The sequence below is a fragment of the Trifolium pratense genome, linkage group LG3 (genome assembly GCF_020283565.1).
Source record: "Trifolium pratense cultivar HEN17-A07 linkage group LG3, ARS_RC_1.1, whole genome shotgun sequence".
NCBI classification, from domain to species: domain Eukaryota; kingdom Viridiplantae; phylum Streptophyta; class Magnoliopsida; order Fabales; family Fabaceae; genus Trifolium; species Trifolium pratense.
In genome coordinates, this window is record NC_060061.1 from 30844483 (window position 1) to 30916571 (window position 72089).

General features: G+C 35.0%; 3 protein-coding genes and 1 pseudogene across 9 annotated transcripts; 1 reads left to right on the forward strand and 3 right to left on the reverse strand.

The window, feature by feature from the left end:
• The first annotated feature begins 24630 nt into the window (after positions 1–24630).
• Positions 24631–38856, forward strand: LOC123913507 (probable serine/threonine protein kinase IREH1). Of its 6 annotated transcripts, none has more exons than XM_045964275.1 (18): positions 24631–25641; positions 29798–29862; positions 29981–30166; positions 30260–31621; positions 31821–31993; positions 34318–34564; positions 35047–35139; positions 35232–35372; positions 35470–35562; positions 35696–35900; positions 36196–36281; positions 36384–36472; positions 36764–36815; positions 36903–36959; positions 37571–37744; positions 37842–37922; positions 38300–38480; positions 38580–38856. In XM_045964275.1, the coding sequence occupies exons 1-17, from the start codon at positions 24897–24899 to the stop codon at positions 38378–38380; spliced, it is 3930 nt and encodes a 1309-aa protein (XP_045820231.1). In that variant the 5' UTR covers positions 24631–24896; the 3' UTR covers positions 38381–38480; positions 38580–38856. The 6 variants fall into 6 exon arrangements, with proteins under 6 accessions (XP_045820231.1, XP_045820233.1, XP_045820234.1 ...); XM_045964277.1 differs by having other exon boundaries at positions 37845–37922; XM_045964273.1 differs by having other exon boundaries at positions 24657–25641; positions 29981–31621.
• Positions 38857–43862: 5006 nt separating this feature from the next.
• LOC123916547 (probable inactive receptor kinase RLK902) lies at positions 43863–47076 on the reverse strand. The gene is made up of 2 exons (XM_045968020.1): positions 45375–47076; positions 43863–44733 (listed from the first exon to the last, which is right to left on the reverse strand). The coding sequence occupies exons 1-2, from the start codon at positions 46762–46764 to the stop codon at positions 44108–44110; spliced, it is 2016 nt and encodes a 671-aa protein (XP_045823976.1). The 5' UTR covers positions 46765–47076; the 3' UTR covers positions 43863–44107.
• Positions 47077–63129: 16053 nt separating this feature from the next.
• Positions 63130–69997, reverse strand: LOC123916510 (replication factor C subunit 3-like). 2 transcript variants are annotated; one of them, XM_045967980.1, is made up of 12 exons: positions 69291–69997; positions 68391–68505; positions 68173–68283; positions 67830–67862; positions 67172–67340; positions 66503–66684; positions 64870–65006; positions 64663–64761; positions 64424–64493; positions 64261–64335; positions 63902–63947; positions 63130–63402 (listed from the first exon to the last, which is right to left on the reverse strand). In XM_045967980.1, the coding sequence occupies exons 2-12, from the start codon at positions 68472–68474 to the stop codon at positions 63344–63346; spliced, it is 1065 nt and encodes a 354-aa protein (XP_045823936.1). In that variant the 5' UTR covers positions 68475–68505; positions 69291–69997; the 3' UTR covers positions 63130–63343. The 2 variants fall into 2 exon arrangements, with proteins under 2 accessions (XP_045823936.1, XP_045823937.1); XM_045967981.1 differs by having other exon boundaries at positions 68391–68501; positions 69291–69506.
• A 1321-nt stretch (positions 69998–71318) lies between these two features.
• The window catches only part of LOC123918796, a 4607-nt pseudogene continuing 3836 nt past the window's right edge, over positions 71319–72089 (reverse strand).

The window sequence follows — 72089 nt, forward strand, 5'->3', positions numbered from 1 at the left end:
TATCCCTAAATATTCATGATGCATGCACTCAAACTCATGAATATATTCATCAACAATTTTGGCATATAGCCCGTCAACAATAACGTGGAACACTATCCAACGTCCGTCTTTATTAAGATAATCAATACCTTAATATCCGTCTTTATTAGAATAACATAATTCTAATATCCTTCTTTATTAAGTTGATTAACACCTTAATATACTTCTTTTGACATTTAAACAAACATCATCAACACAATCATATTCCACAAATATAATCAACAACTATCATCACAATACAATTAATCATGGTTATAAACACCTAATTGCATGTTAGAATACTCTAATCACATGTTACAAACCTTTAATTGCACTTAGAAACATCAACAAGTTCTAGTCTGTCATGGTGGCTTCAGCCAGAGAATGCCAGAAAAACTAGCAGGAACCAGAGGCTTACTGGCTTCAGCCAGAGAAAGCCAGAAAAAGCTAGCAGGAACCAGAGGCTTACTGGCTTCAGCCAGAGAAAGCCAGGCCTCGCTGCAAGGCTGGCCCAGCCAGCATGCCAGCCACAGGAGCTCTGATTTCGGGTTTGAGCATAAATCCACCCAAAAATCCCATTTTTGATGTTCCAAATCCCAAATAAGTTTGTTTTCAAGCATATAACATGTATATAAACATAAAAGGTCAGTTCATTTCACCGATCTACAACAAAACACATCAAAAAGTAGTGATTCTACACTTTTACTCAAAAACTCATAAATATCAATGTTCTTGCTCAAACATCAACAAATTCTCATTTTTATCCAATAAATTCGTTCATACATCATGATAAAAGCATGTTAAACATGTTATGAACCTTAGAATCGATTTCCATTAAGAAAATCCATTCACACTAAAACGAAAATGGGGTGGAGGAAGTTCGGGTGAGGAGAAATCGACATTCTCCCCTTCCTCGAGTCACCCACGAATATGAAATCTACTCTCTTACCTGGATTCGAAGAAAACACGACGAAGCTCTCGAATCCTTAGCTCTCCCCTTGCCCTAGCTCTTCAAGCTCTCTCTTCTCTTCTCTCAAGAACATAAGAACATGAGAAAAATGAATTTCTCTTCTCCCTCTCATGGCCATATGGCGCCACACACACACACAAGGCCCGTTGGGCCTCAAGCCCAATTGGCTTGGCCCAATAACACGATAACTCTCACTATTCGCTTAATAACTAAAGTACTCGATAAATAACTCTAGTTATTAACTTAATTAAAATGCCACGTTAAATAAAATATTTTAACATATAAAAATAATAATATGAAAATTGGGTCGTTACAGTGTTGAAGTACCTTTTGGTGAGGAGACTTAGCATAGATTACTCCTCTTAGTACTAGCTTTTGACTAGAGTTTGTAAATAGTAAATGCTCTGGTAATGTAACATCGAGTCGGGGTTTTCGCTTGGCTTTCATCGTATATCGGTGTTACCTTTTTGATATGCTAGTTCTTGTATAAGTGACATCCTTAGGGATGAATATGGCTTATGTATATATATATGCATGCATGGTTGAATGAATCCGCTGTTGCTTTTCATGTTAAAATTTCATGACGCTCTGTGTGTATGCTTGTGTTTTAATTACCGCGTGGCACTCTGCCTTTACACTTGTTGAAAAGTTTTTAAAATTACGTTTTTAAGGGTAGTATGGGTTAGGGTGTTACAATAGTGGTATCAGAGCAGGTCGGTTCGTGTGAACCAATTAGGACTTTTCTTTTCCCCGTATGAGCATGTGTAGGGAACACTGTTAGTACTTTCTAACGTCTAGTTGTGATTCGTTCAGGAATCATGGCTGCTGCGAGAACGAATGCTCAGATTGCGGAGGCTTTGGCCGCACTCACCAACATTGTGGTTAGAGATCATCAACCTGGAAGAGAGGTAGAGATGAGGTTGGAGAGGTTCATGAAGCAGAAACCGCCAACATTTACCGGAGGTTACAACCCGGATGGAGCTCACAAGTGGCTGGAGGAACTTGAGATAATTTTTGAAGCAATGGATTGTTCCGAGGAAGGGAAGACAACCCTTGGGACATATGTGTTGCGTGAGGAAGCGAACGTGTGGTGGAAGAACGCCAAGTTGAGGCTAGGACCCGGTGGTATGGCTATACCATGGGCAATGTTTAAAAGAGAATTTTTGGTTAAGTATTTTCCTGTGGATGTGAAGAACAAGAAAGTGGTGGAATTCATGGAGTTGAAACAGGGAAATATGACGGTAGCTGATTATGCCGTCAAGTTTGAGACTTTGTGTGCGTTTAGCCCGCATTACAACACTATGGAAGCGGAGAACGACAAGTGTGTGAAGTTTGAAAGTGGTCTACGTCCAGACATTAAGCATATGATTGGATTTTCGCAGATAAGGGATTTTGCGACCCTTGTGAACAAAAGTAGGATCTGTGATGAAGATGGTAGAGCTAAGGTGAACTACTACAAGGCTGTGAATGACCGAAAAGGGAAAGGACAAGAGCGCGGAAAGCCTTATGACAACCGCGGTAAAGGGAATACAAGTGGTGGTAAGAAGCCGTTGAATGGGAATTGTTACAACTGTGGAGAAAGGGGTCATATGTCTTATGACTGCCCGAAGAAGGGAGATAAGTGTAAGAATTGTGGCAAGCTGGGCCACAAGACCGAAGTATGTAGGACAAAGGTGGTGTGTTTCAACTGTGGTGAGGAAGGCCACAAGAGTCCGACTTGTAAGAAGCCCAAGAAGGTGATGGGCAAGGTGTTTGCTTTGAGTGGAGAGGATGCTAGCCTTGAGGACAATCTCATTAGAGGTACGTGTTTCATCTATGACACTCCTTTAATTGCGATTATAGATACGGGAGCGACGCATTCTTTTATTTCTTTGAATTGTGCGAAGCGTCTTAGTATTCCTTTAACGGATATGATGGGTAGGATGGAAATAGAAACTCCTGCTAATGGTTCAGTGATTACCCGACAAGTATGTCGTAACTGCCCCGTAACCATTTTTGATAGGCACTTTGGTATGGATTTAGTGTGTATTCCACTTAGTGGTATGGATGTGATTTTTGGTATGAATTGGTTAATCTTCAACCGAATTCATATCAACTGTCGTGAGAAGGCCGTTGTTTTTCCGAAGCCGGAGGAGAACTTGCATTTGATGAGCGGGAAGGAAGTATCGGAAGCGTTGAAAGAACATGCCGAGATGTTCATGATGTTTGCATCATTGAAACTCGAAGGAGGAGTTAAGATAGAAGAGTTACCGATCGTTTGTGAATTCCCAGATGTGTTTCCGGATGATATATCTGACGTGCCTCCAAAGCGAGAGGTAGAGTTTTCTATCGACCTAGTACCTGGAACTAGTCCGATATCGATGGCGCCGTATCGAATGTCAGCGTCAGAGTTGAATGAATTGAAGAAGCAACTTGAAGAGCTGCTTGAGAAGAGGTTTGTTCGACCGAGTGTTTCGCCATGGGGAGCGCCGGTATTACTTGTAAAGAAGAAGGATGGAAGCATGAGATTATGTATAGACTATCGTCAGTTGAACAAAGTGACGATCAAGAATAAATATCCACTTCCGAGGATAGATGATTTGATGGATCAACTAGTTGGAGCTTGCGTGTTTAGTAAGATCGATTTGAGATCTGGATACCATCAGATTAGAGTGAAGACGGAAGACATACCTAAGACTGCATTTAGGACGAGGTATGGGCACTATGAGTATTCAGTTATGCCGTTTGGTGTGACCAATGCACCTGGAGTTTTCATGGAGTATATGAACCGAATTTTCCATTCATTTTTGGATAGATTCGTGGTGGTGTTCATTGACGACATTTTGATTTACTCAAAATCCGAGGAAGAGCACGAAGAGCACTTGAGGATTGTTTTACAAGTCTTGAAGGAGAAGAAGTTGTATGCCAAGTTGTCGAAGTGTGAATTTTGGATGAAAGAGGTGAGTTTCCTAGGGCATATAATTTCAAGTGGAGGAATCGCGGTAGATCCTGCGAAGGTTGACGCTGTGTCACAGTGGGGAACGCCGGAATCTGTTTCAGAGATTAGAAGTTTCCTTGGTTTAGCCGGTTACTATAGAAGATTCATCGAAGGTTTTTCGAAGTTGGCTTTACCGTTAACCAAGTTGACGAGGAAAGATCAAGCGTTTGTTTGGGACGGTAATTGTGAGGAGAGCTTCCAAGAGCTCAAGAGAAGATTGACTACTGCACCCGTGTTGATTTTACCCGATGCCAAAGAGTCGTTCGTCGTGTATTGCGATGCTTCGAAGTTAGGACTTGGCGGAGTGCTTATGCAAAGGGGTAATGTGGTAGCATATGCTTCAAGGCAACTGAAGGTTCACGAAAGGAACTATCCAACGCATGATTTGGAGTTAGCCGCAGTGGTGTTTGCTTTGAAAGTGTGGAGACACTACTTGTATGGATCGAGGTTTGAAGTGTTTAGTGATCACAAGAGTCTGAAGTACTTATTCGACCAGAAGGAGTTGAATATGAGGCAACGAAGATGGCTCGAATTCTTAAAGGACTACGATTTTGAATTGAGTTATCACCCCGGAAAAGCCAATGTGGTGGCCGATGCATTAAGTAGGAAAACTTTGCATATGTCATCATTGATGGTGAAAGAGTTAGAGTTAATTGAAGAATTCCGAGACTTGAGTCTTGTGTGCGAGGTTACTTCTTCAAGTGTGAAGCTAGGAATGTTAAGATTGACGAATCCTTTTCTTGAAGATATTAAAGAACGCCAGAAATCGGATAAGAGATTGATGGAGAAGATGGTACTCATCAATGAAGGCAAGGAGACCAATATCAAGATTGACGAAAGTGGAGTCATGAGATTTCACGGAAGAGTTTGTGTACCGGATGTACCCGAATTGAAGAGAATGATCATGGAAGAAGGTCACAGAAGTGGTTTGAGTATTCATCCTGGAGTAACCAAGATGTATCAGGATTTGAGGAAGTTGTTTTGGTGGCCGGGAATGAAGAGACAAATTTCTGAATTTGTTTATTCATGTTTAACTTGTCAGAAATCGAAGATTGAACATCAGAAGCCGTTTGGTTTGTTGCAACCAATGTTTATACCCGAATGGAAATGGGATAGCATTGCAATGGATTTTGTGGGAGGTTTACCGAAGACCAAGAGAAGTAACGAAGTGATTTGGGTAGTGGTAGATCGTCTGACGAAGTGTGCTCACTTCATTGCTATCAGGAAAGGTACTTTGGTGCCTAAGTTGGCCGAGATTTATGTGGAGCAGATTGTGAAGCTACATGGTATTCCAACAAGTATTATTTCGGATAGAGATCCGAGATTTACTTCTAGATTTTGGGAAAGCTTGCAAGAAGCTTTAGGAACGAAGTTGAGGTTGAGTTCAGCGTATCATCCTCAGACAGATGGTCAGTCGGAGAGGACGATACAATCCTTAGAGGATTTGTTGAGGGCTTGTGTTTTGGAGCAAAACGTGAATTGGGATTCTTGTTTGCCGTTGGTAGAGTTTACATACAACAACAGTTACCATTCTAGTATCGGAATGGCACCGTTTGAGGCTTTGTATGGGAGAAGGTGTAGGACACCTCTGTGTTGGTATGAAACTGGAGAAGGTGCAATTCTTGGACCAGAGATTGTACAAGAAACAACAGAGAAGATTCGGATGATTCGTGAGAAGATGAAAGTGTCTCAGAGTCGACAGAAGAGTTATCATGATAAGAGGAGGAAGGACATTGAATTCCAAGAAGGGGATCATGTATTCCTACGAGTTACATCGACTACTGGAGTAGGACGTGCGTTGAAGTCAAGGAAGTTGACATCGAGGTTTATTGGACCGTTTGAGATTTTGAAGCGAGTTGGGAAAGTTGCGTATAGGATTGCATTACCGCCATCATTGGCGAATTTGCACGATGTTTTTCATGTATCACAGTTGCGCAAGTATGTGTCTGATCCGACACACGTGATTGAATCGGACGATGTTCAAGTGAGGGATGACTTGACCATCGAGACTGTGCCTTTGAGAATCGAAGGGAGAGAAGTGAAGAGGTTGAGAAACAAAGAGTTTGCATCCGTGAAAGTCGTGTGGGGAGGACCGGCTGGTGAGAATGCGACGTGGGAGTTGGAAAGCAAGATGAGAGATTCTTATCCCGATCTGTTTCTAGGTAATTTCGAGGGCGAAATTCTTTTAAGGGGGGTAGGATTGTAACGACCCGTTTTTCGTATTCGTATATTTTATTAAATGATATTTTATTTATTAATTGGCTTTTATTATTTTAGTGAGCGACGAATAATTATTTAGCCGATCGTAAGTTATTAGGCGCGAGAACCTTGTTTTGGGCTTAAAGGGGCGTGAGAGGCATGGGCCTAAGCCATTTGGGCTTGGTTCATGACATGAGAAGTAGTATAAGTAGCAAGTCAAACATATGAATAGTATCATAAATTCATTTCTTTGAGTTTGAGTGAGTAGAAGCAAGATAGAGCAAGAGCTAGGGTTTTGGCTAAGAGAAAGCTTGAGCAAGAGAAGGCTTGGATCATCATCTTTGCTTAAGGTAAGAGATTAGAATTCATGATTCTTGAGTGGTAAGGAGAGGGGAGATTGTCTATGTCTCCGTTCCCGAACTCTCCCACTCAATTTCTTTTAGATTTTGATTAAGCTTTTGTATGTGAGTATGATGTTCTTCATCATCACTTTGTATGTGTTAATCACTAGCTTGATTCCATGATGAATATGTATGTGTTTGGATCATTTTTGGAAAGTTTATGAAAGTTGCTTAAAACTCAAGTAATTGGCTTGATTTTGATTGTTAGAGGTATTTGGATGTTTGGAAGGGATGATTAATGTTCCTTGATACCATATATGTTTGGAATGGCTGTTTATATGAATTTATAACATGTTTGGATGAATTTTTGAGTTGATTTAAGGTTAAACCGCCTTAGAAACTCAAGAACAGATATTTTCTTTCTGGTGTAGTTCGCTAAGCGACCAGGAGTTCGCTGTAGCGAACAGGTTCGCTGAAGCTCGCCAATGCTCGCCATGAGCAGGTGACTTCCTGGAACGTGGTTCGCCATGTCTCGCTAAGGCTTCGCTTAGCGAAGGCCTCTGTGATAGCAATTCTTGTAGATGTTTGTAAGTGTGGTTAGGCACTTGTAACATGGTTTAAGGGTATCCTTACATGATTATTGATACATGTTGATACTGTTAATGCTTATTGTTAATCGTTATATGAATGATAAACGTGTATGCAATAAGTTGTAGCTTAATATGAGCAATGTTATGTTTTGGCATTAATTTGCAATGTTAAGTGAATGTGTTAGGATTGTGTTCCCGCATTCATAAAAGAGTAGCTTCGAGCTAGAGAATATCATATGGTTGATATGTGTATGCATACATGCATTCATGATTGTATGTGAACATTGGAAACTTGGGTTCCAATAACGAAAATGGATTATGTGTCCATAATGAAGCCGATGATCGGATTAGATGAATCCATGAGTCCAGAGCTGCTATCCAACAGGATATAAAACTGTTTTGGCTTATCCAAGGGAGATAAGATGGTTCGGTAAGTTCCGACATATCCAGCATGATATAAAACTGTTCTTGGTCCACCGTTGGTGAGACATCTTGGTACCACATGCATTTAGTTATGTCTAGGGATGGCATGATAGTGAATTAATTGGCATTAGATACCTTAGGGTAAATGCGCATATATTTGATAAATGGTACGTGACATTATTTGGTTGAATTGTGTTGAACTTTATTAATTGATAATCGTTTAGTGCGATGTTTTGGCGTGAGTTAGAATATGTATGATGTAGTTCGAAAGTGTAAGGTCTTTCTTATGCTCGTATGATATGCGATTATGTTTTCTAACTCTCTGCTTTGTGTTATTTGCTGGACCTTTGGGGGTTCAGATATTCAGGCTGAGGATTGTGCCGACGTTTAGACTGCTGTTCTAGCGTGGTGTTGAAGTACCTTTTGGTGAGGAGACTTAGCATAGATTACTCCTCTTAGTACTAGCTTTTGACTAGAGTTTGTAAATAGTAAATGCTCTGGTAATGTAACATCGAGTCGGGGTTTTCGCTTGGCTTTCATCGTATATCGGTGTTACCTTTTTGATATGCTAGTTCTTGTATAAGTGACATCCTTAGGGATGAATATGGCTTATGTATATATATATGCATGCATGGTTGAATGAATCCGCTGTTGCTTTTCATGTTAAAATTTCATGACGCTCTGTGTGTATGCTTGTGTTTTAATTACCGCGTGGCACTCTGCCTTTACACTTGTTGAAAAGTTTTTAAAATTACGTTTTTAAGGGTAGTATGGGTTAGGGTGTTACATGATAGGAGCTTCCAAAGTCCATGACTCAACACTCCACCAATTCCCAACTTCCACTAGCACCTCTGCATCATAATAAGTTGTTGTTTCAGACGTAACCCGAGTATTCTTATCACCACCTCTCCAGACTGATGTTGAGTATTATTACCACCGCCTCTCCAGGCTGACCTTGTGTAACCTAGATTGCATCACCACATCCTTGACTTGATTTTCCACAAGCCAAACTTCAAATTTCTCTAGCCTAAACTTCACAGCGGAACTCCCTCCTCATGAATCAAACCAAGAGCTCTGATACCAGTTGTTGGGAAAAACCGGCATAGAGAAAATAAATGAACGCAATCAACAACACAAGAATATAACGTGGAAACTCCAAAACCGGAGAAAAAACCACGGTCGTTGTCAAAACCGACAACCAGAGAATAAACACTATGTGAAAATTATTACAACACATAGACTTCACTCTCAACCACCCCATGCCCCACTACACCCACACTCTCCAAAGTAAATATTTGAACTACATCTCAAATACTCTTAAACAAGAGCATAAGAGAAAAGCAAAAAGACACAAATATAAACTTAAAGTGTTTACAAGTGTTACTGCTTGGTGCAATTATAAACAAAGAACTTAGGTCCATTATATAGCTTTGATTTCCTCCTTGCTTCACAATTCTAAGCGATGTGGGACTTTCAATAGCTATTTTTTAACCTCCTTCTTTTTCTTCATTAGCAATGTGGGACTTACATTGCAATCAATCCCAACATTTTCAATATAACTCACTCAAGCCTTTAATAAACATTCAAGCTGCATCATTTGACCATGACCATTCTCCTTTTCATATACCACTCATACGTTATTCTTTTTCATATTCATATGCACATTGGACATGAATGCTTCACAATATAAATATGTGAAGAGCAATTTTGTTGTTCTTTGTGTGTTTACAATCTCTTCTTGATTCTTAAATTAGATTTGTATGTTGTTTAAATTGCTCTTACAAAACAAATGTTGAAAATTGAAAGTTTGGTTGGTACCTAAACTAATTCGGAGAAAAGGACATATCTCAACGTAATGAACTTAAGTTTACGATATTATATTCTATATAAATTATGTAAATTTCTATTTTGTTATTATTTTGTGCATAACTTTTTGTCTTATCTTTATATACTCCATGCTAATAACCTTTTGTTTGTATAGGGAACGATGTTGGTCAATTGACGGACTATTTGTTGATGATTTTAGTATGCAAATTCATTGTGATGCTTTTTTGGTTGACTTCTTGAAGCGATATTAGTTCTGACTATTTGATAATATATAACTAATTTCATTTTTTAATTTATTTTATATTTTATTGCTTTTTTATTGTAATTAAGTCTATTTGTTTGGGTTAAATTTAGTATGTTTTTACATGTTTTCTAGCAATGGGTTTGGCGATTTTGCATTGTCGAAAACTCTGTCAAAAGTTAATTTGGTTGAAGACTCTGAAGATTGTACTGGAGTGTCTTCTTAAATTTAATTTAGATCGTAATTTCCACTTCAAAGATTCATCGTGGGGACTCTAATACAATTGGTGTACATGCTCATGTTTTATTTATTGCACAAAACCAAACTTTTAGTGTGGTACTACTATGCGATTTAGATCCCATTAATACTTCGTGATAAAATGCATAGAATGTTACAATTTATTAGCAAAAATGCATTTGAATAAAAAAAAATTAAGGATATGCAAACGGTGCTTCGGATCAAGAAATAAAAACAAAAGTTTTTGAGCAAAATAATTTTTTTAAAATATTAAATGCATTTTAAGTTTATATTACAATTTTTTTTCTTAACTTGGTATATAAAGTTTCATTTTAAAAAAATGTCTTCTACTTTAAGAGTAATTTCCTATTATTTAATTTATTTATGTTCTTTATATTTAAAAACTATTAAGCAATATTTATGCTTAATAGTTTGTTTGTTTGAAGAACTCGATGAATATATGTTTTTGGTTTTTATTTCTAAGTTTCAACTATAGGTTCATTATCCTTAAGTTATTTCAACTTTATTTTTTCTAATAAATTTTGTATAGAGACATATTATTATTATTTTGATAATATTAATTGTTTTAATTATTAATTTACTATCTATACTTTTTAAGTTATATTATAAATTATGAATTGCTAATCATAATTATATATATATAGTTCTCCTACTACTCTTCTAAACTCTAATTCACGTCAGTCACTTACATTCAACTAAACCACACACTTCCTTACATTCAACCATTCCAATTCCTCTTGTTTTCTTATTTCACCCATCAATTCTTAACTCCTCCGAAGTGCTCCAAGTTCAGTAATTAGGAACATGCAAATACACCAAGAAGGACTTAGAGTCTAACATAACCAAGAAAGAAAAGAAGATGAGTTTGATTCCTCTTACCTTAGATTCCTAGTAACCCAAAGGCTTGAACTTGAGTAGGATCTTTCACATGCAAATATGAATTTGAAGAAACTGAGTTTGAGGTTTAGGCTTGTTGATTGGATTTCGACCAAATCAAAAGGAATAGGGAATAGAAGACTAAGATGAGTTTCTCTTTCTTGACTTGTTATACTAGTGGTTGTCTAGTTTCAACAAAGGTGTACGAGTCCATTATTTCTAGTGTCGGTGTTGTTGTTTTTGACTTGGGAGAAGATAGAAAGTTTGCTGACAATTGATCGCATTCACTAAACTCATAATAATTATTTTCCTAAAAACAAATGTCTTTTCAACATACATAACAATCTCCTCAAGTTCGTGAGTATTGGGATTTTGTATATTGAAGTAGGAACTCATTACTAAATTTAAGTGATATTTCAATTGCAGAAGAACAATGTATAGTGAAATAAATAAAGACAATATAAGGTGAGGGAATTCCTATTGACATTAGATTAGAAATCATAAATTCTTAGTTTCCTAATGGACAAATTTAATTTGAAAGCTCTTGCAGATCATACTTGTACTTAGGAACATAGTATATCTCAATAAGTTAAAGCTTGGCTCGCTCACCCATCGTCATCGTAATATTTAGGATCTGTCTAACAAAATAAAAAATGAATACACAATAAATAGGAAGGGAATATACTATATGGATAATATTATGATAGGAACTAGGATAGTACCCGTGCCTCCGCACGGGTCGTGCCTCCGCAGACATTGCATAGATAAATATACTCCATCCGTTTCAAATTACTTGACGTTTTAGAATTTTATTTTTTTTTTCAAATTACTTATCGTTTTCATAATTTAAGGTTATATTTTGTCGTGATTAAAAAAAAAGTTATATTTTGTCTATTATATTCTCCTTCTTATTTTAAATCTTTTTATTGTATCTTTTTTTTTTTACTAAACTTCTTCGTATAAGTTTTTTTAAAAAAATTGGTACATAACATATTAAATTTATTGAAAAGAGAAAGTGTGTACAAAAAAAATATTAATGATTAAAATAATGGTATAATAGGAAAATAAGATGCAAAACTACACTTTGCACAATGTTCTATGCAATACACCACCGTTATTAGAATTTTAGAGGCCTATACTCAACCACAAAAGCTAGCTTAAGAGTTGAGGTTTGCACTACACTTATAAAGGCTATCTTTACCATATCTCTAGCCAATGTGGGACTTCTAACACACCCCCTCACGTCCAGAACTGAACAAGCTGGAACGTGGGATCAACAACAACGGGTGGCCCAAATATGGGAGGTCTCCACAACAAACAACAAATGGATCTAGGATAGGCTCTGATACCATATTAGAATTTTAGAGGCCTATACTCAACCACAAAAGCTAGCTTAAGAGTTGAGGTTTGCACTACACTTATAAAGGCTATCTTTACCATATCTCTAGCCAATGTGGGACTTCTAACAACCGTAGCAAACTCACTTGAAGAGACTATTTTCTGAAAATACAACAAACACAACAAATATTAGTAAGAAATACAACAATAATTTTTATACAATAAACAGGAACATGAAATAAGTAGTAGTAACAAAAAAAATTAAATGAGAGGAGTAAGTAGTAGTAAAATATTTTTAGATGAGATGAGATGATTAAGTAGTAGTAACATCATTTTTTTTTTATCAAGACATCATCATATCTTTTGTTATTACAACTTTTCTATGTTCATTTGTTGCTTGCAATTAATTATCAATTTGAATATGTGGCTCAAAAGTCAAATCTCACATGAAGTGATGGGAAGAGGTCTAATAATTACTATCAAAATATTTATTATAATATAAAATCAATGCACCTATTTTTAATTTTATGAAATTTATAAAACTCAAACCTGTACTTTATTTTTACTAAAAAAAGTAAAACATGTAATTTATTTGACTATTGAGGGTTGAAGTTTAATAAGAAAATATGAATGATTTCCTATAACTTTATGTAGCATTTATCATGATGAATCTAAAGAAAAGGGAAAAACTTGGTATAAACTTTCATTTACTTACCCGTCTATTTTTTCTTGACTCTAACATGTTTTTCTTTTTTCTATGTTTTATTTTATTTTTAAATCAAAATAAACATGATAAAGATTGTTGAAGATGAAATGAAGAAACAAAACATTAGTTTTATTTATGAAAAGATCATATCTACATCTTAAAATAGAGGAAAAAAAATTAAACTTGGAGTGTTATTAAATTTACATGTTACATATATGTTCATATCTTTTTAATATGCAACTATACAAAATAAACTATTTTCATCATATTGTTAGCATAGTGTTGATAAAAACCACAACAAAGTCAGATCTACATCATATTGTTAGCATATTGTTCACTTATCTCTCTTAAGTGTATGTTTTTTCAGGGAGAAGATTGTCTCATGTGACATTTTCTCACAGTGAAATCTTGACCATTGCTTTATTTTAATAATTTCAATTTTAATTTAAATAAGGAAAATGAAAGGTGGATGTATCCACTGGACACCCTCCAGTTTTTTTCTCACTGGAGACAATCCATCTCCATTTTTTCATGTATAGAAGTTTGTTATGCATGAAATGAAAAATAAGAACCCACAAGAAATAGAAATAGAAAATGTACAATAACAACAAATGAATGATGTTTGGTATACCTTTATACGAATCTATAAAACGTAAGCAACCAATCTAGTTTTATTAGAGAATAAAAATGAAATGAGGAAAAATGAATGAGAAATTGATAAAATGGAAGAGAAAGATGAAGTTTCAAAGATTGTATATAGAAATTGGAAGAAAAAGATGAAGTTTGACAAATTGTATATAAAAATACGAGGTAAAGTAAAAAGATTGTACCCGCGTATGTAGAAGAGAAGAACGATTTTGACAATTTCTACAAAAGAAAAAATTGATTCATTAGAGAAAATAAAATTGAAGGAAAGATGAGAGAAATGTAGAACAAAGTTAGAGAGAAAGAGGATGAAATAAAAAAATGTGTTGAATTTGAAATGAAGTAGTAAGAGTGAGAAAAAGTATTTAATGTGAGTAAAATAAAAAAATAAAAAAAAAGATTTTGTTATAAATATTTTACCTTGACATATCACTAGAGGTGGGAACAGGCCAGGCCGGCCTACCGGGCCTTAAGGCCCAGCCTACACAGGCTCAGGCCAGGCCAGCCTATTTTTTTAAATAGAGCAGGCCAAGGCTTTTTTATAAGCCTATTTAGCTAAAAAGGCCAGGCCGCAGGCCATTAAAAAAGCCTTTGAGGTCTATTAGGCCGGCCTATTTAACTTAATATGAATGATATTTTTACTAAAATTATAATTTATATATTAAAATTTGTACTTTGGTTAAATTATAAATCTATTAACTTTTTAAGTAGTTTAAATTTATTAATCTACATTCATTTTTAACATATATAAATGTATTATTATAAACTAGAATTAAAATATGATGACATATATAGTCAAAATTTCTAAAATATCATGTTAAATATCAAAAGGAACATTGGTTTATTCGTTCATAAGTATATTTAAAAAAAATATAATTATTTATTTAAATATGTTCATATGAAATAGGCTTTTAAACAGGCCAACGGGCCACATCAGGCTTTCAAAAGACCAGGCTCAGGCCTAAAAATTAGGCCTATGATAGGCCACAGGCCAGGCTCAGGCCTTAGATTTTTTGACAGGCCAGGCCCAGGCTTGGCAAAGCCTAGCTCGGCCTAGCCTATTCCCACCTCTACATATCACTCTGCATACATGAATATTGTTCTGCAAATAAAGAAATTTCTAAAGATAAAGAAACCAAATCAAATGTTATTTGACAATAAGCACCAAGATTTTACCCATGTATGAGAAGAAGATTGTATATAAAATTGTGTATGTTGAGAAGCAAATTGATTCTCAACATAAGTTATCAAGTTATCAACTTGGTTTTTTAATTTTTTGTTTCTCTAATGAGATGAGAGCAATTACATACTAGTAAAGTAGATGCATTTCGGTTACAATGTGCTTGAATTTATTAATTTTTTTGTTGCTCTCTTTTGAGTTATCAATTTTTCGGTGAGTCCAATTTTATTTTATTTTGATGGAAGTTAGTCCAATTTTTTAGTTAGTACAAATTCAATCATTTCAGTGACAAATGCATCTTTTTAAAGTTAGTATAAATTTATTCATTAATTTTCGTGTTTTTCTCTCTTTAGTCTTACTTTCTCTCAAACAAAACACACATGTAAAGAAAATGACATTTTGACACTGTTACTATCCAAAATCAAATCTTACATCTTTCAACTAAAAGCTAAAACTTTGTTTATAAAGTTTGAAATCTCAACTAAAGATTATAATGTTTCAAGTATTCTCCATAAAATGCAAACTTTTTACATAAAGATTGGAAATTTCTACTTCTAACCTCATCTTGATCATTATCAATCATGTTTAAACTACTCCAAAATCATAAAAACAAGTTTGATATTTAACAACCACTTTAAATCAAAGCATCATTATTAGAACAATAATAAAACTGTCACTATTTTTTTTCTTAAAAGGCAAGGTGACAAATTCAATTCTCCTTTAATAACAATATCAAGACAAAAAATAAAAATAAACATAATAAGACCACAACAAAAGTTAAAATAATTTATCCTTCATTGACGTCCCAGGATTCGGTTACTCTAGATGCAGCAGAAGACCTTATTTGGCACTTTCAAGTCCCCTTGAAGGTGTCCATTTTTGCGTGTGACTATTGCGTGACAGGTTGTCCACAAAAGCAAACCTGATCACTCAAAGCATCTTATCTTCGGAGGCTCACTATTGTGTTTCTGGTTGTGGCGCGGTCGTGTCAGCTCAACACTTGTTCCTCTTCTATAGCACTTTAGTATCCCTTTGGTCTCTTGTCAGTTTTTGGATTGGCTCTACACTGGTGGATTCCCTTATTCTATCTGATCACTTTGTTCAGTTTTCTTGGTCTCTGTGTGCGCCGTTCTTTTATGCAACTCATATGGCTTGTTTGTGTGGACTGAAATAAACCATAGATTGTTTAGAGGCTCAACAAACTCACTACATCACATGTTGGACAAGATCAAAACTTATTTCTATCGGTGGTTGAAGGCGACGAATAGTACTTTAACTTTAACCAATCATAGTTGGTGGTCTATTCCTTTGCTTTGTAAGCCTTGTATAATTTGCTTTATGATTTTCTTTTTATGACTCTTTTGTAATGTTACTTAGTCTCCCTCCTTGCGCAAAGGGGATCTCTTGGATATATATATATATATGGGATTAAATTACACCGGTGTAACATTTAAGTAATGTTACACCGCTCAATAACCCTTTAACGAATACAAATTTTACAAAATTCATTGTTTGATTGAAAAATTATATCATATAGATCATCTATGTTAGAATTTATAAAAATTTAAAATCGTTTGATATGTTATTGAGATCGATCAAGATGAACGGTATTCAATAAAAACGCATAAACCATTAATCTTGATTGGTTTCAATAACATACCTAACGATTTTAGATTTTTGTAAAAATTAATATGGATGATCTATACAATATAAACTTTCAATTCAACGGTGAATTTTGTAAAATTTGTATTCGTTAAAGCTTTATTGAGCGGTGTAACATTACTCAAATGTTACACCGGTATAATTTGATCCCTCCATATATATATATATATATATATATATATATATATATATATATATACTACCGTTAAAAAAAAAAACTCTTTTCTTCAAAAATAAAAATACAGTAACTTTTTTTTAATAAAGAAAATACAGTAACTCTTTATAATTTCGACAAATTCATTGCATAAAATACAATTTTTGTATGGTTGAGACCTATAACTATAAAATCTTGTAGTAAAAGATAAAACACTATAGCTACAAAATGCAATTGAATTGCAATTTTGACTTATTATTAAAAACAATTAGTCAAAGACTTTAATCCAAGTCATACAAACTCTTGAATTCTAAGTCAAAGAATCGAAAAAATGGATTCTCATTATGTCATTTTTTTTTTTTTTTGACATTAAGAAATTTCATTTAACTAGAAGCAGGAGATTCAATACAAACAACTTTTGCCACTGGGCCTGGGACGCAGCCCACCCATGATTTGGCACCTACATTCCTAGCCAAAGTAGCTAGTTCATGAGCAGCAAAATTTTTGCTCCTTCTAATAAAAACAACAATTACATTTGGCAATCTAGAAAGAAAATCTCTACAATCTTGAATTATATTTTCCACTAGAACATCACAAACACTGCCATGTAGACATTTGACAGATATCTCAGAATCAGATTCAATGGTGATATGCTTTATGAGGGGTTGTTACCAATGGACAGGAACATTCTTGATGCTGCTAGTGGTGGAGCGCTAGTCGATAAAACTCCAGCCGCTGCCAAAGCCCTCATTGAAAACATGTCTCTTAATTCTCAACAGTTTACCACTAGAGACAATTCTGTTCAAAGCGTGAATCAAATGCAGGTTTCTTCCAACAAAGCTCTAGAGACCAGACTTGACGATCTCACCACCTTAGTCAAACAGTTGGCATTAGTAAAACCTCAAACAACAACTTTGTGCGGTATTTGTACCTCTCCTGAGCACCCGACCGACACCTGTCCCATTCTGAGAGACGAGTCCATTACTGAGCTGCCACAAGCTTATGCAGCCAACCTTTACAACCAAAACAGGTACAACAACACTCCTGACCTATCCACCAACAAATATCATCCCAGTTGGAGGAACCATCCCAACCTTCGATATGGAAACCCACAAACCAGCCAACAACAGAATCCACCTCAAGCTGTTGCCTCTACACCTTCCGGACCATCCTTAGAGGATCTTGTTAAACAAATGTCCGTGAACAACCTCCAGTTCCAACAAAGGACCGATGCTAGCATTCAGACCTTGACAACACAGATGGGACAAATGGCCAATGCAATAGGCCAATTACAAGCTCAAGGTTCCGGTAACCTCCCTGCACAATCAGTTCCGAACCCAAATGGGAATGTGAGTGCAATTACTTTGCGATCCGGAAGAGTGACCGAACCAGCTCCAGCTCCAGAGAAAAGAAAAAAAACCAGTGCACCATCATCTGTTCCTGAACCTTCTGCGACCGCTGAGACTGCTGAGACTGAAAAAGCATATGTGCCACCAATCCCTTTTCCTCAAAGGGTGCAGAAAAATAAAAAGAATAAGGCGGAAGAAGACAAGGAGATTCTTGATGTATTCAGCAAAGTAGCAGTCAATATTCCTCTCCTCGATGTGATCAAGCAGATTCCGAAATATGCAAAATTCTTGAAGGATTTGTGCACAAACAAGAGGAAAGTAAAGGGAAATGAGAGAGTTAATCTGGGCCGAAATGTTTCAGCCCTTATTGAGTCTAATGCTGCACTCGAACCTGAGCCTGAAAAAGCTAATGTCTCAGCCCTCAATCAGGCCATGCCACAGAAATGCAAGGATCCAGGAACTTTTTCTATTCCGTGTACCATTGGGGATAGAAAATTCGAAAATTGCATGTTAGATTTAGGAGCTTCTATTAATGTCATGCCTACTTCTATTTTTAACAATCTTGATCTTGGTCCTTTGCAGCATACAGGTCTTACTATTCAGCTAGCAAACAGGAGCAATGCTCGCCCTGTTGGAGTGGTGGAGGATGTGCTAGTTCAAGTTAATGACTTGATTTTCCCTGCAGATTTTTACATCCTTGACATGGCTGGAGAAACAGAGTCAAGCAGATCGCCGATCATCTTGGGCAGACCATTCATGAAGACGGCAAAGACAAAAATCGACGTTGATGATGGGACCATGTCCATGGAATTTGGTGACATTGTGGCGAAATTTAATATTTTCGATGCTATGAAATACCCTCTGGAAGAGCACTCTGTTTTTCAATTAGAACTACTTTCTGAAATTGTTGATGAATTTCATTCTAATTTGTGTTCAGCTGATGATTACTCATGTGATGTTTGTACTGATACTGACCTTTGTGTTGCTTGTGCCGAGTTTAATTTGCAGGGCGAAGGTGAAGTTGTCAATGAGGTTGTTTACGCAGTTGAAACTCTTGACATCCCGGCTGTTCCAACAAAACCATCCATAGAACAACCACCATCCTTGGAGCTTAAACCACTTCCTAAAAATTTGAAATATGCTTACTTAGAGGAAAATGAAAAACTACCCGTGATTATTTCTTCTAACCTTGATTGTGAACAGGAGGAAAAGCTTTTGGAGGTTTTGAGGCAGCATAAGAAGGCAATCGGATGGACCTTAGCTGACATACCAGGCATTAGCCCCACAATGTGCATGCATCGTATTCACCTTGAGGAGGGAGCTAAGGTGGTGAGACAACCCCAAAGGAGACTCAACCCTTTGATTCTTGATGTTGTGAAAAAGGAGGTAACTAAATTGTTACAAGCAGGTATTATTTATCCGATCTCTGACAGTAATTGGGTAAGTCCGGTACAGGTTGTGCCTAAGAAATCTGGACTCACTGTGGTGAAAAATGAAAAAAATGAACTTGTACCCACTAGAGTCCAGAACAGCTGGAGAGTTTGTATCGATTACAGGAGGTTGAACCAGGCAACTAGGAAAGATCACTTTCCCTTGCCATTCATTGATCAGATGCTTGAACGGTTGGCAGGTAAATCACATTACTGCTTTCTTGATGGTTTTTCAGGTTATTTTCAGATTCATATTGCACCTGAAGATCAAGAAAAGACCACTTTTACGTGCCCCTTCGGCACATTTGCTTACAGGAGGATGCCTTTTGGTCTTTGCAATGCACCTGGCACATTCCAACGATGCATGATTAGTATTTTTTCTGATTTTATTGAAAACTGTATGGAAGTGTTTATGGATGATTTCACTGTTTATGGTGCTTCTTTTGATGCATGTTTGACTAGTTTGAACTTGGTTTTGTCAAGATGCATTGAAACTAACCTTGTCTTGAATTTCGAAAAATGTCACTTTATGGTTCAGCAGGGAATTGTATTGGGTCACATAATTTCAGAAAAAGGAATTTCAGTTGACCCTGCAAAAATTGATGTGATCTCTACACTACCTTACCCATCTTGCGTTCGCGAGATTCGTTCTTTTCTTGGTCATGCAGGTTTTTACAGGCGTTTCATAAAGGATTTCAGCAAGATTGCCCTCCCGTTGTCAAACCTGCTTAAAAATGATGTGACTTTCGAGTTTAATGATGCATGCAAAAAGGCGTTTGATTTCTTGAAGAGAGCACTGACTTCTGCTCCCATCATTCAGCCCCCTGACTGGAACATTCCTTTTGAAATCATGTGTGATGCATCTAACTATGCAGTGGGAGCAGTTCTTGCACAAAGGGTGGAAAAAGCCGCCCATGTTATTTATTATGCTTCTAGGACTTTAGATTCCGCACAAGCTAATTACACCACCACTGAAAAGGAACTTTTAGCTATTGTTTTTGCACTTGATAAATTCAGATCATATTTGCTAGGTTCCAAGGTTATTGTTTTTACTGACCATGCAGCTTTAAAGTACTTGTTAAAGAAGCCTGAAGCAAAACCGAGGCTGATTCGGTGGATGTTGTTGCTTCAAGAATTCAATGTGGAAATTAAGGATAAAAGTGGAGCCGAGAATTTAGTGGCTGACCACTTGAGCAGGATTGAACGTGATGGAGATATCTTCCCCATTCAGGATGAATTTCCCGATGAACAGCTGTTACTTTTACATGGGGTGACTCCTTGGTTTGCTGATATTGTTAATTATCTTGTTGCTGGTGTTTTTCCTGCAGGTGCATCTAGGACACAAATTCACAAACTCAAGAGTGATGCAAAATATTATGTTTGGGATGATCCATATCTTTGGAAATTTGGTAGTGATCAGGTGATTAGGAGGTGTGTTCCCGACTATGAGATTGAATCTATTTTGCATCTTTCTCATGCTTCTCCGGTAGGGGGACACTTTGGCCCTCAACGAACTGCTAGAAAAGTCCTAGACGCAGGTTTCTATTGGCCCACAATTTTCAAGGATGCTTATGAGACTTACCGCACTTGTAAGGAGTGCCAAATAGCAGGCACAGCTATCACTCGAAAGAGTGAAATGCCTCAGCAACCTATGCTTTTTTGTGAGGTATTTGATGTATGGGGCATTGACTTTATGGGCCCTTTTCCTGTATCATTTGGTTTTCTCTACATTTTACTTGCTGTTGATTATGTTTCAAAGTGGGTGGAGGCCATCCCCACTAGGACTAATGATTCTCGAGTTGTTGCAGATTTTGTCAGGTCCAATATTTTTTGCAGGTTTGGAATACCCCGAGCTATCATCAGTGACCAAGGCACGCATTTCTGTAACCGCACCATGGAAGCTTTGCTCCGGAAGTATGGAGTTGTGCACAGAGTCTCTACTGCATATCATCCCCAAACTAATGGGCAAGCTGAAATCTCGAACCGGGAGATTAAGCAAATTCTAGAGAAAATGGTGCAGCCAAATAGGAAGGACTGGAGCCGCCGTCTAGAAGACGCACTTTGGGCTCAGAGAACAGCTTTCAAGACTCCAATTGGGATGTCCCCCTATCGACTTGTGTTTGGTAAGGCATGTCACCTTCCTGTAGAAATCGAACACCGTGCTTATTGGGCGGTGAAGAGCTGTAATATGGAAATGCAAAAAGCAGGTATGGAACGAAAACTTCAATTACAGCAGCTTGAAGAGCTTAGGCTGGAAGCCTACGAAAGCTCTAAAATTTATAAGGAGAAAACAAAATACTTTCATGATAAAATGATTTCTAGGAAGGAATTTTCTGTGGGCCAACGGGTTTTATTGTTTAACTCCCGCCTAAAAGTAATGGCTGGGAAACTTCGATCCCGGTGGATTGGCCCTTTTGTTGTTACTAATGTTTTCCCTCATGGTGCAGTAGAAATAAAAAGTGCAGGTACTAACAAGGTGTTTAAAGTAAACGGACAGCGACTGAAGCTGTTCCATGAAAGCTCGGTGCCTGAAGAAGAGGGACATGTTGAAGAGCTCTCCTTGGAGAAGCCGTTCTACCCAGCAGCTACACCATAGCCCTCGGGTGTGTTCCTTCCTTTTTCTCACTTTATGCTTACTTTACATTGCGGACAATGTCTGATTTAAGTGTGGGGGGGAACATTTTACATTTAGTTGTTTTTAATTTTAGTTTTTCTTTCATAAAACAATTAAAAAAAAAAAAAAAAAATAAATAAATAAATAAGTCTTAGCGTGCATGCAATTGTTATGAGTAGTTACATGTTCTAGGGTTAGAGCAGATAGCTGGTGGATTGGTGAAATTTTTGGAAATTCTTGTTTTTCATGCTAGATATGATGATCCTTGCACCTTAATACACAACTGCTGAAAACTTGCAAACTTAGTAGTGGCTTGATAAGTCTTTAAAATACACAGTCATTTGCCTAAGTTATCTGAGTACTGAATTTGATGCAGAAGTTTGACTAAGACTAAGCTTGGGGGAAAAACTAGATTACTTGATTGTAGGATCATGGCTAGATTAAATGGTGGGACACTACACTAGAAAATAAAAAAAATCAATAATAATAAGTTCCTGTGCCCGAAACTGGAGGAACAATAATGAATATGTGGAGTTCCTGTGCCTAAAATTGGAGGAACAAATGTTGTGTAGGGTGCTCTACTCGGAGTAACAGGTTGGACTCGCAACAAACGAGATCCCGTCAGGTGAAAAGGTAGAGTAGCACCTAAAGCATAATTAAAATGAACTTAAGTAGTGTCCCTGCGTATAAAAAATCAAAAAGCCTGTGAGAACATGAAAGAATAGTTTCCCTCAAGCTGAAATCCGGACCCAGACTCTGAATTGTAAGAAAGGAAGAGCTAGCTTAGTATCCTGACTGTGTATTTTCGAGAAGGATCATGTCATGACTCTGGTTGACAGTAATAGGCAGTACACACACACACGCAGGGTTATCGTTGACAGCTGATATACAAGAGTTATGCCAACCTTTGAAATACAGTCTACGGTTGGAAGCTTGAATCCTGGAATGTGTTGATTGCTTGTGATGATTGTAGCATGTTTTGTTCTTGAGTTTTGCCCAGGAGAGCAAAAGAATAAGTGTGGGGGAATTTGATCAGTGCATTTTTAATGCACTTTTATTCATCATATGCTATGGCAATTTTATAACTTCTCCTAGTATTTTAATGTTTTTATAATGCTTTCTATTTAGAGTCTAGTTTTGCTATTATTTAACTTTTGCTATTTATTTTCGTAATAAACAGTAATTTGACACTTTTCCTTGCACAGATCATAACTGGAGCTTCGGATATCGGATTGAGGCGCGGAAATATGCGTTGGAAAGATAAGTAAAAATGCCACAACTTTTATGTTGAAGCCGAAGGCCAATTCTGAGCTCAAAGGAGTCATATTTACTCGTCAAGTTTCAGACTTACAAAGATTTAATTATTTTCCAACATGACTTATGTTTTTCGGCCCAATTGTTTTACGGCCCGTTTTACTTGATGTATAAAAACTGAAAAATCAGCCTAGGGCTGATCATTCTCAATATTCACGAAATAAACAAACCCTAGCAGCCAGCCTCTTTGAATGGAGAACTAAGAACTATAGATCAATCCGTTGGTTAAGACACTTTGGTTCATTATCTTGAGGTTTGAATTCTAATGCAATTTCAATTCGTGTTTCTATTTCTTTCTCTGTAAATTTCGCTGCCTTTCTCTTGCTTTATGACTTGCAATTCGTTTATCATTTGATGCTTAATTGTATGTAATTCGGTTGCAAGTTTCTACGAGGTTATTCGAATTAAGTTATCGCTTGTTTAATTTAATTCGGTTAGGAATTTACAGAGTCTATACGCTTGTTGTAGGATTGATTGAATTCGCGGTTTGCATAGTATTGATTGTGATTCTGTAACGCTTGTTTGCTCTGTCATAATTAATCATACGCACTGTTATAAGCTTTTTAAACAGTCCGAATTCATATAAAACCAATTGGCGCTTGATTAGTTAGTTTTATGATCAGTCAAGGATAGAAACTGAAAAGAAATATTTCTTCCGTGAACCTATGATAGATAACGAACGAAGTTTGACGTAACCAATGGATTGATTGCTTTGTTATTATTAAATTTCACACTTTTGCTCTCTGTTTTCACAAACCGAAACCCCCTAATTTACAATTTTTGCTTGAATCTGATACTGCTAATTATTGATAAAGAGTCCTCGTGATACGATACTCGAGTGTCGCTTCCCTACACTACCTTTTTCTTAAACTCGTTTTTGACCCGTGCGCGAGTAAAAAAAAAACTCTTTTTCTTCAAAAATAAAAATACAGTAACTTTTTTTTTAATAAAGAAAATACAGTAACTCTTTATAATTTCGACAAATTCATTGCATAAAATACAATTTTTGTATGGTTGAGACCTATAACTATAAAATCTTGTAGTAAAAGATAAAACACTATAGCTACAAAATGCAATTGAATTGCAATTTTGACTTATTATTAAAAACAATTAGTCAAAGACAAATTTGTATTCGTTAAAGCTTTATTGAGCGGTGTAACATTACTCAAATGTTACACCGGTATAATTTGATCCCTCCATATATATATATATACACTACCGTTAAAAAAAAACTCTTTTTCTTCAAAAATAAAAATACAGTAACTTTTTTTTAATAAAGAAAATACAGTAACTCTTTATAATTTCGACAAATTCATTGCATAAAATACAATTTTTGTATGGTTGAGACCTATAACTATAAAATCTTGTAGTAAAAGATAAAACACTATAGCTACAAAATGCAATTGAATTGCAATTTTGACTTATTATTAAAAACAATTAGTCAAAGACTTTAATCCAAGTCATACAAACTCTTGAATTCTAAGTCAAAGAATCGAAAAAATGGATTCTCATTATGTCATTTTTCTTAACTGCAAGTGTAAATACGTAATTCATTTTTCTTCCCAAGGTCCACAATCAACTAACCCAAAACCAACGCTCTTTTCACTTTCTCTCTCTAAAATCTAAAATCCAAATCCCAAACAAATCGCTTCTCTCTTCAACACACTCTTTCTCTCCATTTTTCAATTCAAACAAACTTAAAAATCACGATTCAATTCAATGCCGCGTTTGCTAGTAGCATTAAGCTGCTAGTGTTAAAGCTTATAATATCATAACAACCAAACATGGTCTTCAAAGGAAGATTCTTCTCTTCCAAAAAATCTGAAACTTCTAGTCCAGATGCTTCTTCTAACAGTCCTCGATCAATCTCCTCAAATTCTCCTTCTAGATCTGATAAGAAAAAAGCTAAATCAACCGTTATTCAAACCCTAAACTCCGCCGGAACAACCACCAGCGGCGGCGGATTTCTCGGAGCATCGGCTTCTAGTCGGAAGACGCAAGTTAAAGAAGGGAGTAAGAAGAAAGATGTTGTTAAAGGAAAGGAGAGTGAGATTTCAAATCTGTCGGAATCTCGCTCTCGTTCCGGTTCTAGTTCGAAGAAATTGACTCCGGCAACGGCGGTGGAGGTGAAGGAGTTACCGTCACCGTCGCCATATTCTTCTTCATCGTCGACTGCTGCGGCTTCTGTTTCACCGATTTTGGCGTCGTCGTTAGGGTTGAATAGGATAAAGACGAGATCGGGACCGTTACCGCAGGAGAGTTTCTTTGGTTTTAGAGGTGATAAGGGAGGAGCTACGGCGGCGGTGCTTGGTGCTAGTAATCTTTCTAGGCCTGGTGTTGGGAAGAAGAAAGAGGCTGGCAATCAGAATAGAGTCGGGTTTCGGGAAGGTTTTGTAATTGGTGGTAGCGTTGATAATGGGAGTAATTCGGATAGTTTGTCGTCGGGGAGTGGTGTACATTCGATTGATCAGAGTCCGGTTGTGTTGCCGCGGTCGCGATTACAGAATGGTGAATCGTCTTCTGAAACAGGTATCATCATTGCAAATTGGTGTCTCTATTTGTTCTTCCCATTTTTTGTAATGGCATAGGCATGTGTTTGTTTAGTTATGAAAGAGAATTATGGATATACATTTAGGATTTAATTGGTATGCAATGTAGAGATTTTTGACAGTGTTATTGTTGTCGGATTTAAAATATCTGACTTTAATTAAAACTATCTTTAAAAAGTGACATATACATGATTGGTTTTGATTGCTTGATAGTGTAAAACCTTTTACGCTGATATCAAAATTAAACTTAATACATTAAAAATAAAATAATTTATATATTTAATAATAAAATAAACTGGATTTCAATTTTTTCAGCTGACTTTTTATTCAGTCTTGATCTTAGTTTGGTAAGTTTTGATTGAAGTGTTGGTCGAGAGGCATTATGAACATTAACTTGTTTTGAAATTATATACTTTTGAAGAATGACTTAGTAACTTGTTCTTGTAGGATTTATAACGAATAGCATAATGGGTTTTATTCTGATCTTTAGTAGTGAGTGAACTGGGTAGGAATATCTTTATTGGATTAAGAAATGGGATCTATTGGATTGAATTATAAGTTCACACGTAGAAAGAGTCCTGGCTCAGTGATGGAGCCCGGAAATGTAGACGTATGAAATAATGGTTTTATTTACTGAAAGTTGTGCAAAACCTCTTGCAATTGACTGATAAATGAAAGATAAAATGTGTAGAAGGAAGTGATTCCGAAGGCATAACAAACTATCCAATAAGGCATAACAAACATGCCTACTGAGCATTCTAACCCACTCTTTATTTACCATATATCCTCAATATTTCTCTTTATTACATAAGGCCCTCTTTTCTTTATCACTCATACTCGGGTCTCTATCACTCAGTACTTTAGACAGGAATGAGTAAGAGTGTGCATGACAAAAATGGTTGTTGGAGTGTGCATGCATCAAACTCTTTTGTTTTAACTTTCACCTATTTTTGCTTGGAATTGTAATTTAAAATTAAATTGTCTATTATCAGAGATGAAAGTATTATGAAGTTATTATTTGTTAATTCCAAGAAATTTTGTTAACAGTTGGAATTGTAATTCTTATATACACCGAGTTGTTTGGAGTTGGGAGGTCCAGTTCTAATTCCAACTATCAAATTCAAGTTTGATTCTGTCATACAAACAGGACCATTATTGATAATGCAGTGAGCATAAGAGGATGCTTTTTTGGTTTAAATATACTTTTGGTCCCTGCAAGCTTTTTTTATTTTTTATTTTTTATTCTCTCCCTGTGAAGTCATAAACTATCATTGTGAAGTCATAAACTATCATTTTTGGTCCTTAATGTCAACCTTTGTAATAAGTTTTTGTATGTGGCTAACAGAGCTCCATTTGGCACTGACAACGTGACATATTTCGTTGACGTGACACCCTGTCTATTTGACTCAGCTAAAAATTCATCCCCACACTTAAATCTAAAAACCCTTAAACTGATCACCTCCTTCAATCCAAAAACCCACAAACTCATCCAGAAATTCATACCCACTAACCCACCTTCAATCTAGAAATCCATCCCATCCTTGATCTGAAAATCCATTCCGACCCTCCCCTCAACAGAAAAAGGCAAGCATGTCAATTGCCATGTGAGTTTAAGCGGCTTTGGCCTTCTATGACCAACCCAATTCGTGGAAGTAGGATGGCCGATGGTAACCATTCCGAGTCTTCCTTATCGTCTCACCACAAAACCCGATTTGAGTCTAACACCTCAACTGCCCGAGGCAGCCACCACTACCAATTTTCCATTTGATCACGAATTGTTGCTCAACCCTAATAACCCTAACTCTAACCCTAATATGATCCCAGAAACAAACAGCCAAATTTTCACTCGACCTTGATCCCTTTTTAATTCCCAAAGACCTGTCCACCACCTTTCCCGACATGTCTTCCACAAGCTCAAACAGCGAACCATAATCCTCGCTTATGGAAGCATCTGTGATCCTACTTCACTCTACCTCTAATTACTAGGATTCTGGGACCTCAACTCTCCCCCTCAACTTCTTTTGACATGCAGTTCCCACCCAGCTTTGACGTCTGCCACCCTGATTACCAGAATCTCATGGAAGCCTCCTCGACAAAGAGGAAGTACAAAGACGAGGATTGTAGTGATGGACTTGCTAGGAAAGGGAACAACTTTTGGTTAATGCTAACAGGTTTGCTAAAAGGGTTTCTGGCGATATGTTTCCTACAAGGTCCAGTGGCTGCCAAAAGTGAGATATTATTGACCTGGTTGAGTTGAGGCCTTCCAAGCATTCAAGGGTCGATGGGGTTGGTATTGCTTATAATGATGGCCCAAAATTTCACTTTGGGTTGATTTCTTGATTGAGTGGGGATGAATTTCTGGGTTGGGGGTGGGTTAGATCAATAAAGCATCCCACGTCATCAAAATATGTCACATCACAAGGTGCCAAATGAAACTCTGATAGACACATCAGCTTTTTTGTAAATGAGATTGACTTTAGGGAAAAAATATGGTGGTTTCTAAATTTACATTGAGGGATTCCCAAAAAAAGTTTACCAGGACCAAAAACCAGAAAATCCTATATTTGCAGGGGAGTCTGAACCTATATTTCCTTTTGAATAGTCATATTTAGAAGGGAACCATATTGCTATTAATTCATTGAATCATTTCTGGAACAAAATGGTCCTTTTTGTAAAGTTGTTGGCATAATACACATTAACTGAAAACACTACATTTAGGAATAAACTGAAAACATGGAAACAATTGAAGTTTTTTTTTCCAGTAGATGGGGTTTGGTTGCAATAACTGGAAACCATATTTAGAAGGGAACCATATTGCTATTAATTCATTGAATAATCTCTGGAACTAAATGGCCCATTTTGTAAAGTTGTTGGCATAATACACACTAACTGAACACACTACATTTAGAATGAACTGAAAACATGGAAACAATAGAAGTTTTTTTTTTCAGTAGATGGGGTTTGGTTGCAATAACTGGAAACCATGGAACTCAAAATTTTGGAACTACTATCTGAATGTTTGGGACCGTAGTTTTGACCTGAAAACTTGGCTGGGTTTGACTTAATCAAATTAACAGGCCACTGATGTGCTCACCGGTCAGGTTGGAAAGAAAAATCTGGTTAGCCATAACAAAAAACAAAAAGAAATCATATATAGCTGCATGTTTTTCGGATTTAATAAACATCAGTTGGGTTTAAATTTTTAAATAATTTGAAATGGCTGGTTGCCTGGCTTTTAATTTGTTCCCTCATGTTTGACTGAAAAGCAGTTAGAAGCAGGCATCAGATCCCATAGAAAGAGATACTCCAAGTACAAACACAACAAGGAGGCTAGAATTTTGCTTTCAAAATGATTTCATCGTAGCTGTTTCATCACCTATATTAAATAGAACAAGTCAAATAGATGCTGTTCAGAATTTAACACCTTTGTGAAATAACTAACCTCCTGTCAAGATAAATAAAGTTATAACAATAGTAGTTGAAGGAAATCCTACAGGGACATAGCCTTCACAAATAAACAACTCTAATAAAGGGAAACTTGGTACAATGAATCTCCTGTCTTGGAGGGCGTTCAGGGAAGAAATACACAACTAAATGTTACTTAAATTTGTTTTTTTTGGAAGTTATACAAATATTGTTTTGTTACTGAAATATTACTGAGCTTGATGAAATATGATACTTAATCCCAATATCAACATTAAACCATCTTTGAGCACATAACTTAGGAATTACTGCTGCCTGCATAATACTGGTAACATCTTTCACATAAAAAGTTGCTGGCAGGGGAGCCAAATACACCAGTTTCTAGTTTTCTGCATCGCTATCTTACAAGTTCATCCATTGTTTGTTTTTGTGGTTGACAGAATGTTTGTATTGGTGAAGTAAAGTAGTTGTAACTGTAAAAGTCCCCTCAGTTGCCTTGTTTTCAAGTGTTAATGCTTGGGGTATGTTAGAGTGGTAGGTTTTGTGTTGATGCCAATATATGTCCAGTTTTATGTACTACCAATCAGAAAATTTGTATCATTGCGTGAACTGTTTTCATGTTTATTTATATTGAAGTGTCTGCCAAAACTATGCTGTTTTAATACCAAAATGTGACTTAATATGACTTTTGCTCATCACATCACTTTAAACAGGAGAGCAGACATCATCCCAGAGCCAGAATGGAGGCTTAAGAAGTGAAGATGTTTGCACCCCAGAGGTACTGCTGGGAATGGAGTGTCTAATATCTTCTGTTATTGCTTTACTTAAATTTGTCAGAATTAGTTGTACTGTTTATTCACTTATTTTGGCAAAAAAACTGATTGTTCACTTTCCAGACCGCATATGATTTTGAAAATCCAAAAGAATCTGAATCTCCCCGTTTTCAAGCTATATTACGTGTCACAAGTGCCCCCGGAAAGAGGTTTCCTGGTGATATCAAGAGTTTTTCCCACGAGTTAAATTCTAAAGGTGTCCGGCCGTTTCCATTTTGGAAGCCTCGGAGGTTAAATAATAACCTTGAGGTACTTTACTTTCATTTTACATTTTATTGTGGATTTAATGGTTTGTGTTGTAGGAAACATTACTTCAAAATTGCTACACTTATTTTTTTGCAGGAGATCTTGGTTGTTATTAGGGCTAAATTTGATAAAGAAAAGGAAGAGGTGAACTCTGAACTGGCTATTTTTGCTGCAGACCTGGTTGGAGTTCTTGAAAAAAATGCCGATAATCATCCGGAATGGCAAGAGACAATTGAGGACTTGCTAATTTTGGCCAGGCGCTGTGCTATGACTACATCTGGGGAGTTTTGGCTTCAGTGTGAAAGCATTGTTCAGGATTTGGATGATAGACGTCAAGAGCTACCTCCAGGGACTCTAAAGCAGCTTCACACTCGAATGCTCTTCATTCTCACACGGTGTACTAGGTTGTTGCAATTCCACAAGGAGAGTGCATTGGCTGAGGATGAACATGTTTTCAATCTCCGTCAATCCAGAGTCTTGCATACTACTGGAAAAAGTATTCCTCCTAGTGGGGGAAGGGATTCTAAAAGTTTTGGTGTTGCAAAGACCTCAAAGGCTTCAACCAAAAAAGCTTATAGCCAAGAGCAGAGTAGCTTGAGTTGGAAGAAAGGTGTTATGAAACCAGAAATTCAGTTGCCTGCTGCCGATGATGATACTTTAAAAAGCTTCGAGTCTCCTTCTGGCAGGAATCGAATGGCTTCATGGAAAAAATTCCCATCTCCATCAGGAAAAAGCCCAACAGAAACTGTTCAGTTGAAGGACCAAAGTTATGGGACAGTCGAACCTTCAAAGACACCAGATAAGAGATTAACTTCTGATATAGATCTCTCTGCTGCCAAGCCGTCGGAGCTTCTCTCTGTCAAAGATTCTCATGACCATGCTTCCAAGCACCAACACAAAGCTTCCTGGGGATACTGGGGAGACCAGCAGCCGAGTACTAATGACGAGAGTTCAATAATTTGTCGAATATGTGAAGAGGATGTACCTACTCTACATGTTGAAGATCATTCAAGGATCTGTGCAGTTGCTGACAGATGTGATCAGAAGGGTCTGAGTGTCAACGAGCGTCTCTTAAGAATTTCTGAAGCCTTATCATCTACTCAGAAGGATTCCCAACAAATGGTCGGAAGTCCTGATGTTGCAAAAGTGTCAAATTCAAGCATGACTGAAGAATCCGATGTTCTTTCCCCTAAACTTAGTGATTGGTCGCGCAGAGGCTCAGAGGACATGCTAGACTGTTTCCCTGAAACGGATAATTCGGCTTTTATGGATGACCTAAAAGGATTGCCGCTTATATCATGTAGAACTCGTTTTGGTCCAAAGTCTGACCAAGGTATGACAACATCATCTGCAGGGAGCATGACTCCTAGGTCTCCTTTAATGACACCAAGGACAAGTCAGATTGATTTGCTCTTGGCGGGGAAGGGTGCTTATTCCGAAAATGATGATCTGCCACAGGTACACTCTTATTTTAACCTCTTTTATAAAGACTATTATTTCTAAGTTGTTGTCATATATTATGTCATGGCTGGTATATCCATTAAATTCAGGATTTTCTATGTCGACTTCCATATGTGTTTAACGTTTTGTATGGTGTTGGTGATGATTCAGTTAACTGTCCCTAAACCAGCCTATTATATTCTTTGGATTGTTGTAGATGAATGAACTTGCTGATATAGCACGATGTGCAGCCAATGCTAGTCTGGATGATGATCGCACGGCGTCGTATTTATTGTCTTGTCTTGATGACTTGAGGGTTGTCGTAGAACGAAGGAAGTTCGATGCACTTACTGTTGAAACCTTTGGAACACGCATTGAGAAGCTGATCCGGTTAGTACCTCTTTATTAAATATATTATGGAAGGAAATCCTAGCAATGTTGAACCTCAGCGAGTGAATTCTTATGAATAAATTGTGTAAATTCTAGTTAAAAACACTTTTGATGTAGATTAATTATGTTTCTATAACTGTTTCAAATCATATATCATATGATAATACTGCATATTTTTATTTACTATCTGTCCCGTGCCTACTCCGGGATTATTGGTCAGACTTTCCTCATGTTCACCTGAAATATTTTCTTCAATGTTCTGTACTTGTGTGATAGGCAGCAACCCCAAATCAAATGTGTCTATATGATAGAAGAAATAAGAGAGTCACAGAAGATTGCTATCTCTAAGTGGCTGAGTACTAGTAGTGACAGCTAACTAACAAATGTTAGTTGGCTAGAAGACTCTGAGGTAGTTATAAGCTGAGTGAAGAAAGATTAGGAGGTATCTTTGGAATTGTGTATCATTCTTGGTGAGGAAAAGTCATGTCATGTCCTCTCATTCTTGGTATCTTTGGTATTGTATCATTCTTGGTGAGGGAAAGCCATGTCATGTCAATTCTTCAATGAGAGCAGTTCAGTTTTTTCATTCTTCCGAACCTATTTCTATCTAATTGGTATCAGAGCTCGATGTTAGTGTCTTAGCAAGGGACTCCCTACAGAGGGGATGAGCATAAAAAGGCCTAGTGAAGTGTCGTAAAGTGCAGCCATCAGGGTTTCGGCTTTCAAGTGTTGTAGATTGAAGACACATCCATGTAAAAAACTAAAAAAGTTATTTTTTGCTTGTCCAAAAAAAAAAAAAAACTAAAAAAGAATATACTGTATGATATGTAACTCAAAATCTAAAACTTATGTAAAAGTAATAAATTTCACTCATACATGTTGGTAGACTTGTAGTATATGTATATCAAACTTTACAAAGTCCACTCGAAGGAAAAGAACACTACAATTACGAAAACATAACATAATTAATGTCCTATTGCTTTAAATAACTCAAACTTGTCTCTGAATGCATATTGCTGAACATTGATGACATGACTCTGTTTATGAGGTCATGGAGTTTAATAAATATAAATACATGAAAAAGGAAGAAAAAATCACCTGCTTTAGTGCTATGATGTTAATAGCGGCACTATAGCGTGGCGTTAGACTACCTCTCCGCTATGCTATAAGGCCGCACTCCGCTATTTAGAGAAGCGGGAATAGCGGCCGCTATTTGCAGGATAATAGCAGTGGCGTAGCGGATCGGTAGCGCTATTTGGCTGCTTTTGCGTTTTGGTGGGAAATTTTTTATAAAAACCCTTATTTAGGAAATAAATCATAAATAAAGTGAGGGGTATTTTAGTCTTCATTTAGAACCTATTTTGATGGTAAATGACAATATTTAGTATAATTATTAAGTAAGAAAGTCCTTTTAATTTTGTGTATTATTCTATTTTTTAGTATTTATGTATGTTGTTGGAATTTATGTTTAATTTGTACATGGCCGCTATACTGCTATAGCGCTACCTGCTATACCGCTATAGCATTTTTTAGGGTCGGTGCTACGCGCCGCTATCTGATATTAACAACATAGCTTTAGTGAACGAAAATAGAGCATGCAGTTCTCTCTAGGATATACCTGGGTAATATAGTGAGAAAATAGGAAATTGGATTGCAATCAAAACAAAAAGAAAAGGAAAAAACAGAACATACAATTTTTTTTTATAAGATAGGCAAATGTAGCCGGTTAATTTGTTAAGGGGAGATGGAATTTGTTAGTAGCAGGGATCGAACCTTAGACCTCTTTCTTAATACTCCTTCAGCATCCCAACCTATATCACTAAGCATAGAATATAAAGGGCATTACATGATGCCTTGTGTCTTCAGACCTGCAACTGCAACAATATCTGTCATTGGTATTGCTGCAGGTTGCATCTCCATTTGGAAGATAAGGGCTGTTATTTTTCTGTAGTTTTATAGAGGATGAAGATGTTTTCTTTTTCCTTCTGGTTTTTTCTAATGATCAGATCAGCTGATTTTTGTATGCTAGTTGTTCTTGCCTTTCAGTTCCTCTTGAACTCAATCTAGTTATATATTCTTTTTCTTTTACATATAGTATTAGTTATTCATGAGACATCTTGCACATGTTATGCATTGCTCTTCCCCCAAAGTCAATACCATGGCTCTGCCCCTGATTATATCTGAAGTCGATAAATTTGGGGGCAAAATTGTATTCCTTGGCTCCCCACTCGTCCTGCCATCGCCACAATTTGACATGAACTATACAAGTTGTCATTTGCAATTTATTGATGATTATTGTTAATAAGTTGCAATTTATTTTGCAGGGAGAAGTATTTGCAGCTTACTGAGATGGTGGATGTTGAAAAAATAGATGTAGAGAGCCCTGTAATGGATGATGATGTCATCTTGGAAGATGATGTGGTTCGCAGCTTGAGAACAAGCCCAATTCATTCTTCAAAGGATCGTACCTCTATTGATGACTTTGAGATTATAAAACCTATCAGTCGTGGGGCATTTGGAAGGGTTTTCTTGGCTAAGAAGAGGACCACTGGTGATCTTTTTGCAATAAAGGTAATTATGTTTTTTGTTTTTGACTCATTAGTTACTGTTTAAGCTCTGCCTTTCATTTAATGTTTTGACGTCATTGGTTGTTTTGCATCTTTGATAAATCTGAACACCAATTAGTCCCCACATTTAATTCTCGGCATGTCTCATTTTTCTGCCCATTCATGTAGCTTTTAGTAGCGTATAATAATATTCTGTTATTGTTTGTTGAATTTTGTGTGTGGAGCTTTATTTAAGTTTATATTATATATGTCACTGAATATTGTGTCTTCCATGAAATACTGGTTGCTGTCATGTGTTTTTAGTCTTCGTTATTTTGCCAATTTTTCTCTCCTTGTCTGGAAAATGATCTGCATTTATTTAATGCAACACCTTTTGGGACATAGCTTTGTTGGGATACATTTGACTTGTGTTGTAAATTTGGTTCTATTTCCTGTTCTGTGCTTTCAATTCATAGTTTATTACCATATTTAACTGTTTTGTGACAGGTTCTTAAGAAGGCAGATATGATCCGTAAGAATGCTGTAGAAAGTATATTAGCGGAACGTGATATCTTAATTACAGTGCGCAATCCTTTTGTGGTGAGTGGACCTAACTTGTTAATTATTCTATTCTCTCTCTGTTGCTTTGAGAAATGGTACCCTGGTTCTAACATTTGTTTTAATTTTATCAGGTTCGATTTTTCTATTCTTTTACATGTCGTGAGAACCTGTATCTTGTCATGGAGTATCTGAATGGTGGAGACTTGTATTCATTACTAAGGAATTTAGGTTGTCTAGATGAGGAAGTTGCTCGTGTATATATTGCTGAAGTGGTAATTATGGGCATTCTCTCTTCCCCACTCTTTCTAAATAAGGAAAATCATCTTTTATTACTTTGTATTATACTACAAAATTTTCATCCAATTGTAGGTGCTTGCATTAGAGTATTTGCACTCACTGCGTGTTGTGCATCGTGACTTGAAGCCTGATAATTTATTGATTGCACATGATGGTCATGTCAAGGTAACTACTGACTGGTTTACTTTCACATTGTGTCCTTTTGAGTTTCAACTTTCTTGTGCCCTGTGGCTTAGTTTATACGTTATGCATGTTCAGCTAGTCAACTAGATACATTTTCTTGCATTTACTATTGCAGTTAACAGACTTCGGTCTTTCAAAAGTTGGTCTCATCAACAGCACAGATGATTTGTCTGGCCCAGCAGTCAGTGGTACATCCCTACTTGGGGAGGATGAATCTCATACATATACATCTGAGGATCAAAGGGAACGGAGGAAGAAACGTTCTGCTGTTGGCACACCTGATTACTTAGCTCCTGAGATACTTTTAGGAACTGGACATGGTTCGTATAGTCCCATTTTTATGTTTAAGGTGGTCCGTTTTCTGTTTTCTTTTCCATCTTTTGAAAAGCAGATTAAACTAGTCTCTATTATGGAATTTGTTTTACAAATAAAGTTATTCTGCTGTTAAGGTAAACTCTTATGATGTGAAACAATATGGAAGGGTTATTAGAGTGAAATAATGAAATTAAATGAGACTTTTTGCTTTCATAGTAGCCTGCTGATTTTGTGTAAATGTTCGCATGTATTCTTGTGTATTTTATTGCAAACTTAACACTATTTGTTCAAATTTTGTAGGGTACACTGCGGATTGGTGGTCTGTTGGGGTCATTTTATTTGAGTTGCTTGTTGGTATTCCACCATTCAATGCAGAGCATCCTCAGGTTTATACCTTGCTTCTTTGTGCGAATTTTTTATTTTATTTTTGCTCTGCTGGTAGTTTATTGAATTCTCACTACACATTATGCAATTTTGTGTGTTTGTAGACTATATTTGATAATATTCTTAACCGTAAGATACCTTGGCCTGAAGTTCCTGAGGAAATGAGTCTTGAAGCACATGATCTTATTGATCGGTAATGGACATGCTATGTTTTATTTGTACATCACTGTTTTTATCATATGCATTAGGAAGTTATTTTTTTTTTTTTTTGACGCAGGAAGTTATTTGTTTAAAACTTCATATTTTGCAACATTGTTTACTTAATTTTGTTTCAAAACTTTTGAGTGATTTTGCTCCCCTTTAGTGCAAATATGCTCTTTCCTGACATATTTTGTATAGCAATCTTGGTCCCATATTTTGTTATATTCGGGAAAGCCTTTGACATACTAACCAGTAACTACTAACAAGTTACCATGATTTTCAGATTGTTGACCGAAGATCCTAATCAAAGACTAGGAGCTAGAGGTGCATCAGAGGTGATCTAATATCTTAAAAACACATGCTTGTTTTCAATGATCTTTCCCCCCTTTCAAATATCAGACTGATAAGTGCTTATAATCCAGGTAAAGCAACACGTTTTCTTCAAGGATATTAACTGGGACACGCTAGCCAGACAGAAGGTATGTAAGTGCCTGTTTGGATAGGATATCCAAATGGTTGGTATCAAGTAAATTGTTTCAATGCTACTAATTGTGATAGTTTGCATTTTGGATATTTCTGTAGTGAGTAGAATTGATTTTGACAAAGTGAAACTTTTTAGTTAACTTTTAAAACAAGTAGAATTGATTATAGATGTGGCATCCACAAAACTCCTAACATTTATAATGGCATGTTTGTTTCTACGGTGGAGGGAATTCAAACCAGTAAACTCGCCAATTTCATGCTTCTGAAATTCACGGTGAAATTATTCTTGAGACTCGAGATTGTAAATCTAAACATGCAATCAAACAAGCTATAAGTTATTGTACCCAAAAAAAACAAGCTATAAGTTAGAAGTGTTTCTACTTTATTATCCAAAGTCAAATCTTCTAAACTCACTTTGGAAATATCATTACTAACCAAACATTTTATTTTATTTCAATTATATAAAAATCAGTTATTTTACCATCAATGCTTTCGAATCTATTCTACCAAAATCTAAAACAAAGCAACCCTTAATGATTCACGGAGACCAATGTTTTTATTAATACCGTCAATCACTGAATAGTACTGTCAATCACTTGATTTTCAGGCTGCATTTGTTCCTGCTTCTGAGAGTGCTCTAGACACCAGTTACTTCACTAGTCGCTACTCATGGAATACTTCTGATGGCCTTGCATATCCGCCAAGTGATTTTGAAGATTCTAGTGATGCTGATAGCTTAAGTGGCAGCAGCAGTTGCCTGAGCAATCGCCATGATGAATTGGTACTGCATTTACTTACAATGCTAAATGTAAAATACAAACTGTTAAATGTCAATTTAAGTATTTTGGGCTGATTTTTGCGAACATCTAATCTACAAGCAGGGAGATGAATGTGGGGGTCTTGCCGAGTTTGATTCTAGTTCTTCTGTCAATTACTCTTTTAGTAATTTCTCCTTTAAGGTAATTCTCTCAAATCATATTCTATATATTTATATTATAAATAATTAGAATTCATGAATGTTGCGTGGAAGGGTAACTCTGCATATAGTTTACTCAGCCTAATGACTCAACATAAACATTGGATTTCATCAATTCAATCATTGAATTAAAAGTTCTTATTGAGTAGATCAACCTAATAGACTTGTATTAGTATGGGAATGGGATGAATAGGAAGAATGGCCCCGCCCCTAACTTTAGTTGTTTTTGACCTGTTTTGCATGTTAATATTTATTTTGATAATTTTTTCTTGGTTTTCTTTCGGCCTTATGCTACAATATTTTACCGATTTATGCTTAATATTTCTAATTTTGTGCTTGATGTTTCCGTCTGGTTTTCAGAATCTCTCCCAACTTGCGTCAATCAATTATGATCTCACCAAGGGATGGAAAGATGATCCCTCAACAAATTCTAGTGCATAGCTGTCTCATCTCCTGTCAAAGTTCAGAATTTGGTTTTCGACCTATGATGCAAGTAATTTGGGAGGCATAACAATCAGTGTTGTTTGTATAACTTGTACATGTATGATTCTGCAAACCTTGTCATTTCCTTTAATATTTTTCATCATATAATTCATTCATGTGTTCTTGCTTATCTAATTTGTATTCCTGGATTTTGCAGACATTTAGAGAGACTCGAAGTGGTTCAGGATGTACTCTTTCGATATTAGGTTACAGGATAATAGTGGGTGGTTTCAATCTGCTGGTTAAATTTGTGTATGAATTGAGGACTGTGTAAATTGTAAAATGCATATTATATTAGCTCATATTGTTCTGTAGTGTTCCCTAATATGTTAGCAATGAGAATACATCCCATTTTGTTCAGGCCACTGTAATATAATTTACTTATATTTATTTTTATATATATAAAATTAAAGTGTGAGTGAATTTTCTTATTAGCCCCAACGATCAATTTAACCTTTTACAAGCTAAAGTCATTAATGTCACGATGGCATGTTAATTGCTCTTTAATTCTTATTTAGCCAACTCAACATTTTACATGATTTCATTTTATATGTAAAAAAAAAACACTAAGGCACGGCTATAAGGAACAGGCTCCCCTCAAGTCTTTATCAAGAAGAGCACTAATATAAGCAGGAATTGAATCTAGCATAACAAGTGTGAAACCAACATCGTGGCCTTTAAACGCAAGAGCATCAACACAAGAGTTTGTCTCACAGTGAATATGATTTACATGGATGGTCCAACCTGGAAGGTGGATAAGAGAGATAACCTCGTGGAGAAGAGGTTGTAGATAAAAGATGGAAGAAAACCGATTGTTGATCATATTGACGACATTAGTTGAATCAATTTCTAAGATAATGAGTCAAACGCATATCTCTAGCCATTTGACAACCAAATAGAATACCACATAACTCGGCAAACAAGGCATTTCTTGTTCCGAGATTACGCAAAAAAATCCTTCACAAAATGACCACGGTGATCTCTAATGAGGTCGCTACAAGTTGAATTTCCATTTTTGTAAGAGCCATCAATGTTTATTTTAACAAAACCAGTAGGAGGTCTTATCCAATGAATATTGTGCTTAGATATATTCTCATCCTGAGATGCAAGAAGACATTTTATCTCTTTCTCAATTTGATAAGCCATATTAACCACCTTGGAAGTAAGGTGGTTCCCAAGTTCAGTCTCTCTAGAATAAAACTAGGTTGTTACGATCTTTCCACAGAGCCCAAACTGACACACCAAAGAAAGTAGGCTAATCAGAGTTACTAGCTCCAATGTTCTTAGTTGTGATGTTCCATTCGAGCCAAGCATGTAAACCAAGGCTAAAGAATTTATCCCAATAGCCTTCAGTGATGAATTGATTCTAATATTGTTGAACATCTTCACAATCCCGAAGCATATGCATGATGGTTTCAGGTTGAGATTGACACCTAGGGCACAAGTCATCGTTTGTCATCTGCCGATGAGCTCTCACTGCATTAGTAAGTAAGGATCCATGAGCCAGCTTCCAAAGAATTGTGCGAACTCGAGTTGGTCCTTTCATTGCCAAACCTGATCAAACAAAGAATGAGTATTAGTAATATCATTATTCAATCCACTAATAAGATTGTAAGCTGTTTTTTAAAACTAAAATTCCCATAAGTGGAAAGATCCCAGTTAGGCATATCGTTGTTGCCATTGGTTGGAGCCTTCAACTTAGCTATGAAACTTCAAATAGAATCAGGAAGCCTATTAGTAATCAAATCCCAGTTTCAACCCTCATTTATCGCATAATTTGACACAGAGTACTCTATTTCACTAGAAGGGATGGAAGCCTCATAATGATCCTACAAAGCACCACACTTTGGGATCCAAGGATCTCTCCAAAAACGGGTTTCATTCCCATCGAATATGACATTTGACTTGCTCCCAAGACTTTGAGATAGCCCTCCAAATATTTGAGGAATTGCTACGAACTACAATAGAAGGAGTAGAGAGAGAGCCACGTTTGTATTTGACTCTCATAACCTGCACCAAAAGGATCTCATAACGTTTTTCTTTTAAGTGTATATGATTGAACAATTTAATTGATGTCATGGATTTTCTTACATGCAATGTGAGAAGTAATTCTTCCACACTATTCATGTGTAAAATTAATATCAATTTTCTTTTTACACGAGATAATATTTTCATTTTTCTAAATCTTTCACCTCTTAACTATTTCTTTTTTAATAAAAAAATTAAATTAAATCTGTCTATCTACCTCATTTTTCTATGCAAATAGTAACCTCTATTTATAGAAAAATATATGCCTAAATTTTAGAAACAAATCTACTTTAAAATAAAACATAATCCAAGTAAAAGTGCCCTCCAAGAAAAAGTTTTTTTCCCCCAAAAACAGTGTGATGCGCCTAGCGCGGCTATACACCGTGCCTAGCGCAGGTACCAGCATCTACCAAGAAAAAAAACTTAAACAATTGCGCCCAGTGCATTAGTCTTCTACACCAAGCGCAACTCATAGCTAGCACATGATTTTATGACTTTTTGTAACTGAGATTTCAAGGCCTATTCAACAACATACATGTTTTTTTTACACAGGTATTGAATGTTTGTCCTTAAAAGGCCAGATTCAACGGTGCTGACCACGACATGAAGGTTCATATAAAAGAACGATTCATACAGTTTGTGTAGCCTTAGACCATGTTGATATGTCCACCTCCAAAACCAAGTCCAAACTAAAGATGCGCCAAAAGGCTGGCCAAAACGTTCATCAAAGAGACCAAGTTATAGTCAGGACGAGCGGTCTACGAAGCGTTCTCCTTCTTTATTTGAGCATGCAGAGTCTCAATATCCAGACACACACATGAATTCCAATCATCAGATCCAAGACGTGAAAGTTCACAGAAATGTAGTCATTCTCCACATCCGGCACCATCACATTCGACACTAGCTGCCACACTAAAACGCGATTGGCCCAACTTGGACTAGTTGCCTCCTTTTGTGCACCCGTTTATTAAAAACTTCATAGAAGTTGTAGGGGACAGACATTGCGGATTCCATGTTGGTGCTGGCCTAATCGGAGAATCTGAAGATCCTTACCAGATGGTCCGTCGTAATTTGACAATTGAATTGAACATAAACAAGAAAAGGTATATAGAAGTGTTTGGAGGTGAAGAAAGATTCAATCAAATCAAAACGCTCTTATTCCGGAACGTCTCGGCCGGGAACTTGAGGAAAAATGGGTGATGATGTCGGACATGGGTTTTTTAATAGCACAAATGTACAAATATCCAGTTGTCCTACTAATTGGTAACATGTATTCTGAAACTTATTTTCCGTTATAGGGTTAGCCTCCACATAGAGAGAAACTAATGTGCCTCGGATGGATGAACCGCAACCATTTCATGTAGATATATTTGAAGTCGGACAATCGGATACCTTAATCCAGTAGCATGTGGGATCAATACCATTTGAAATTCGCTGACAATTGACCTAGTAAATATGCTCATTGTATGGAAAACTACAACTAGTGAAGTTTTTTCCTTTCATGGATATCGAACCACGTACCATGGGGTTCAAGTACGTGTTAAATTCATTCCCACTAGGATGGCGTGTCCCTTTGGTGAACGCTACAAGGCCAATGATGCGTCATCTCATAGCATAAAGTAGGGCAATTATGTATTTTTTAAAAAAGGTAGGGAAATTTGGATTTTTTTTTTGTTATAGGGATAATTCGAAAGAAAAAAAAAAATCAACTGAATTCACACCAACTATATTTGTGGGTGGCTTTTAGGGTGATCACTCAATTAAGTCTCTCACTGGTGAATTACGAAAAAAAATACAATTAGATTTGATCAACAGTTCAAATATGTTATCATTAAAAATGAAAATATATACACATCTCCACACACAATTGTGTCCCAATGTGGTTGAACCTATCATCTTCAACCTCTAACTTAGAGGTTTCTTCTCACCTCCTTCAATTTTTTCTTGTGTTTGTTAAATGGAAAAATATTATATACAATTAAATGCATACATTTTGCAATCATGTGATATGATGATTTCGTTTCATATTTGAACCCAAAAATATTTTCTTAACCAATCATCTTCAATCTCCATTAGGAGTAGTCCTGCAAAGGAGAAGAAGAAATGACATCTGTGATTTTTTTAAAATTGATTATTGTTCTAAAAAAATTATGCGACTTTTTTGTCGAGAAGAAACAATTTTGGGATTTAATTTCTGGGTTCAACTACTTTGCACCTAAGTTGAAGGTTGAAGACTTGAAGATGATGGATGGATTAAACACTGACTCTAGGTTCAACCACATTGGATAAGATTGTGTGTGGAGATGTGTATATGTTCTCATTTTTAATTATGATAGATCTCAACCGTTGATCAAAATTAATGGTATTTTTTTCCTGCTTCACTTGTAAGATATTCATTCACGATAATGATGTCATAATCTTAGATAAAATATATATAAAAAAATCATGTTAATTTTGATGAATTAAATATTATAACAAATTTTATGTCCTGAAGATATATTTTTACCTTTTTAAATGATCAAACAAGATTTTTGATAATATTCATAGATTAAAAAAGAAATTTGGTTCAACCTTGTTGACGAATTTTTTTTTTTTTGTCAAGAACCTTGTTGACGATTTAATAAACATAAAGACTAACTTGACAAAAATAAGAAGATAATGACTTGTTTGAAACTTTAAATTAACTTAAAAGAATTTCAAGTACAGTTGTGACTTTTATTAAAAGAGTACTAATCTTAAGGATCAAAATTCTTTGAAAATTTATTTTGATTTTACAGAATCTCAATATGGGATAACATCTACATCTTGATCCACATGCTAAGTCAAAGAAGAGTTAATCAAAGTTGTTTTTTTTGGTATAAAAATCATCCATCTTTACCAATTTGAAAGGTTCACAAGACTCAAAAAATTTAAAGATGTGATCAATGCCAACTAGAAACAGTAGCCACTATATATCATCACACTTTTAACAGAGAAAAAGGTTTCACCAAAAGCAAAAGTTAATGCTAAAGCAAGAATAATAATTACATCAACAAGAATCTAGACCCAAATACAGATATACACTCCCACAAGAATATATTGATTGAGAAGAAAAATAGGTAAACTACTACAATAGATATTGGAGGAGAAAAGAAGGAAATACATCAAAGTTGGGGGAGCTAATGAAAATTTAGGCCAAAGATAAAAAAAATGTTTAATTATCTTGCAGGTCCTTAAACTATTTAGAGAATTTTAAATAGATCCCAAAATTAAAATAATTTGTAATCGGATCGCCGAATTTGTTAATAATTGTTTTTAATTAGGTCTCTAAATGTTTACAAATTCAGAGACCTAATTACAAATCATTTAAAAGTTTAGGAGGATCCTAGTGATAAATTATTTAGAAGTTAAGGAACTCAATTAAAAAAATTGGTTCAAGGTTTCTAATTAAATATTTTTCATAAATTTAGGGACTCAATTACAAACAAAAAAAAAAGTTCAGAGACCTATTTAAAAATTTCCAAATAGTTCGAGGACCTACGAAATAATTAAACCCTAAAATAAGTTACAGCATAAGCACACATGATTCAGGCAGGAAAAAAGATAAGGGGACTTTTGACAAAGCCAAGAACATCCTTTCACAGTTCATCAATAGTAAAGTAAGATAGAGAGTCAAACTCATCTAGAGGAGTTATCATCTATGTCATCAGGTTGTTCAATTTGATCTAGACTTTCTTTCAAGCTAGACCTATGCAGCTCTTCTATGTGCTGTCTCACTTGCGACATCGAAGGGCGGTTATCAGGGTAAGTGGCAGCGCAATCTACTGCAAGTTGCAACAACTGAACCATTTCCTCTTCAACATTTTGATACCTAAGGAGTTCAAGATCAAAGACCTCGGAAGTCCATTCTTCTTTAACAACTGATTGCACCCATCTCGGAAGGTCGACTCCTTCGTCGTTCAAGAGGGTATGAGTTGGAGCCTTCCCGGTCAGAAGTTCCAAGAGCAATACACCAAAGCTGTATACATCTGCTTTCTGAGAAACTTTCCGTGGATCAGTTACTTCGGGAGCACGGTAGCCGGCAACCCTGTTAGGTGTGGTTGAAGGACCAACAAGATGTGCAAGACCAAAATCAGATACTCTTGCATCATAGGACTTGGTTAGCAAAATGTTGGACGATTTTATGTTTCCATGAGAAACATTAGGTCCTTGTGAATGCAAGTACTCAATGCCGCGAGCAGCTCCAAGTGCAATGCCTGATCTCATTTCCCAATTCAGTGGTGTCCTACCCCCTCCTTTGTTTCCTGTATTCAAAATAAAATAATGAACTTTCATTTTACCATTGTTCATGTTAATGTGTATGTCAAAAAATAAAAAATGTCAAGGCTCTAATTCATTTTTAACATAGTTACAACCTTGTTTGCATAAACACAATTAAGCAATTATAGCATAAACGCTTATGTATAAGTTATTTTAAAAAAAAAATGATAAAATAAAGTCAATACTTTTTTATAAGCTATTGTGGAGAACTTAATGAAATAAGCTGAAAACAGCTTATGGACATGTCATAAGTTGGTCCCATAAGCTTCCCAAACAGTCTCACAACTGCTTATGTTAGTAGATAAGCCAACCCAAAGTGGTTAATGCAATCTAAAAGCTGATACCAAATCACAACCTTAACAATATAACAAACCTAAATGGATGTATGTAAAAGGAAACAAGTGAACTGAAATGCAAGACAAAATTATAGATCCTAAAGGATTACTATACTCTTCTCTCTTCTTTTATTAAATGCAATGCAATTAATTAATCAAAAAAGGAACACGAAACTGAAAAGAACACCAATTGCAGTAATCATAATTCTATATCGAAATAAGTAAAGAAATCTAAAGTCATAACATAGAAACATGAACAAGTAAAAAAGGAAGCAAAGTAAAACTCTCACCATGCAAAAGTGCAGATAAGCTTCCCATATGCAAATAATCATGAACAAGAAGCTTCTCATCTCTACTATAATAGTAAGCCCTAAGAGGTGCTAAATTTTCATGAACCATTGCACCAACCCTCTCAATCTTCTCCTTAAATTCCCTCTCAGAAATAGTCACATCCCTTAACCTCTTCACAGCCACAACCACAGGACCAACCTCCAAAACTGCCTTATAAGATGTCCCAAAAGTCCCTTTCCCTAATACCTCAGCAGAAGCTCTTAACAAATCCTCCAAATCAAACACCTTACCCCAATTCCTAAAAAAGACCAATTTTTTATCACCACCACCAATAACAACGCTTTCACCACCTCTCTCACCATTCACCGCCGCGGGCGCAGCCATAGCCGCTGCGGCCGACGAAAACCCATTTCCAATATTCTCACCATGAATCTCCTCATCATTCTGATTATGCTTCAAAGTTGCTGCAACATCATCAATTGAACTAGTTTTTTCACCATTCCTATTCCTGCATAAGAGAATCAAAGCAAAAACTACAAACAAAAGAATCACAACAGACCCAATAACAATTCCAGCTATAGCACCACCAGATAATTTTCCTTTCTTCTTGTTCTTCATAAACCCATGATTTCCATCAACCACACTTGAATTTCCATTACCACTATTTACACCCCTAGTTCCACTATTTGAACCTCCTTCTTCTTTAGGACAAGGGTTAAGGGGTTTCCCACATAAGAGATTACCCAAAAACGAATCTTTACCAAAAGTTTGCAATTTTTCAGGAACTGAACCGTTCAACAAGTTGTTTGAAACATTGAACTGATCGAGTTGAACCCGGTTCAACTCAGTAAGAGAACCGGTGAACCGGTTATTTTGAAGATATAGGGTTTTCAACCGGGTTAGGTTTTGAAATCCAACCGGAATTTTACCGGAGAAGTTATTGGAAGCCAAATTGAGACGAACAAGACCGGTGAGTTGAAACAGTGTCACCGGAATTTCGCCGGAGAGAAGATTCTGCTGGAGGTAGAGATTTTTTAGGGAAGTGCAAGCAGAGATGTCAGAGGGAAGAGGACCGGAGAGGGAATTGAAACGGAGACTGAGAGTGTGGAGGTTAGGGAGGCCGGAAAATACGCCGGCGGGGAGGTTGCCGGAGAGTGAAACAGCAGGGAGGTGAAGCTCGACTACATGAGTGTGGTTTTGGTCACAATGGACGCCGGGCCAGTTACAGGGAGTGGCGGAGGTTGTGTTCCATAGAAGGGTTCTTCCAGTTACGGCGGCGCGTAGAGTTAACAGAGCTGCGCGTTCAGAAGTTAAATCAGGTTTTACTGACGGAAGAAAAATTGTCAGAAAAAAGAAGAACAGTTTTAGCTTGTGAAACTTCATTTGCATTTGAATTTTGAAATGTGTTTTTTTTTTCTTTCTTTGAACTCTTCACATGAAATTTGGTTTTGAGAATTAAAAAAGGGGACAGAGCGGTTATGGTTTTAGGTTTGATTTTTGTTTGGTTGTGAGAGTTTGGACTTTGAGCATACACGCCAACACAAGAAGTGGAGTGAGAGAGTGGAGAAAATGAAAACAAACAAATCCCATATTTAAATTTTGTCAATCAAATTATACACTTGTTATTTTGTTTTTTAGCTGATCTTCTGAAAATTTTATTTATGAAAAAAAAAGAGTGATAAGATAATAAAGAAATGAAGCTTACGTTATTAATGAGTTTCTCTAAAATGAATTATTTTAAAGAAATTGAGTTCGATTCATAGTCTCAACTCCATTACAAAATTCGGACATAAAATTTTCAGCTCTCCTAAAAATTATGCAATCATGTTTTAAATATGGCTTCCTTTGATGTCATCGGAGCCCACATTCACAACATTGGAATTGAAATCGAACAAGGTTGGATTTTATTCTTCAAAAAATATTTAAAATATAGATCGTTTGATTTTGATTTAATGGTGATTGACATTGTGAATGTAGGTTTTGGTGATTTTAGAAAACATAATACTAATACTACTATTTTTCACGTCATATAATTAAAATTTTAACATGATTTTTTTTTTGGTAAATAAATTTTAACATAATTAAAAATAGAGTTAAATATGTTATAGAATTAAATATGGTTTTTGTTCTAATAAAATTGAAAACTTTTAATATTAGTTCTTATTTAATTTGTATACTATTTTTAGTCCTCACGAAATTATATTGCGCTCATCTTTAGTCCCTGATATTCAATCAAAATGTATTTTTAAATGTTTTTTGAGATTGTGTTTCAAACATAATAAAAAGATTCATCCCAAAAAATAGTCTCCAATTAATTTGATTTATATGTCAAATTTTATCTAGAACTTTTAGTTTAAAAAAAAATATTTAATTCATCCTATGTTAAAATAATTCTAAATTTTAGTAAATAAATATTTTATAAAGTGCTAAACATGCCTAAAAAATGGTTAAAATATTAAGAAATTAAGACTAATTAAACAAATTTAATTTTAGCATGGACTAAAAGCTTCATGCAGAAATTTTTTATAAAGATTAAAAATACAATAAAAATTAAATAAGTAAGGACTAAACTTAAAAGTCTCCATTTTATAGGAAGTAAATATTGTGGCAAGTGTAAGTGAGTTAAGTATCACATTGCTTAGAAAAGTTGAGGTTGAACATTTTATAAGTGAGATGACCGATAAACTTAATGCCTTAAGGTTTTGGGTTAAAGTCTGATGTCCAACTCACTTGTATAGTTATTCTTGAGTCCAACAATAGTATTAGAGTCGATGGTTCAAAGAAAGGTTTGACCAGCTTCTTGTATCAAAAGTCTTCCTGAAAAAAATGGTCAGGTGGTGGGTCCTGTTGAGAACAACAATGACGGTACAAGTCAAGTATGAAAAAGATTCCATTTGAAGGGGAGCATAAAGAATTTGAATGACTCGCACTTGATGGACGAGATTGTTGTGGCAAGTGTAATGTGGTGTTCAACTCACTTGTATAATTGTTTTAAGTTCAATGTAGATGATCTTCCGACCGTCCCTTGTAACCAGCACTAAAAATATATTTAACCCTTAAAATAGTGTGACACAAGTGTGTATATATTTGAGTTTTTTAACTATTTGATCTTGAGTTCAATGTTTGATCGTGCTATATAAAAACTGAATTGTTGAGAGATGCCAATCTGTTGAAAATAATTATTTTGAAGGGTTAATTTCGATAGTTGCTAAAGCAAATACTTCTACCTTAATTTACAAATAAAAAAATTGATAGTTTATTTGATGACATACTGCCTTTTTATTTAAAAATCATAAAATTTGACGTGATTATAATTAATAGTATAGCAGTTAATTTGATTTTTTTTTTTTGTGGAGTTGTGCCGGTTAAATTTGAGATCCATTTGGAATGCTGAGGTATAGTCTAATATCATTGTCCTTTTTGGATTTGAACAAGTGACATAAGATTTGATAAAAAAAATACTAATATTTAATTTCACACTTGTGTTTTTTTTTTCACAAACACTTGTGTTATTTAGATTTTTTGTTTTAACCAAACAAACTTAATTCATATCATTAATTAATAAATGTTCAATACATAAGAAAATAATTTCAAATTTATGGAAACTAGCCCAAACATTGGCCGCATTGTGTTATTTAGATTTTAAACATACAATTTTTGACATTATATTTCAAGAACAACTTATAATAATTGGGACAAATATTTTTTTTTGAAGCAATGGGGGAAGTTTGTTAAGTGCAAATGTGCAATTAGTAAAACATAAATAAAATTTACTTTTTTAATATTTAGTGAAAAAACTTATTTAATTAGTCGCATTAAATATTTATAATTAAATATAGGGTTAAATAATTTTTATGTGGTATAAATATCTCAAATTTTGTTTTTAATCCTTATAAAAAAATTCGGCAATTTTTTATCTCTCAAATATTTTCTATCACAACTTTTGAATGGTTTTTTGCACTTATGTTTATAATATTATAAGAATCTCTTCCACAAGAATTTAGAATTTTTTAACATAAGATGAATTACTTATGAATTTTTAAGCGCAAAACACAAAAAAAATCATATTCAATTCATTCTTTGTTAAAAAAATTAAACTTTTGTAAGAGAGATTCATATAATGTACTAAACATGATCGCGAAAAAAAATTAAAATTTCAAATGATATTTACGAGTCGACAAAGACCAAAAATGATGACATAAAATATTTGAGTGACCAAAACTTGTTGAAATTTTTATATGGACTAAAAATGAAATTTGAGATGTCAATCATTAGTTGGTTCAGTGGTGATTGACGTTGAACTTGTTAGGGAGGACCACGGTTCGATCCCCCGTAACTACAATCTGGAGGGGGCTGGAACTACTTGATGTCAGAATCGACCTCTGAACCAGATTAAACTAGTGGTGAAAACAAAACAAAAGTATGAAATTTGATATATTTATTGTTCCTGCTAAAGAACTAGGGGGTTGATTTAGTGATAGATCACTTGGAGTGTATATTGTTGTGATCAATAGTAATTTTGCTCTTAGTCTTTACCCTTCTCTCGCCCTCTATTTATAGGCCCTTGAGGTGGTTACCATTCTGCCATTTAAGCCCCTACCCCACGTTCCATGTTTATCGGGTAGTGGGAATCATGGGTCTTTCACATTTGTTCCCGCCAAGTCCTTATTTATCACTTGTATTCATGGTCTAGATCGTGGGTGAAGTGGTCCATTGGGCAAGCCGGATTAAATCATATGGGAATGAGGTTGTCCTATTTTTACGGATTATGGCTAAATTTAGCATCATATTGGGCCTAGGCGTCTATTGGGCCTTACTTTGATCGCCCGGTCCACAGCCCCCCAAGCACAAGGCTCGGGAATTGAGGCGCAGTGCTAACATGGGCCTGGACTATTTGATGAGCTTAATTTGACCTAGTCCATTTATAGACTAAAAATATAATTAACCCTTAAATATATATATGATCTTATTTTTGAAGATTGATGACAGTCAATTATATGATGTTTTTAGTAGTAATTTAGGGTAGTTCTAATAGCAATTGAAGCCCAAAAGCAAGAAAATACCTGGAAAATTGAAGTTACTTGGCCCAGAAGCAAGCAAAGTGGAAAAAGCAGCAAAACAGGCAAAAGCGTAATAAACAGCGCAACCATCGTACCTACGATGAGATCCCAACGTGACGCGATGAGAAGGCGGTTTAAATTGAAGAAAATCTGCAATAAATCTTTACCATCGTACCACGATGACTTGTCATCGTGGCACGATGAAAGGCGGTTGGAGAAAGCAGAAAATCTGGAGAAGATCTTCCATCGTACCACGATATGATCCATCGTGGCCACGATGAGACAAAATTACACGCCATCGTGGCCACGATTGGTGCGATGGACGCGCATAAAAAGCCCAAACCCAGTTGAAAAATTATAAATAGAGCATTCCTCCTCCACTATTATTCATTCAAAAATATTGAGAACCATTCAATATTCACAAGAGAGTTAGGAGAACTCTAAGGAGGAGGCAATGAGAGCTCAGGTTCTCCGAGGGCATAGGGGTAATTTTTATGCTTGCTTTTCCTTATTGTTTTATTATGGTCTTTAGTAGCTAAACCCATCAAGGTTAGGTCAAGTAGATGAACCCCCCTATGAATGCTTGAGACATATAATCTGGTTATGTTCCAAGTCTATTTACAAATTGCTATTCATTTATTATCTGTTAGTATCTGTATTTATCATTTTATACACTAGCATTTATGATCAGCCACATATGTTGTTAGTACTTAGGGTCGAAGTGGATATCATGACACATCTAAGACTTCGGAAACAAAGAGATATTATAACCTACTTATATGAGACCATTAAATTCAATGTTTGCGGTTAGGTTTGAGATTACGAATCACACATAGTTAAATTTTGTACTGATATTAGGGAACCAATTACACTAGATAACTTGTTAAATTAGGAACCTCTAAAGGTAAGGACGCCCATTAAAGGTTGAACTCGTTAAGGGTAAGGACACGAAATAACGAAGGCTAAACCTAGTTTAATTGATTCAACCTAAACAGATTACAATAGAAGGAAGTATAGTTATACTAAGCTTGCTTTAATAGAAATTAATCTCCAGATAATACTTCGATAGTAAGCAGATATAGCGCCAGATACCAAGCAGGAATAGGAGAGGAATTCGAAAGTACTTAACCACCAGTTCTCATCTGAAACTCAACTCTTTATTTCAATTGCTCTTTACTTTGATTGCTAATTACTTTTATTTGTCAAAACCTTTTCAAACCAACAAAGCGAAACTATCCTAATTCCTAACCTAAAACTGGTAACTTTGGCACAATCCCTATGGAGAACGATAACTTACTACTTTATTACTTGGTTGCGATTCTGTGAACTTGCAGAGCCACCATCAAAGATGACAATAATTTTCACCCTAACAATTGTTCTTGGTCATATTCGTATGTTTTGGCAGGTAATTAATTATGCGTGTTCTTGTTGCAGGTTTAGTTTGGATGGAAAAACTCGAACCCAACGGGTGTGGGTGTGAGTTTTAGTTTTGCCACCCGAACAACTTTTCGGTTTGGGTTCGGGTGGTGGTTTCAGGTGTGGGTTTGGGTAGCATAAAACTTGCACCCATGGGTACCCATTGACATCCCTAGAAATGAATGTGATGATTGGTTGGCTAAACATGGTACTGAGTCAGATATATTTTTTGAACACGTCAAAATGAAATATATTAATAAAAACAGTCTCCTCAGCACAAGATATACCGAGGTAGACTACAAAGATTTACAATGAGTCAAAGAAAGAGAACCATAAACAAATTATACAAGGCTCAAACAAAGCAATAATGGACTAGATCACCAACTATGGTAGTTTGAAGCTAATGTACCGATTCAAATATTAATCTTTTGTTGTGTGTTTCTCCCCCTCCACAAGTAGCACATGTACTACGGATGCAACAAGTGTCTTGATGTAGTGTATAGAAGTATTAGTTATTTCAAAAATGAATAGCGCATGTTCTACTTGCGGATGCAACATGTGTCTAGATTATAAGAGTATTAGTTAGATCATCTCCAATTATGTAGTACCTATTAGGTACTCATGATACTTATTAGGTACTACCATTGAAGCAATACTCATTTGAGTACCTATGAAATACTAAACTTCTCAAATAAGAATTCTCTCTCTTCTCTTAAACTCATCTTATTTTTTATTAAAATATTCTTTTTATGAGAGTCACTTTCATTTATTTATTCAATTTGAAGACATTTAAACAAAAACACAATTAAATGGATTGGTAGTATACCACCGCCACATTTTCTTAACGTTGGATCATTTGCTTCAGAAAAAAAACAAAAAAAAAACGGTGGAAAAACGTTTGATCAATTTTTGAATGGGAGCTTCTATGGTACAATAGGAAGATTAGTATGTACCGGTACAATAAAATGTATTGACCAATAGTTACTTGACATGCGGGAATAGTATTTGACATGGTGTAACAATTAAGTTTCACCAATACTTATGTATTTAACACCACAAAAATATTTCATTTTATACTTTTTACCCCTCAATTTCCTATTTGATTTCGTTGATTAATCTTCAATTAGGTTTTCAATTTTGAGCAAATGTGAATATGGATTATATGTGAGTTTCCTTTTCAAATTAAACCTTATAATTTCTATTTATTCATTTTCAATTATGTTCTTTCAGATTAAATTAAAACCTAATTTTGTATTTCTGAAAAAATTAACTGTCACTATTTTCTTAAATTGATGTGTTCAATTTTAGTTATTATTAGGAGACTATATATATGCAATATTGATGTGTGGAGATTTTCTAAAGATTCATGCGATATACGTACAAGGGAGGGGGAGGGGTGTTTATATTACACGAATGATGATTATTTACCTTCAAAACATTCTAATTATACTGATTATTTGGAGATATAGATAGTATATTTTTTTTTTATTTATATTGTGAAGTATTGTGTGAAGTGTGTTGTTTCCGTTGAAGGTGAAAAGGAGTTTGGCAGAATGTCCCTGATGAAGTTGGGCAGAAATCTTTGATTAAAAAGGAGAGATTTTGAATCTTCTCATGGAAGGGTGTGGTTAGGTTTAGTAAGGGATAAATTTGTTCTTTAATTGTGTTCTTGAGAGATGAATATAATTGCTTTTTAATTTAAATGATGAAGATCAATTGATTTTTAAAATTACTCCTATTAAATTAAATATTGAAATATAATTTGTATGATTTATGGGGTTAAATTTGTATAGAAAAATGTACCGGTACTATTAGTTTAATTGACTTTTAAAATATAATATATAAATGATGATGTGGACAAAAGTTAATTTTCTATTGGTTGAATCTTTTATAGTACCAGTACATTAAGTTTTACCAAGTGCACCGTAGAATTTTCCTTTTTGAATTGGGTGCCAACAAGAAAATTTATGTAATTCAAAATGGATCCAAACTAAAATAATTTGTTCTATAATTTTATCTCAAATTCTCAATCTCCTACTAATCCAAATTTTCAAAACCCTCCTTTATTTCAAACTCACAAAATAACCTTGGCAATTTTTACATAACTATTTTTTAATTATGTAATTCTTAAAATTTGACAATATTATTTTAAATTAAATTTAAAATTTTAATTATTATTTCGAATTATAAAAAAATAGTACATACTAATTTTGTAATTTTATCATTCAATTAATTTATATTATAAAATAGATATTTAAATAATAAGTTATTGTGATGATGTGGAGTTATTGATGAGACCTTTTTAGAACTTTTTATGAAGTGCTCCATTGGAGGGGTTGAGTAACTATTAGGTACTATTATTAAAAAATAATAAATTAATGATATGTTCATGTGAGACCGATTTAAGTACTCAAAATTGGAGTGCTCCATTGTGGGTGCTCTTAGTACTTCATAAATTTTAATTTTTTTTTATAATATTAATGAATCATATATTAAAAAACCACGTGGACACACTCTAATAAATTTCTTGGAACAAGAAAAAGAAGCATTTAATTAGTATGGTTGTGCTAAACATACCAACCAGAGACGACAAAGAAAACGTGGAAATAGACCAGTTCTCAAAATTATGAGTCAAAAATCCATAAAGATGCATCCATGAAATTTTAAGTCACGAGTAAAAAAAAATAAAATTAAGTCATTTATTTTAAGTCACTTGGTCATTTATTTATGTTTATGATGTCATTTATTTAAGTCATATATCCATCCAATTATTCAGTCCAATTCATTCTTTTTATATCGAATTGGATGAGTTTGGACGGATCTTCGGGTAGGGGCATGGTGTAGCTAAAACCACACTAGATTTTTAGATTTTATATATATTGTTGTTTTTTATTTTAAAAATAATTTCATAAAAGCTACTATTGAAAAGATTTATCGGCTGAGCCGCAAGTAAATACGCTCTCTTTAAGACGTTTTACAGTACTACTCAAAATTGTGCAGAGTAGACTATCAACCGTGAAGTCTTCAGGATAAAACAACCTTCACAATTTAAATATCGAATTGCTACTGCACTGTAGAATTCGGACAGAGATACACCCTTCTCTATTGATTCGATGAATCAATTCGATAATTGATACACGAGTATCAATTCAATATGGCTGCAGAGCCACTCGATGAAACAACAAGGAAAAAAATCGGTGAAGAAAGCAAAGCAGAGAGAAAAAAAAATAGCAATCAGTGACTTGTATTAACTGAAGAATGATAAAACAAAAAACTGCTATTTATCGTATAAGTGGAGAACTGAATTTGAGGAAGTGGGGAACTAAATTTTAGGAATCAGTAGAATTTCAAACCGACCAGTTCCAACCTTATCAGATGAAGACCAGGAAAATAGGCAAAGCATAACTGATCGTATAACTTGGTCTTGCACATTTAACATGTGCGAAATTTAAAGTTTACACGCAAATAAAGAAAAATAATTTTTTTTTTCCTTAGCATTACAAAATTAATATATCACCAAGGCCCAAGCCCGACACGATCCCCGGACGGACGGCGGCGCGCACGTGTGTGTCCTATTCGACAAGGAGTGCGTGATCACCCGTTTACAAAACTGGGTACCCCTTGGGGCACACCCCAAGGGGACACTTTTCTATATATAAACACTAATAAGAGTTGTGTTCCCTCCAATTAAATTGCTTTTTTCAATTCACACTTCACTTAGTTCATAACTTGTGTTTATTCTATACCAAGTTTCTTCCTTCAATTTCACATCATGTTCCAACATATATATATATATATATATATATATACACACACACACACACTGTGTTAAATACCTCTGGATACTAGTTAAACATATTAATAAGGAAATTTGATGTTAAATTTTGTGTACTTAATACCTTTAAAATATACTACTAAAAAAAATAAACAAAATTGTCTTCGAGTGAAGTAGTTCTTCATCAATCATCTTCATCGCCACCCTCCCCTTAGCCTCACTGATCAAATTTGATTTTCTTTCTTCCTTAAATCTTCCAACAATCAAGCTTATGAGTATTTCGATTTTGCAGTGTGTAAACTCAATGTTAAGTTTGATGAAGAGAATATTGAACTTTTACAATATGTTTCATGCTTGAATCCCTCATTGTCATTTGCAGTTTTTTATGTGAAAAAATTATTAAGGATAGTTGAACTTTGTCCAAATAATTTTATAGATATATCAGAAATGGTGGTGTAACATCAACTTTAAAATAATATAAAAGATGTTTAATTATAGTTACACCAATATTTTATGTCCGGATCCTTCTCTCCCCTAACAAACATTATGTTTGTAATTGAAACAATATTTTTCTTGCAGATCGTCTAAAATTTTAATTGATGTATATAAACTATATAAATTTATTTAACAATAACATGTTATGCAATAGCCTCATATGACGATCAGACTGATTGACTACAACTTAATGCAAATTTGTCGGTTCACTCAAATTCTTCGAGAAAACATTAAAATTGTAACAATGTACTAAAATATTGTATTGTGCCGTCTTTGCTATATGTATACTAAAGTTCAGATATGCTCCATTAGCTTATCCTCCATTAGCTTCCATTACCTTGTTCATATCGTGACACGTGGATAAAAATTTATCAATGGTCTAGATTTAAAATGTTCTCTCTTTCTGACACTGTGTAAACTTCTCTCTTCCTTGCAATACATCCATCGTTCTTCATCTTCTTCCTTATTGCTACAACACTGCACGACATCTTCTCACAACTAGCCGTCGTCAAATCTCTCTCCGTCCCAACACCGTCGCCCTACTGGTTTAGATTAGATTGGAAAATCATATTCTTCTTATTCTTTTCACAACAACCCCATCTTACATCTCTGTCTCAATTTTCGTCTTCTCCGTCAAAACAAAATGTTGAGAAATACAATCCAATGACTTAGTGAAAACAATCAACAACTTGTCGGTTGCTTGCTTAGCAAGTTAGTTATTAGTTTGATTGTTGTAACTACTTTAGTTTGTTAGATAGATAGTAACTAACTTGAGTTAGTTACTCTAATCATGGTTACTTGTTAACCAAGTATCACACTACAATTTGTATCTCTATAAATTGTATTTCTAAGATCAATAATAATCAATCCTCATTGATGAAACTATTCCCTCTCTCTCACTCTCTTCTCCACTCTAACACAAAACACCTCTCAATCTCTAAGCCGCATCTCCATCTCTCTATCATAGTGTCGCTCACTAACGGTCGCCGACAAGACGTCTTCTTCCTCGCCGCTACCGCGCGGTGTCTCACCGCCACTCCCCCTTTTCAATTGCATAAAAATAAACAATGAAAATGAAACTAGAAAAACCATTACAGCATAAAATTCATAATATAATAACAACAATAATACCTTGAAAAGCAATAATATTATAATAACAATAATAATACCCATTCCTAACTAATTAATGTATCAAAACAATAACAACATGAACAAGAACAAAAAGTTATAATTTTAAAAACCAATAATATCTTGGCCAAAAATAGTAGCAGTGCTGATGCTGGGTGGTCGGAGGAACAGAGATATTTTAAAACTGAAAATAGCGAAAATGACGGCGACGACGGTTGAACGGATAGAGAAGGGTGACAACGACGTGAGCAAGTGTGTTAGTACTGACAATGAGATGGGACGACGACGGCGTTGGGATGAAGAGTGATTTGTGTGAGGAGATGACGGTGTTGCAACAACAAGGAAGAAGATGAAGAGCAATGTATTGCAAGCAAGAGGGAAATTTACGCAATTTACGTGTTTCTTTCTTTTTTTTCTTTTATTACTTTTCCTTACATTTTAAATCTGGACCATTGATAAATTTTTATCCACGTGTCACGATCTGAACAATGTAATGGAAGCTAATGGAGGATAAGCTAATGGACCATATCTAAACTTTATATATACTATCTTAATTGATAAATCCACTTAAATAGATAAATTATTAATTATTTATGAATCTTGTAAGTTCAGTTAATAGCTGGTTGTTGGAACTATGATTAATTTGAATTTGAATTTAGAATTTCGTATTTCTCTACACATTTATTAAGTGTAAGTAGCCACTAAATTTGTACCATATTTAATTTGTACCATATTTGTAAGTAGCCACTAAATTTGTACCATATTTGTACCATATTTGTAAGTAGCCACTAAATTCAAATTTGTACCATATTTGTAAGTAGCCACATTTATTTAAACAATAACAATATTTAATTATTTCCCATTTTAAGATCATAAAGTACTTTGCCAAAAACAAATGTTTGTTGTGACTGAAGGGCCACACGTAACGTTATAATATTTTCTTTCCAACATTCTAGGTAAACTAGTACCGTTTTATACGAATAGGTTTCAATAATCTAAACTTCAGAGAAGCATTGCATGCATAGTTGGTGGGAATATTTTAGACTAGAAATAATAGGTATATAGATGTAGGACCATCATCCTCCACGTTAAAACATGTAGGACCTGCATCCATCCAACAAACAATTGCCTTAATATCAATATTAACTTTAAAAGTAAATGAGTGAAAATTTATAAAATATTTAACCACGATATAGCTTGTGTTTGGTTCTGCGGCGGAGAGAATTGGTTTTGGCAGAATTGATTCTGTAAAATTGATTCTGGCCAAAATTGATTTTAAGCTGAAGTGGTTTATGTTTGGATATATTCATGAAAAAGTGAGTTGAACAAAAAATTTGAGTGTAAAAATCAATTCTAGAATCAGAAGCTACGATTTCTAGCTTCAAGTAGAATCAATTCTGGAGAGAGAATCAATTCTACTTTTGAGAAACCAAACAAGTCAGAATCAATTCTACACGTCCAGAATCAATTCTGGATGCTCCAGAATTGAAACCAAACATACACATATTTTAGATGCATACAATTAGATTTAATTTGTATATATTGATATTTAAAAAATAAATTACACAAGTATTTTATCAAATCATGTCATTGTAGGTATTTGTGAAAATGTTTTAAGAACTACAGTAATTAATAAGAGGGGATTTAATTATGTGTGTAAAAAAGTTTTACATGTGCATACAAATTAATCGCTATAAAATTTAGAGACTAAATGGGATATCAATGGTGCTTTAATGACCAATTTTATTATTTTACGTGGACAAATTTTTGACCAAGAAGAAAAAAAGAAATGCGTATAAATTGTAAAAAAAAATATAAAATTTTATTAAATTTCTAATATATCAATTAAATATTATTGCGATCATCATTATTTTAATATTAAATAAAGGATCATGTTACCATGTGACTTTAATGTTTAGAAACTTGAATAAACAATTTTTAAGAGAATATTTCTATATATATTTATCTTCATAACATGTGCCTTAAGCAATGTTTTAAGAACCGGACCGGACCGGCCGGTTCAACCGGTTCAACCGGGAACCGGACACAGCAGCGGTCCGGGCTAGTACTGAGAACCGGTAGTCTGCAGAACCGGAAAAAAACCGCTTGAAACCGATACGAACCGTCCGGAACCGTTCGAACCGGTGAACCGGGGGCGGTTTGAAAAAACCGGCCGGTTCGGAATCTTTTGAAAATTAAAAAAAAAAAATGAAAAAAAAAGGAAAACGAAAATCAAAGAAGTGTTGAGAAAGAACTTGAGTTGGGAAAGAAATTTGAGAAATTTGTGGAATTTTGTAGGGGGAAAAAGAATTGATTTGTAACAACAAATTCTTGAAATAGGATTAATTAAAATTCAGAAGTAGAATTGAACTCTATTCTCCTATAACAAAAACAAAACTTTTTCTAAAATCTGAAAATCATATTCAGATCCGCCGCCGAATCTCACTGTTTCCTTTACGGTTTGTTCATCAAAATGAGAAAAGGTTCCTGCGGCCACCGGATCTTGCTATTGAAACAACGACCAAGAGAGATTGCAACGGAGACTGTTGCAGTGGCAACGAGAGATTGTGAAGATGGAACAGAAGAGTTCTCTTTCTGTTTTTTTTTTTAAAAGTTTTTTTGTCTCAAACTGGTTAAGCAGGTTACCAGGTCAAGGAATAAAAAAGTGGGATGATGTGGCCCAATAGGAGAGAGTGTATTCAAAAGAGTGTGTTAGAGGGAGTGAAATTAGCATTCCTCTTTAATATAATTGATATACTTTTCTGATATGCATTGACCAGCATTGTTTACATGTCTACCTTATTGATATGCATTCATTGATATCTTGATATTTGCCTTAATTGTATAATATATTCTTAATTCTTAACAAACAATTTTAAGTTTATATGATTATCTAAAGTTTATACGATTTTGTCCAATTTAAAGTTTAACAATTTATATGAATTATGAATTTCGAATTTATGTATAATTATTTGGTATAAATTATGCATTTTGGATTTATGATTTCTTTATTTTAAGTTTCTAAATTTTCTATTTTGTTAATGTTACTTTATTAATTTGTTTATTAGTTGTGAAATAAGAAAGTTATATGAACGGTTCAATATAAACGGTTTAATAACGATTGAACCGGTTCGACCGGTTAACCCTTGAACCAGTAGCCACACCGGTTCGACCTCCGGTCCGGTTCTTAAAACATTGGCCTTAAGAGCATGTGTTAACATTTTCCTTAAATAAATAGTACGATTAGAAGATAATGTAATTAATATAATATTACATAAAATTTAATAAGTCATTCATTCTAAATTTTTTTACGAAACTACTCCCCCGATTTTTATTATAAGAATTTTTTTTATATTCATGGAATATTTGATATATCTGGTCTATAATTCCAGATACATCTAACATTTTATGAATCTAATTAGTAAATATTCTCTTACACTAATAAGAATTGGATGGAGTATCATATTTATATAGTGGGATCGAAGTAGTAGTAAAAAAAGTGTAGTTGGGATTGGGACTTTTGTGTACATTTTTTTTAGGGCTTTCATTGCATATTGGTGTCCACGACTATAAAACATGGATGATTTCTCTCCCGACCCCACCTTTCTTTTATACTCCCCAAAAATCTTATTTTGCTCCTTGCAGTTTGAAATTTTTTTGCCAACAAACTTCAGTTTTTACGAACCGAAGTTTTTAAACATGGAAAAAAATCCGGTTTATATAAACCGAAGTAACATAAATTTACCCCCAAAAAGAAGAAAGATTTATGTGAAAATTCGTGTAGAGCTACCTGTGATAAATTTAGATATATCTCTGCATATAAGTCGTATGCTAATGATTTTTAATCTAGTGTAAAGAAGACAAAATTTACTACAAGATTGACACCGGAATTGTTAAATTTCATTAAGTATAGTATGAGAAAATCTACCTACAAGTCTGAGAAAAGTTTCTGCTATGTTTCTGTACCAAAACCCATTATTTGGTCAAACTGAACCAATTGGATAGTTAACCATCAAAACAAAAATTATATTTGTATTATTGACACCCTAAGCTTTCCAACGAGTGGTCGTTTACTCAAATCGGACATCGTTTAGTATTTCAAATAAATTGTGGAAGTTGAGGGTCTCATGCAGAATTTATGCAAGAAATCTGAAAAAAAATTAGAACACAATATTTCGGTTTATATAAACCGAAATTTTTTAGCATGACAAAAAAAATCGGTTCGTATAAACCACAGTACCCCCAAGGACAAAAACCAAAATTCAGGGGTAGAAAAAAATACGGGAGGTCAGAAGAGAAAACATCTAAAACATGTCAATCAACACACAAGTTAGCTGTTTCCAAGGGTTTCTAGTTGGAAAGGTAGTCTTGGACTTTTGGTTGCTTAAAAACCACTTTAGACACAAAGAAGGATAAGGGCAATAACTTTTATTTGGTTACCCACGTGATGACCAAAGTAATACTTTGACCTACATTTCCAACTGCTAATAAATAAGTGTGTCAAACTACTCAAGCATTTATATACTCAGAATTATTTTTGGTTACTCGTGGTTACTCAGAATGAGGAGGAAAAAGAAGAATTAAAGATAAAACTAGGTGCAAATAAATTAATGTTATAGTAAATGGGTTCTAAATTCAATGAATGTTTATCAAGATTGAAATGAAAGGGGTGATTATTCTGAAGAAATGGTGTCTGATCGAAGAAGAACAAAAGGTAAAGAAAATGGTGTGTTGGCTGTGTTAATTGAAGATGAAAGACAGCAGTAACCGAACAAAAAATGCCAGTTTTTATCTGTATTTTCAATGTAATTTATGTCTTATTTTGCAAGCCGTAAGATCAATCAAATGGTTAAAAAATAAAAACAGTGCAGCAGAGACAGCTGCAGCTGAGGATCCAGATCGTCTACTATATATATGTATGCATGCATGCATTTCTCATTCATATTTTTCTCATAATTTTTTAATGGTTTAATTCAGTCTGTACAAAAATTAAACTTAAATTAGTCTTTGTTATTTTTATCTGACAACAAATTAATTCGTCTATTATAAGCAACTATGGATTAATTCCTCTTTCATGTCTTTTTTATATGAGATGGAAAATAAAAAAACAAACACAGGAACAAGAAAAAGAAACTAAAGTCTCAGACGAACAGCACCTACAAGTTGAGGAGGAAAAACCATTTCAACTTTCAAGTAATCTTTAGTTTCAAAAAGATGAGATTAAAGACTAAATTTCCTTTCTCTCTACTTGTACTCTTAATTTTCAAGGAAAAAAAATCAGCTTTCATTTACTTATTTTCCTTAATATTTAATCTCACTATATAGAAATTTGTAAACATGTTCAACACTTGTCTACCAAAGTGTTATAATGATGATAATGATAAGAAACTAATTCTGAGAGGGCTCGAAGAGTAATGGCTAGTTTCATTAATAATTGTTAACTGAACCGTATCGAACCGGAAATAACCGAACCATACTATAAGTTTACGAACCGAACCATTAATCTCAAGACAGTTCTCTAACTGTGAACCAAACCGTAAATAACTGAACTGTGGATAACCGAACCGCAAATAACTGAACCGAACCGCAAATAACCGAACCGAACCATTAATCTCAAGACTGTTTATTCATTTTTTATAATTGTGCTTAACAGCTCGGTTCAGTTAATCGGTTAATTGAACCATAACTATAATTCTGTTGTGCTTAACAGTTTGGTTCGGTTAATCGATTAACAGAACTATAAGTACAGTTCGGTTTAGTTTTGCTATAAACCTTAATGGTTTGGTTCGATTATTTGAACCATTGTTATGGTTCAGTTCGGTTCTTTGCCTGAACTGAACCACGAACAGTCCTAGGTGGGGGAATGCAAAGGTGGGATAATAAAACATCATGCAAAGTACACAATATTATGTAGCATAACATAACATCTATACAAACCAAAACATCAGAAACCTACCATTATGATTGCAGCATGAATACAAGATGAGAAAACCTTGAGTAGAGAAGATGAGAGATAACTCATCATGGAAGTTATTTCTAATCATTAATACCATTCAAATGTATCATCATGGAAAAGCAAATCATCATCCTTTTTTCAGCCAAATGTTGCAATGAGGAAGGATTTATAGACACTCATAAACTTAGCCACAAATGCTGCCAATGTTGAGAAAAAATATGGTTAGCAAGTATTTATTGTATAGGTCCAGGTCTTATATAGCAATATAGGAGTATATTCACTTTTGTATAAAGCAATTGCTATAACAAGTCTAGACCAAATGATTCCACAAAATAGAGTCTATATTAGAATTTAGAGTAAACAACCAATTTCGTCCCTGAATTTAAATCTTCTCAGCTACTTCGTCTATCAAGTAAAAGTTGAGATAATAAGTGTTTCCTAATGTTTGTAATACAGTTTTCCTGTGAGTTCCTAACATCTTGTTAAATCTATCAATCAATCACTTGTGTTTTGTCAAATAGCAGACACTAACATGACGGGTGCGTGCGACACAAAAGTTCAGACTAATTATTTACATTTATTTTAGAGATAAACTAGGAGAAAATGTGCAAGGTCAAGGACATAATTGATGGTTGACTCAAGTTCATAAAGATATAGCTGTTCATCTAACTATTTCACACATTCAGATCAAAATACCTTCGATGTGAAAAATTGCCTTCTGCCCAAGGCGCATCCTATGCTCCTGGTTCAATGAGGGGAAAAGAAAAATCAGCAACTCCTTACTTCGAAAATAAGAAGTACAAATGGCTACACAAAATCTTCAAATATTAACTTATCTAAGTCCAAGCTAATAAGGAATATATTAGGGGAATGGGGAAGCATATAAAAAGAATAATCGAAGAATGATTATACATCAAAAGTAGCAGATCACCAAAATTGTTCCATCAGACAGCAGATTAGGTAAAACAAACACAGAAAGCATGATTTAATGCAGAAGACATCATCATAGACACTCCAGCTGTTGACATAGAATATCATACTGATAATGCACTTACATAGTATGCTGCCCAGTGACAGATTTCATGCTTCAGTTCTGCATCTAGTTTCCTCAATAGCTCATAAAGAAGCCTCTGAACCAACAATTATAACACATCAAAGTCAAGTACGGAAAAAGAAAAAAAAAAGAGCCAATGGGACAATGTGAAGCAACACATTTACCTTCAAAATGATCTCCGGAGGAATGCAATTAATCAGCAGCTCATACAACTTTCCCCGAACTAGAAACAACCTAAAGCATAATAGCATATTATATGGGAGATGAAAATGCATTGCATGTAAGCGGAATGAGACATTAGTTAACACAATCACGTAGGTGATTCACAATATTGACAAGGTTCTGTGAAACATTTTGTTTGTCATGAAAGAGAAGAAAACTGTAAACTGTATCAAAAGCAAACCTTTTTGGGCTCTGTTCTTTCATTATGTCAGATGCAATTTCAGAAATATATTCCTCCCAATCCATTGGAGGAATTGTTTGCTTGTCAGTGAAAGGATACCTACAAGTAATACATGAGCTGTCAGTAGTTTTCCTTAAAGCAAAGCTTTAAGAGATGAAGATCTGAGATTATGCATCCCAAATTAAATTGGAAGCTTGTGGAGCTTACTGTTGGACGCGGCAAGTCTCAAATGACAATATAGCCCTCCTTAAATTCCGATTTGATTTCTCTGCTATGCGAGCAGCAAGACTAGGAGGAAGTTGCAGCCCTTCTTTCTTGCCAATGAACTGTAAAACTTCAATTATCTGCCACATGGATTTCAAAAGATTCAATATAGATGAACATTCAAGTTATAGAATGATATGCTAGACAAGATCAGTATATATAACAATGTTTGTTGACAATGTATCACTTGACGGATGCTAATCTGTTGAATATCATAATGTTCTGAATCCTTTGAATGCCTTTGACATGCCCTTTATAGTGAAGGAAAAAAGGAGAACAGCATCTGCGTTAATCAACCTAACTATAGCATATCCAAAATTTTAATAGTTTTCAAGGAAGTACCTAATCTAATGACACTGTTTATTAACAAAAAGAAATAAAATTAAGCATGTATAATCCTTAGCAGAGAACATTTGACCAAATCCCAGAAAGTAACATCACTGCCGACCTTCAGTATATATCACAAAAGCATTCTATAATCGAATATCCAAACTTCCTTTCCAAGTTTCTTCATCATGATTTCATATGTCCTGACACAGAATAATACCTAACATTGGCTTGTGCATTCTCCAAGCACATGGGAATTGCTTTGGACTATGATGCTGAGTTGTGGCCTTGTGGGCGGCTTTGAAGGCCTATCCTAGGGAGAGAGAACTGTTAGTGGCCAACACTCGGTGGGATTTAAGTCCCATCGGATAGATAGGATTCTTGAGAAGAGTTTATAAAGGTGAAGCAATTCTCACCTTACAAGCCAGTTTTATAAGGATGAGTTAGGCCTCGATATTCATGACACGGTGTCAGAGCCTATAGGGTCTATCGTTGGGCTTCCTACATCGTTCACGCTTCAGGCCCATTGGGCTGGGCTGAAGTGTGAGTGGGTGTGTTAGCGGCCAACACTCGGTGGGATTTAGTCCCACATCGGATAGATAGGATTCTTGAGAAGAGTTTATAAAGGTGAGACAATCCTTACCTTACAAGCCGGTTTTATAAGGATGAGTTAGGCCTCGATATTCATGACAAGAACATCAGGAGGTTGGGCTGTGCATGAATTGTCTGTCATCATCAACAGTCTTGGGGAAATGGCCCTGGAAGGGCTAAAGGGTGCTAGCTGGTGAAGCCAATAAGTATGCAAACTGTCTTGCTAACTTTGGTTGTGAACAAACTACCACGTAGGTAGTCTATGATAATTGATAACCCCCCAACTTCCCAGTTCAGTTCTTGAAGTTTGATGTTTTGGAAGTTGATACTCCCCGTTTATTTTCATTATATTTTCATGTTTTGGGCTTAGGCCATCCCTTGTTTAAAACAAAATTTTAAAATTATGAAGCATGGACTTATTATCATCTTGCAATAGCAGCAAAAGCCACCTGATAGAACATTATTCATCATATACTTACCAGAAATAACTAACTAGCAAAAATAATAACATTGTAAACAATGAAATTAATTACTACTCACAACACCACAAGAGAGACAATCGCCTCAATGCCAAAAAAAATAAGGGGGAAAATACCAAAACATAGGAAACAAATCCTTTCTTTCCTTGGACACTATAGAAGACTTCAATTTTATTTACCTGTTCTTCACTTGGTGCATTTATGCGTACATTGAGACAACGGGAGCGTATTGCTTCAGTGACTCTTGAAGAACTATTGCAACATAGAATTAATCTGCAATAAGCACTGTATTTCTCCATCGTTCTGCGGAGAGAATGCTGCGCTTCTCTAGAGAGTTTGTCAACATCATTAAGCACAAGTACTGATACAGAAAAAATCTAAAATCAGCTTGCAAAACTGAAACAAACTAAAAAAGAAAAACAAGATAAAATGAATGCTTGTAATTGTAAATCTATTAATCTACACTAGATTCTCATGTCCTCAACTCCGGTTACTAAACGCAACCTATTTTTACACACACAACTTATTCTCAAAGAGCTGATTCTATCAAAAAGTGTATTGCATTGATCATACAAGCCAAGGTGGAGAGGTTTATAATTTGACATAGCCATAAAGAAAAAATAATATAACCCAAAAGCAGTACACAAGTAAATTAGACCCTACCAGACCAAACAACAATCTACACAATTAAAGACAAAATGTTTCACAAGACATAAGAATTGAAAGATAGCACTCAGACGTGCAAAAAACTCCACACTGTTCGCTGACCATGCACAGATTCCTTCTTTTACTGTCTTAAAATAACACACATGTATAGGTATAGGTTAACAATAAAAACAGTCAGTTACCTTTAAATCCTTTCTTCCCTTTAGTATCAATGGGTCTATTCTTAGCCATTTCTTTGATTATTTCTTGAACAATGTATCTGTCCTGAAAGCCTGCATCACTTGGAGTCATTTCAATGTGATTCGCACTTGATAATGTTGTCAGCTCTAAATCAATAGACCTACTCCCAGCCTGAAACCAATTCTCAAGTACTTTAAAATAATAATAAATGGCTAAATAAAATACCAATGATTCAGTTTATTATACAGAGCAGATCCAATGTAGTGCACATGATATTGAAATTTCAAATATCCAGACTAAGGTATTTCTAAGCAAAAATAGATAAATAAATGTTTGATTTACTAAATTGAAGGCATTCATTTTGAGTCATGTCCTAATTTAAAACCATTTCATCTGTCATAACTCATCAGTATATAATACATTGGAAAAACATGCAAGTGATAAGTTGATCTCAATAAGTTTCACATTCTATGGAACTCTTCTTCTCTATCAGTATACCGCAACTGTTTGAAAATTAGAGAATTCAGGCAGTCATTGTTCACTAACTAAGGGTACGAGTAAAATCTCCCAAACTATACCAATACAAGAGCTGCTTGCTTGTGAAATCAAAGTTTACAACAACATAAAGAAAATAGCAGTATGAAAAAGAATGAAGCTTACATCCACTTTCCATGCCCTATTTTCCACCTTCACCTGAAACATAAACAAAGACAATTTAGAAAGACATCAAATTACAGCACCAAGAAGTAAATAATAGTTTTTTTTTGAAACAGAGGAAGTAAATAACAGTAGTTATAGCACAAACACGATATCTGCAAATACATCGAATCAAAAACTAAAATATACATTATAACAACATGAAGACTTGATTTCTGCACCCACAACACTTGATTACTTTTGGTGCTCACACAAGACTTGATTTCTCAGGGATATCTGCACCCCACAAGTCTAGGTTTCTGCAGATATCGTGTTCAAGCATTAATTGGATTTTTAAAAGAAAGACCTTTTCGGCACCCGGTCCAAACATTTGGCGGAGAAGAGCCATGATTAGTGTCTTCTTGCCAGCACCAGATGGGCCATAGAACAGCAAATGAGGGCAATCATGTTCAGTAACCTGCAACAACACATCCAATCCAAAAAAAATATTAAAACTTTATCTTAAAATAAAAAGACAAAGTGATTCATTCAAATACAAAAGGTGAGTGTGTGGAGTAAAGTTACCAATTTCTTGAGATTTTGAGCGATGTCATTGTGAACCATAACATTGTCAAGGGTTTTGGGACGATACTTATCAACCCACAACATCCTTCCTCTCTATACCTTCTTTCGCTTCTTTCTTCAATCAAATAAAACACACTGATCAGACTCACTGTCCAACAAAGGCCATAACCATAGATAAAAGGATGTCGATGGGGCGGGGAACATAAGCTACAAAACACAGACACAACATTGACACTAGACAACGTGATAATTTGAGAAAATGGAAATGATTGACTATAACCACATTCGCTTAGTCGGTGCAACATAGAGAGCAAGTAGTACCTATCAAGAACTGACACGGACAGGACACTGACATGTCGACACCGGTAATTGCTTGGAAAATAAATGAGATAATTGGATTTTTTTTTGAATAAGCTAAATTAGCCTACCCAAATTGGCACCAGAGATAATCGAACATCAGACCTCAAGAGGAGCACACTCCCAGGTCCCAAGCCAATATCAATGCACCAACCCAAGTGGGTCTAATGAGTTAATTGGATGTAATCACATGTATCAGTGTCGAACACGCCTTCAATCAAGAGTGTCAGTGTCGCATACGTAGTAACTAGTACTCATAATCCCCATGAAATCAATCATACAATAATTCAGAAAATTGTGAAAAAAAAAACAATTTATGGAAAGAAGATTTGTGAGTAAATTTGAGTTGGAAATTGTTAAAAAGATTAAATTTCCATGTAATTTGCCGACATCTTCAATCTAAAATCAAAGTTGCAAACATACACAACACATATAGCATATTTATAATTAAAATATAAACAAAGAAAGTTCTAAGCATGGAATGCAAAAATTGAAAAACAAAGTATGCAGAATCTGTATCATGGAACGCAAATTTATGCACACCTTTGAAGGAGATGACCGCACGACGTACAGCCGAAACGAACAGACTGAGCAGTCGGAGCGGAAGTAGTGAGGTGGCCGCGGTGGCAGGCTGCGACGGTCTAGGGTTCTCACTTCGAACTTGACACTTCGGTCTAGGGTTAATTATTTTTGCGCCATTTTTTTTATAGTTTGTCTTCTTTTTTTTTCTTTTTCTTTTTTATAAAGTTAATGAGCTCTTTCTAGAGATATAATTCGAGTTTGATTTTTAACTAAGTTTTCTTATTCCCACGATCGAATTTTGAATTATCGGGATCTCTTTCCTTGAGAACTAGAGGGCTAATGCCAACAAAAAAAATAAGATTTGATAGGCCGCAGGCCAGGCTCAGGCGTGAAAAAAAATCATAGGCCAGGCTTAGGCCTGTCAAGGCCTGGCCTGGCCTGTTCCCAACCCTATTCATTCAATATCGCCAAACTATATGTTATCATTTAAAATATGTTAAATCATCGTCATTTAAAATTGAGTGATTTTAAAACAAATGACCAAGTTCTTCTCCGGCGGTGCTTCTCCCGTTCTTCTCTTTAATTTGCATATGTAATCATCGCTGGGTAGGATGAAATCAGTCTCTCCTTGACTGTGCTATTATTAATGTTGATGGCAAACTATTTTTGTTGAGCTTCAAGTTATCTGCCACGACCTTGACCTTGTGATATTTTCTTTTCCTCTGCCCAACCCATTCAGATTTGTTGTTTGTTGATACTTTAGGAACCTAGTTCTTTTGAGAGTAGTTTGCTTTTTATTATTTTCTTTTTCCTTAACCTAGATTGTAACACAAAAAACACTAAATTTCAATATTAACACGTGAAGTAAAGTTGGAAAACTCAATATCAATTCTTTAGAATTGCACCATTTTTGGAATAGAAAACAAGTGATTTGTTTTAAAATGATGAGGTTCAATGAAACACATAAAATACTTTTGAGTGGAGTTCACCATTAACATTGCTCTAATAGATTGAATATTAGATAGTAAGGAATAAACTTATCAGATAAATGGTCACAAAATATATAATTTGAAGTCAGTAAATTTGCATTATCTTGGAAGTGATAAAAACATAATACTACCTCTATCCCTAAATATAAAAAATTTCCCTAAATATAAAACCCTTTAAGAAATTTTCTTGTCACTTTTTATAAGAACCTATTTCAATTTTCGTTTCCACAAATACTTTCCTACTAAGGCTCTGTTTGGGTAGCACGATAAGCTAGCTTATAGCTTATTTGGATAAAAAAACTGTTTCGTAACAATTTTTCAAAAAGAGCTTATAGCTTATTTTACTAGTTTATAACTTATTTTTCAAACGCTATTTCAAATAGCTTACGAGCTTATAGCTTACTGGAATATAATTTTTTTCCAATTTTACCCTTATCATTTTACTTAAAAAAAAAATAATATTAATTAAACATATATTTTTTATGTCACTTTATACTTATAAATTAGTTCAAATGCTAATTTTACCAAACAGACCATAAATTATAAGATATATAGAGCCTAAATTAACTTTCGCTAAAAACAAACTCTTACCAAAACGGCTTTGTCTAACATGCACCACTTAATCAAGTCGTGCATGGTGCACAAGTCTTCAATATTTTTATAATGAATACAAATTTTATAAAATCCACCTTTGGAGGTAAAATTTATATCGTTTAAATCATTCATTAATTTTTTAATTTTTTTTTAAAAATAATTTGATATGTTTTTGAAACTCATCAAGATTAACGGTATTCAATAAAAATCCATAAACCTACCCGATAAAAACTTTCAATCCAACGATGAATTTTGTAAAATTCGTATTCGGTAGTGTTTTCGGTGACTTGTGCATGGTGCTTGAATGACTTGTGCACCAGACTTTACATTTACAAGCAAATGTAATCCGCCAAATATAAGGAGAATTGCTATTAGAAGTTCTGACAAGCATTAGTTTAATACTCCATACTATTTTGACATTTACACCAAAACATATAATGACATACTATCAAACATGCTATTAGGAGTATATTAGTATAATGACATATCAAACACCTCTTAATCATAAATTACAGACCAAAAGTCAAGTTTCATTCTTGTAATAAAAGTTGCATTTTTCACAAATATTCCTGTTAAATTAATGTTCACTAAAACAAATATTGTCAAAAAAAATAAAATCCTACCAAAAAAACCAAATATATTCATTTTCCAGTCCCTCTGCACTTTCCTTCGTCAATGCTATTAGAAGTTCGGCCAAAACAGATCGATATTAAGATAATGACACATGAAACACTTCTTAATCATAAACTACAGTCACTTCTGCCATTAATCGTGCTCCACATGTGATTGCTAAGATTACAAGTATGTATGAATGACACATGAACACTGCATAATTTTTTCTTGAGTGTAGAAGGGATGTGTCTCCTTGAACTTCTCTAAATTTGTGGTTCAACTTGAGTACATTGAATAACAATGATGGTGAATGTCACACAGCTTGATTTGAAGCAGCAGAGCCTAACATGATAGACTTTTGTTTTTCTTTAGATGTTATCTGTGGCTCTTGAAAAACAAGAAAAAGAAGGATAACATTAGAAGTTGGCATCCAAATTCATGAAAAAAATATAAGGCATGGCAAATGGTGACAAATGAAACGCGTCTAAACACGAAAAACACACACAAAAATTATTGTTATTCTTAACCAGTAAAAGCATCGATTGAATATGCACTGTAGTAGTGTAATTAACATTGGGACCAGGCCACATACAAATACATGTAATAAACAGAGCCAAAAAATATA

Excerpts from the sequence above, each read along its gene's own strand:
- LOC123913507 (XM_045964273.1), top strand. The coding sequence starts at position 24,897 with ATGGTCTTCAAAGGAAGATTCTTCTCTTCCAAAAAATCTGAAACTTCT. Across the intron at positions 31,622-31,820 it reads AAAATGATGATCTGCCACAG|ATGAATGAACTTGCTGATAT; the intron begins GTACACTCTTAT and ends GGATTGTTGTAG. Across the intron at positions 35,563-35,695 it reads CACATGATGGTCATGTCAAG|TTAACAGACTTCGGTCTTTC; the intron begins GTAACTACTGAC and ends TTACTATTGCAG.
- LOC123916510 (XM_045967980.1), bottom strand. The coding sequence starts at position 68,474 with ATGTTGTGGGTTGATAAGTATCGTCCCAAAACCCTTGACAATGTTATG. Across the intron at positions 67,863-68,172 it reads TTGGACCGGGTGCCGAAAAG|GTGAAGGTGGAAAATAGGGC; the intron begins GTCTTTCTTTTA and ends TTTATGTTTCAG. Across the intron at positions 67,341-67,829 it reads ATAGGGCATGGAAAGTGGAT|GCTGGGAGTAGGTCTATTGA; the intron begins GTAAGCTTCATT and ends AATTGGTTTCAG.
- LOC123916547 (XM_045968020.1), bottom strand. The coding sequence starts at position 46,764 with ATGCAAATGAAGTTTCACAAGCTAAAACTGTTCTTCTTTTTTCTGACA. Across the intron at positions 44,734-45,374 it reads CTTATCTGCACTTTTGCATG|GAAACAAAGGAGGGGGTAGG; the intron begins GTGAGAGTTTTA and ends TTTTGAATACAG.